The following is a 72089-nucleotide window of genomic DNA, read 5'->3' on the forward strand; positions in this document are numbered from 1 at the left end:
ATTCGGATATGTCCTAGTTTGTAACTGCCGCCATTCGACAGACTGTCTTTTTGTTAATTTTGGGTGAGGTGGCGGGAATATGCCCCTCTGTAATCTATAATGCTTTGTAATTTCATTGTATCTGGTCATTCTGTCTTCCCACTCCCACTCGTCTGCCACGCCGTAATCACCGGAGGAGGTTGGGGCGGCACTTGAGAGGGCAGCTCGGTCGGTGAGCTCTCGAGCTGCGTCATGTACAGCCCCATTGTTGCTGTCCCCCGCGATGGCATGAGCAGGTGTCCATATAATATATGTATTTCTGGGGCTTGTTCGACACCCTCCTTTGATAATACGTAGTGCCTCCGGGGAGATGCGGCCGTTGGCAAAGTTTCTCACTGCCGTTTGAGAGTCACTGACTATCACGGTTGCGTTTGTCTGAGCTACAGCGAGCGCTATGGCTACCTCTTCCGCTGTCTCGGTACTTGTGGTGCGTATCGTCGCGCATGTCATACAGCGTTTGTTGCTATCGATTACGGCTGCGGTAAACCCCCGTTTGCGCTTGTATCGAGCAGCGTCTACGAAAACTGCGTCCTTGTCATTACCGAACTTTTTTTTGTATTTGTTTTGCTCTTGTCTCTCGTCTAGCTTTATTGTGTTCGGGGTGCATGTTTTTTGGCAAGGGTGGTATCATCATTGTTTCCCTGGTCTCTTTTGGAATGTCCACCTTAACGCCGTGTTGCGTGTTATACGTTATACCTAGTCGCTCTAGGATATGTCTTCCTGCTCGTGTCTTAGAGAGACGTTCATATTGCGCCGTACGCTGCGCCTCAATAAGCTCATCTATTGTATTGTGCAGGCCTAGCTGTAGCAGTTTGTCGGTGCTTGTGCTAATCGGTAGCCCTATAGCTAGTTTGAATATTTTTCGAATGAGGCAGTCTAGCTTGATCTTTTCCGCGACTTGCCATTTTAAGTATGGCGCTACGTATACTATTCTGCTAATCACGAATGCCTGTATCAACCTTATCGTGTTTTCCTCCCGCATGCCACTGTGCTTAGTTGCTATCCTTTTTATGAGTCTCATTATTTGGGCTACAGTTGCATCCAGTCGCCTGAGGATTTCTCCATTGTTGCCCTTGGCTTCGATGAGCAGACCCAGTACTCTGATCCTGTCGACTATGGGTATGGTTTTTCCATCGGCTGTTCTTAACTGTATTTCTTCTCTATGAGCAAGACCTTGCAGGCAGTTGCCTGGTTTGCGACCTCTACGAGTAGGTCTGTACAGCAACAGCTCTGATTTTTCCGCAGAGCAGGCTAGCCCAGTACCTTCCAGATACCGCTCGACCGTTTCGACTGCTGTTTGAAGCGTTTCCTCTATTTCGCCATCACTACCACTTCTCACCCATAGGGTGATGTCATCTGCATATATAGTATGATTCAGTCCTTCGATTGCTTGGAGTTTGGTTGGCAGTCCAATTAGAGCCAGATTGAATAACATAGGTGATAATACCGAGCCTTGCGGCGTACCTGCACTGCCCATCTCAATTTCCTCTGAAACTAGGTCCCCTATCATGATCTTTGCCTTCCTTCCCGTCAGGAAATTACGCACGTAATTGTACGTCCGTTGTCCCAGATCTAGATCGTTTACCCTTTTTAGCACCGTTGCATGGGTTACATTATCAAAGGCCTTCTTGAGGTCTAACCCTAGAATGGCCTTTGTCGCTGTTCCCGGATTATCTATAATCTGATGTTTTAACTGTAGCATTGCGTCTTGCGTTGAGAGGTTCCTCCTGAACCCTATCATTGTGGGTGGAAGCGCATCCCGGTCCTCTAGATAGGTAGTTATCCTCTCCAGAATCACGTGCTCCATGAGTTTCCCCACGCAAGATGTGAGAGATATGGGTCTCAAGTCCGCAATCTGCACTCGCTTGCCTGGCTTGGGTATTAACACGATTTTTGCCGTCTTCCATTGTTGCGGAATCTGTCCTGCCTTCCATGATTTGTTTATGAATTCAGTTAACTTAGTTATGGACTCGTCATCCAAATTGCGTAGCGTTTTGTTAGTTATGCCATCTGGTCCAGGTGCTGATCTAGTATTGAGTTTTTGCAAGACGGCCCTCACTTCTGCCTCCCCGATCTCGTTGTCTAAATCATCATTTGCTAGCCCTGTGTAATCAGGGTGTGTAACGGGAAGCGCTTGAGAGATGTATGTTTTCTTGATTTCATTCAGGAAATCCTGCTCTGTACCTTGATATCTTTGTATTAACCGATTAATATTGTGCCTTTCTGCCAACTTGTTTCCGTCCGGGTTTAACAAATGTCTAAGGATGGTCCACGTTTTCGCCATTCCTATCTGGTTGTCCATGTCATTGCACTTTTCCTCCCACTGTTGTCTGCACAGCTGCTGGGCGTATTGCTCTATATCTCTGTTCAATTTAGCTATCTTTCTACGAAGTGTCCGGTTGTGCCTTTGGTTTTTCCACCTCCGTTGTAAACCTTCCTTAGCTTCCCACATGTGGAGAAGCTTATTGTCTACATACTCTAGCTGCGCCTCCGGTGGCACCGTTTGCGTAGCGGCCTCCACGTCTCGTTTTAACTTTTTGGTCCATTCCTCAATACTCCGTATCATTTCGTCGGGCTCCTCTCTGATGTTTCGGAACTTGTCCCAATCGACAAGTTTAAGTTGTCTGCCTTTTGCCTTCCGCGGCCCTGCCATCACCGTTATTTCAAGTATAAAATGATCGCTTCCCAAGTCATGTTGCGTATTGGTCCATTGCGTGTCCAGTATATTTTTGGTGAACGTCAAATCTGGCGTGGTATCCGCGCAAACGCTAGTACCTGTTCTTGTAGGAATGGATGGATCGGTCACGAGCGTCAGGCCCTCCTCCTGTGCGTCCAACCACAAGTTCCTGCCTTTCTGGGTTTCGATCCTGTATCCCCATGCACCGTGTGGGGCGTTGAAATCTCCTCCAATCACTAGCGCCCGGTTGCCCGTTATAGCGAGGGTTTTTCGAAACAGCGTGCGGAATTTGTGCTTTCTGCATTTAGGACTGCTGTAAATATTCAATACGAAAAGACTGTCCTCTGTTTTTCGCGTGGGTATGAGTTCGAGGAGAATGTGATTTATTGCCTTGATTTCCGTGTCATGTTGCACCACCGCGTGATTTCGCTTAACCAACGTTGCTAATACCTTTGTCTCCCCATCAGCACTGCCGAATGACTTATATCCCGACAGTTTGACCAGCCCGTGCGTTTCTTGCACCATTATAACATCCGGGGTGCTGGTGTCTTTAAGATGTTGTTGCAAAATGTATCGTTTTCGAGTATATCCTCGACAATTCCATTGCCAAATCGTGTAGCTATTTTGTCTGTCCATGGCGGCGTTACAGGCTCTCTAATTCCTCGGTGGGCACCGAGGTCCTAGCGTACGGTTTAAAAGACGTCTTAACTGGGCCCCCACCACTTGACTGCGATCCCCATATTGCTAGCTTGGCGTCGAAATCAGCCACCATTTGCTGCACTTTCTGCAATATCGTCTTGCCTAGCTCCTCAATTTTGGCCTCTATGTTTGCCTCAAATCTAACTTCTTGTTGTTCGAGCTTATTTTGCAATTTTTTTTCAATTTGTTCCATTTTGGCTTCCATGGTGTTTGCGAATTCCTCGTGTCTTTCTTGTGGCGTCGCCACTGCTTTCGGTTTCTTTACCACGCTTTTAATCGGAGCGTTCTCTGGTTTACGTTTAACAGGGGTGAGGGCTGCTACCTCTTCCTCCATTGCTGCGCCTTTTTCCTTCATTATAACTTGTGAGGTTTCCTCGTTGCGTGTAACCCCTCCGTTTTTCAGAAAATCATTTTCTTCCCTGAGTTTTCTAATCTCATTCATAAATGCAACATTGTTCTGCCTGATCTGCGCCAATTCGTTCTCTAGCGCCTTAATTTTACATTGAAAAGCAGCCTCTGCCTCCGCGCGCGCCCCGGAGGCCACATCAGCCCAGCTCACCTGGAAGGGTCCCGCGGTGCCACGGACGCCGCTCGGTCCTTTTGAGCTTTGGGATCCTCCTCCCTCCTTTGATCGGGGAGACCCGGTGTTGCCGGTCTTGGGTCTAGACCTCGATCTGGACCTCGATCTGGACCTCGATCTGGACCTCGATCTGGATCTCGACATAGATGTGGTGGTAGTAAACGTAGAGCGGTTTTTCTTTTGTGCTTGAAGCTTGGTGAAGGCTTCTGGTCCGGATGCGTCCCGCGTCCGATGTTCCGATCTTTGACCTGAGTCACCCCATCTTTGCCTGTGAAGTGCTTTCGCTTCCGTCTCGTAGTAAAGTGCTTCTTCTTCCTCCCGTCGGGCTCGTTCCCAGCGGCGTCGTTTCACCAGATACGGTACCTTAAATCTGGCCTTGCAATGGCGATCTGCCGTCGGGTGGTCTTTGCCACACAGCTGGCACTTCACTTCGCACTCGTGCTCCTGCGGTGGATTCTTAGTGCCACACCCTCTGCATATTCTGTTATTCGGGCTCGGGCAGACGTCAGCTCTGTGACCAAGGCGTCCACACTGGTAGCACACGTCTATTTTCTTGCAGTATAGTGAGCACTTGACCAGTGCTCTTCCGTAGCTCACATAACTTGGAACGCGATGCCCATCGAAGAGGACGATGACGTTTGTGGTGTTTCCCATCCTCTTGGCCATGAGGACTGTCGGATTTCTCGGGGTTACCAGCATTTCCACGATCTCTCTTGGAGACACGTCCTGCGTTACACCTCGGATCACCCCTTTAGATGTATCTTCCGGAGCTGACTCGTACGCATTGGCTTCGAATTCTTTGTCCCCAATCTTCAGTTTAGCGATGGTTCTGTATTTTTCGGCGCGCTCCTCTGATGGTGTGCTGACCACTAGAATGTTCTGTTTATAGTTGGCACATACCGTGTCTTCTTCCGATTCATTCCTGGGTATTTTAGCGGCGTTGGCGATGCAGCATTCTAGACTATTGATCCCGTAGTCAGTGACCTTGAAGCCGTCACGTGGGCGCACAATTATCTTGTAATCTTCCTTCGGCAGACGGGGCATCCTGCTCGCAGCCGCAATTTGTCTTGCTCTCTGTCCCTTCCTCCATCTATTACTGACCACGTTCTCGCTTGAGAAGTGCGTTTCTTGGTCCTTGGCTTCATGCGTTGTGGTTTCTTTGTTGGCTCGTCCTTTTCTGTTCACAAGGCGCCAACCTGCGTCGTTCTCATACTCTTGTTGCGTGATATCTTCGCCATCCACGCTCATCGTAGCCATCCTGTGGCATTCAAACTGTGTTAGAGAAACAAGATTTTAAGGAATTCAACCAGTCCTTAGCTGTGAAAACCAACGGATAGAGAAGCTGTAAGAATGAAAGTGTATGAAGGTGGACTAAGACAGTGTGGTCCTATCTAGATAATTATCATCATCATCATCATCATCATCATCATCATCATCATCATCATCATCATCATCATCATCATCATCATCATCACTTTATTCAATTCTTTATTCACTCCCCGCTTTATTCACCTGACCTGCATGACGCCTACTACTACTACTACTACTACTACTACTACTACTACTACTACTACTACTACTACTACTACTACTACTACTACTACGGCGATGACGACGACGACGAGAACGACGACGATTGCATAATGTATAGCTAACATTACTTAACTGTAAGAAAATGCTGCGCATTCTAAAAAATATGACATTTATTAGTTAGTTTCGGATCAAGACCGCATCTATGTTTATTTAAATTTACAGTCGCTGTTATCTCTGTAGCAGTCATGCCACTTCTTTTTCTTGTAGAACGGTTTGAGGCTGAATGTTCGCACTCTTTCCCAGCCGTATGCGGCTGCAGTTGCTCAGGAATCTCATCACCATAGGCGTGCTATGGCCACGGAGATCGTGGCGCTAACATTCCTCGTCAACCTGGGGCGTAGCCAGGGCCTGGCACTCTGGACACGTCCCAAAATTTATTTGTCGCCGGGACATAGAGAGCGAGAAACGACCATTTCGAGGGGTGCTCCCCTCAAAATCCGGACAGTGCCCCCACCCTCTCCCCCGAAAAAGATATCTGGTTATGCTCCTGTCGTCAACGACCTTCCTGTAGCAACGAAGCTCGAGCGCGTGGCCTTGAGATCAAAACGCTGTAAGCGTCTCGTATCTGTTAAAATAAACCGTGACGTCTAGCTCCTTCGGCGGATTTGGAGCTGGCGGTGCGGCTGCCTGAAAAAAGATTTTCTCTTCTCCGAATCCAAACACGACGTCGTCGAGTATTTTTAGGCACAACGACATAAACTGTCCACTGTTCGAATTACGTTAACATAAAAAATAAGTAAGCCGAGAAGCTAAAAAGTATGAAAACGTGTATATATAGAAGTAGTTTATTTAGTGCTTTTAATGGGTGCGTTCTTGTTCGGCATGGGTTGAGATGCGGTGTCATTTGGTATGTGGTGTTGCTGCGTGAGGTATTCGGCCTTTTCAGCTCACTTCTCCCCGACCAGCAATGGGCCGTCCAGCAGGCTCACGGAGTGGCTGCCGGGTATTCCTAGTCGGTCTCTACGTGGTAAACGTCCGTTACGCGCATGCTGCAGGAAAAAAAAATGAAGTTCTTACATTCCATTGTTATTTGATGCGTTGGTCCTACTGAATCAAGTCAACGCGACCCTATTGGATTGGGATCGAACGCACACCCTCCAAGAATTACTTGTATAATAAGAGAGTGTAGCAAATAAGGAAAGTCAACCAGATGCACCTTCGGTTTGCTACTCTGCCCTAGCGAAAGGTACAAATGGGTGAGAAAGGAGGAAGAGAGGGGCGGTGAGAGAGATGCACTGAATCAGCTTGACAGGTGAATCTAGACGTTGTTTTCGTAGGCATTCGATTGTTTGTGTGAAAGCGTTTATCTATTTGCTATGGCGTCTAGAAGCACACTGTGATAAGACTGCTTAATGCAGTTGTACCAGAACGGCACCGCCTTTATCAGTCGCTAAGAGTTTCTTCTACAGAAACCAAAGCGCTTTCATTCTGTACAGCAAGCAAACAAAGAAAACAAGAGGCGCCACGACAAGAAGTGTGTTCAAGCAGCAATCAATAGAGACAATAAGCTCTTCGAGAGCTCTTAGTAATAGCTCGCAAAAACAAACAAGCTGCAGTGTTTGGTTAGATCGTTCCCGAAAAAAAGGGATCTTAACGCGACAATGAAAAACATCAAATGATATGAAGATGTAACGCGTGCCGAATCAAAGTGCAATCGAAAGAAGCAGGTTTGAGGCTCCTGTTTTACTATTAGCTGCTGAAGGCATACTGGCCAAAAGTAAACGTAACCACGCAGGAAGCACTGTCTTTTACAACAGCATGTAGGCGGAGGATTGAGATATTGTCGTGAGGCGGCATGTCAAGACTGCACGTTATTGTTTATTCATTTACTTTTTTGTTATTGCACTGTATATTTCATATGTAATTTGCGGGTGTTCGTTTGTAATTCCAGAGTGATCTACATTAAAGAGGAGTAAATTTACTCGAATTTTTTTTGTATCGAACATCGTTAAAAGAAAATTCCTAAATTACACTCATAATAATACACATGCATTACGAATGCACATCTCATACGAGTACCCACTGATTCGACGTCAATACTTCGACAAAAATTTGAGCCATGTGTGGAAGGTATCATACAATGGGTGTAAATAGGTATTCAGTTTAGGTCAGCATGAGGTACTATGAATGAGAAAACGACCCGCCTATACGAAACGCACACGCACACGCAAGCAAACCCATTCACAGCACGCGTGCAAAAAACACTTGCACAGATATATAGCTAGATGGAACGAGCATAAACTACACAAAAGAACATGCCACAAATCAGCACATGAGAGACGACATCGTTTTCCGAGCAAGTAAAGGCAGGGGAGCGCGCCGCCACTCGTGAAGAAATTGGGGAGAGGACGGGTGAGCTGAGCGAGGGAAAGTAGGAGGAGATGGGAGGTGCGATCGACGCGACGCGCGGTGTTTGAACGCCGCGTCAGCGCCCGGCGGCCGGTATGAGTTGAGTGCTCGCCGTCGGTTCTGGCGAGTCGCTCGTGAGACGGCGAAGCGGTAGAGTCGGTCTGCTCTTGGAAGAGCGTAACTGACAACCGATCGCGTTGCCTCCCCGAACGTCTTGAATAGAGAAGTCGCCCTTCCTTAGATTTCGAGATGGCTATCCTGCGGTCGTGTTGTTGCTTTTTCTCCGTGCGCAAAGGAAGCTTCGTGTGCGGAGTCTACACTTTGGTGAGTTGAAATAGAAAACTTTGTTCCACGCGCATGTGTGGCCCGTTAGCACTTCGGGCTGATTGTGGCTTAGATGACATGGAGAAATGTGCGTCAAAGCGGCAGGATACCTGTTAGTTTTTGGTTCTTACACGCAAATATTTTCGATAAAGACGAAAATAATTGAGCCCTCTGTACTTGAATTTTAGTGCACGTTAACAAAACCGAGCTGGTCGAAATTTCCGCAGCCCTCTTCTACGGAGTCCGTCAATATCGTGCTCGTTAAACACTAACAATTATTATCGCTCTTACGCTCCTTAAGTTCATGGGATCGAATCCCCGCCATAGCTGCCGCATTTTCGATGGAGGCGGAAATGCTATAGGTCGGTGTGTTTAGATTTATGGACATGGTAAATAAACTGAGGTGGTCAAAATACCAGGAGCCCTCCACTACGGCGTCTCTCGTAAACATATCGTGGTTTCGGGACGTAAAACCCTTTATATTATTATTATTATTATTATTATTATTATTATTATTATTATTATTATTATTATTATTATTATTATTATTATTATTGCACACCGCAGAAGTTCGAAACTAAAAGCGTTGCACTGCTGATATCATGTCGTCGATCATCTGATGTTGTATCTCCCTGCTTTTCCTCTCATATTTATTTCTCTCTCTCTCTCTCTCTCTCTCTCTCTACTGTTGTGTGCTGCATGTCTGAAATTTTGTGACAGCCAGCTCTATAGTTGCCAAACAATGGCTGTGCGGGTGGGACTCGATCGCTGAATTGAAGGTCGCGGGATAGAATACCGTCTCCGGTGGCCGAATTTCGACGGAGGCGGAAACGCTAGAACGCTGAGTATTGAGATTTGAGATGAACGTTAAAGAGCACCAAGAGGTCATACTGCTTGACTCCCTTCAATGCGGCGTCTCCGGTAATAATACCATGATTTTGGGACATTAAATACCAGAAATTACACTATTAATCCTACCTAAGACAAAATTAGAGGAGGGGGGATTTGCATGAGCGCTACAGAAAACACAACAGTTTTTGGTTATTACACTTTGTGATAATTCAATAGCTAGAGCGTTGCGCTACTGATATCGTGTTGCTATCATATATGCGCTGCTGCTTTTTGTATCTGTGATATCGGGGTTGTTAGCTCAAGTCATTGCCTAGCTCGCTCGTTTTTATTTTCACGAAAAAAAAAAAACAAGCTTGAACAACAAAGTGACCTCGCATATAAATTTCTTACCGAGATTGCCACCTTGGGAATAAACTAGAAAAAAAAAGCTCAAGCATAATAGATTTCTCGCACAGTAAAAAAAAAATTCAGACATTGCAAAATAATGTCACTGCGCTAAATGTGCCTGATGATAGAATGGTGGTCTTGGCGCGTAAAAACCTTGAGGTTAATTGTATTTACGTCACTTCTTCTTGCGCTGATTGTGTAAATTAGAACCGCCTACAAACTTTTCCGGCTTACCATTGGAAACGTGCAGACACCCTAAACATTATTGTTCTGATGAAGAAAACAGCAATGAAAGGGACTAGTAAGCATACTAAGAGAACTTGTTGTTGGGCTAGTTGGTAGATCATTTCAAAAAGTTAAGTGTTTGATGCATGGGTGTGTGCGTGTGTGAGTGAACGTGTCAAGTTTTCGCGCTCTAATTAACTTTTCGAAATAGTAAGCATACATTCATGCTTGCGTTGCGCTTAGGTGGCAGTTGTTAGTCAGCTCTCTCGACCATTTCTCCGTTGTCTTTGTCTTTTCTGTAGACTAATCGAATAGTAACACTTTTATTGCGATAGCAATTACATGTGCCGTCTTGATGGCTGTTTTGCCTTACTTTCATATCTCGTATAAAGTTCTCATTGATAAGATCACCCAGCGCATCGTACGTTCTACCCGCCAGTATTAGCGCACGATCGAGGGCGATGAACGTGGCTGAAGCAGATATGAAACCGACCGGGCCCATCTCCATTGCTCGAAGGTTGCAGGGGATAAGGTCCACCCGTCTGTTAGACCAGCTGCCAAATGCTCGAGCAGAGAGAAAATGCCGAGCGGCAACTTTGATTTTACGGGCGTGGTCGACATGCCTGGCGCTCACGCTATCTTGCTATTTCGGCAGCCATCTGCGGGTGGCTTTTATATCGTTCTACGTGCTAATCTCTCAATGCGATGAGACTGTGTGAAAAGCTTCCCTGGAGTGGCTGTATTCTCATACATAATCTTTTTGTGAAACTGCGGGAGATCGAATCATAAGAAGTACCTGCTGGCCTCACTTCTTATGTCATTGCAATTTGTTACTATCACATTATTTGGTTCACCGTTGTGGGAAAGCTGTTACTTCTTACTCTACAAACATGACAAGTATGTTTCGAGAAATAGATAGATAGACAGATAGACAGACAGACAGACAGACAGACAGACAGACAGACAGACAGACAGACAGACAGACAGACAGACAGACAGACAGACAGATAGATAGATAGATAGATAGATAGATAGATAGATAGATAGATAGATAGATAGATAGATAGATAGATAGATAGATAGATAGATAGATAGATAGATGTGTGCAGTGTAATATAGACCACATAAAAATATCCAGAAGAATTGCGCTGTCTTATCCGGCATGGTATCCTTTAATTTTTTAATTATTTTTCTGCGCCGAGCTCAGAGCAACGCAATCACAAATAAAACGCAGCTTGGAGCGCTCTGAAGCTGAGCTTGGGGACATACATAGCATAAATAAGTCATAAGTCGTCTTATAAATTAAAGCTAGTGAGGATGCTACGCGTACCGTTAGATTAAAATTCGCCGTGTGTGTGGGTTTATGCCAGGCTCCAGAAAATAGCCTTAACATTTATCGCTGCACTGCAGTGCTTTGTAGCGTATCTAGCAAATCACAGCTGTCGGTTATTTATTACAATATTTTTAATTGTAAAACAGGAAGTGTTCATACAATTTAAAATTTAACATACAATTCGGAGTGCGCGATGGCTTGAGAAAAAGGATATTTGGAACACGAGGTTTATGTAGGTGAATACGAGTGCTGACAGTAGGCCAAGGTATGTTTAATGCAAAATATCCGTCTTTTCATAAAGGCGTGGTGACTTGCACTCACAAGTGTTTTCAGCGGTGCTATATATATATATATATATATATATATATATATATATATATATATATATATATATATATAAGACGAGGAAAGCTGGAGATTGCATGATCGGGTAAATGAAATAATAAAACATGATGATCTTAAGCGTTTTTTGAGGGAGTTAACCAAACGTACTCTTGAAGCACGTGCATTTTTGCGTAAATACATGAGTTAACGTGAACACAAAATGAAGTTCTTTTTTTTTTCGCACTGATTTGCACAGTTGGGTGTGCAGTAATGCGTCACCACAAGTAAAGGTTATGTATGGCATCTGTCATAGCAGGTTTTCAATACGTCCAATTTTGGAATCAAAAGACACCCCGGCTGCGGCGGCTGCATTTCTGATGGAGGCGGAAATGTTGTAGGCCCGTGTGCTCAGATTTGGGTGCATGTTAAAGAACCCCCGGTGGTCGAAATTTCCGGAGCCCTCCACTACGGCGTCTCTCATAATCAAATGGTGGTTTTGGAATTTTCGCCTTTTTCGAAAATGCGGCCGCCGCTGCCGGGATTTATCCCGCGACCTGCGGGTCAGCAGCCGAGTACCTTAGCTACCAGACTACCGTGGCTGGAGCGTGTGTTGTGCGTGCGTGCGTGCGTGCGTGCGTGTGTGTGTGTGTGTGTGTGTGTGTGTGTGTGTGTGTTCGGTAATTACTGCTGGAAGTACTCCCAAAGCTTTGGTTTGAGGTAGTTGGTCACATTTACTCATGCAGACATTCACGCCGGAACACGACGAAGGCAAAAAAACACCGCAGACAGGGATATCATTCTATAGATAATGAAATTATGGCATGCCGTCGAAGTCTGCCATCGCTCAAGTATGATTGGTTCACAGCGCTGCTACGGCTTCTCTGATTAGCTTAAAATGCCGAAATTCAGGAATTGGTCAATATGGCGTCGTACTCCTTACAGTTTCTTTTGTTTATCTCGTCTTCGGACATATATGTCTGCATGAATGCTAGCGGCTACTGTATTCAAGGAAGCCACGTGAATAATTTGCTTAAGTTATTGGCAGCGGGAGCCAAACCAACACCCTTCTCGTCACTCGTACGTTATAAATTACCTTAGCCGCAGCATGCACTGGTTAGCAAGCCTTAGTAATTAACGCGAAAGCGTTTCTTGACCAGATTAGCGAAAGCGCACACCCAGCCTTCATCCACAAAAGTCACGTCCATAAAGCACGTGACTTCTCCCAACAGAAATGGCGTCGGTGCAAAGAACTGCTGCAGCAACCACCTGTGGATAGTGAGGGAATTTCCCGCCGTAGACTTGCAGCACCCGTCGGTAACAACAACCTAATAAAAAATATGCTTTCGTGTTTTCATCACATAAGAACATGCTTTGGTACACTCTGCAACTTCTTGTTCGTCTGTGCTTCTGAGCTAAACAATATTTTACCGAGGAAGACGCCCCCATCAATCGCTTCGACTGAGTAGCGTTGTGTAACACCCCCGGTCTAGAACACATGTGTTAGAGCAGGATGAAAGAAGGTTACAGAAAAGGCCGGAAGGTTGAATCCGGTTGCCTAACCTTGACTGGGGAAGGAGAAGTGTTTTAAAAAAGTAGAGAGAGACCACCGTTTCGGTGACCTACGTATGAAATATAGTTTTTTTTTGTTCGATGAGCAGGCGACCATCAGTCTGGTAGTCTTCAAGAATCACACTACGCTTTCATTGCCTTTTGTGGCTCTGATAAGAAAAAAACTGCGGTATCAAGATGTGGTGTGAAAACACAGTCATGTGTCATTTACTCATCGCTGTCGCGTTCACCATGCACGTTCGTTGATAATTACATTGGCTGCAATGCCGAGTGCAGCGAATGCTGTCCCGAGATGAATTCCAAGCACAATAGGACCTATTGATAGTTTTGAAAATAAAATAACTGGCATTCACACTGACGTTTACTGCCCTTACAAAAACTATTTTGCTGTGGCATACACATGAATGGCCAATGATATAAACGAGGCGAACGACGCACGTTTAATGCGAAAGGCGTGGGTTGGGTTGCAACCTCCAGCAAGTTACGTTGTGCATGTTCCTTTCTCTCTACTGTTTAATTTCTATTTAGTGAATAAAAATAAGTAAATTCACGAAGTATTTTGTTTTATTTGTTAACCATTAGGAATCCAGTAAATTGGTAACTTCGGGGTTTTATTACTCAACAAAGCAATTTAACGAAGCATAGCGTCAAAGAATATTTACTTAATGCAACTGGTTTGCAATGCACCCTCACACGCAAGCATGACTGCCATAACAATCCCGCAGCATCGTTTTACGCAAGTACTTGCATCTGTTAGATAACTGTCTCGAATTTATCATTTCAAATGAACTAGCAGGTAACAGCACATTTTTTTCGAGGTGATGTTCTTTTACGTAAGCACATAGGCCGCCACCACCGAGAAACAATCCCGCAATATTGTGATCACCAACAGAATGATATTTGTAGCCACTCATAGCTGCGTAATTTGCGCGTTGTATGTAGCATTTACGAACCGTATCACCAATGACTACAGATAAGGAAAAGCGAAGAGTGGTGAATTGTCAGTCCTGAAATTTTATGAGCACTCATTTTCACTGTGATTCAGACGTACAGCCTAAAACGTGAATTTTTGCATAAAAATCGCTGTCGGCACCAGGTTGGAGAAATAGGCGGCAACACAAATAAGATTAGCGACTGCGTTGCTATCAAACGTAAACAGTTCTCACTTTGTTCTTCCATTGCCTACAAATATAAGCATCGGCTCTCTAATACCCACCTAAATTAGCGTCATTCGGGACGCCTATTGCGTTACTTCGGGTAGCTGGCCCCAAGTTTTCCACTGACTATGAATGGAACGAAATCTCAGTGATGTTTCAGAATTCTCGCCTTGGCAAGATCAAGGTGCAGAATAATGGCTAGAATTGATTTCTTTTTTTTAAGTGTTTCTGGTTTACATATATAAAAAACATGGATGCTTTATCAGATTGTGCGCAAAGTTTAAATAGGACACAGAGAATTGTGTGACTTCGAAAGCGTGCCCCGCTTCACTGTGGAATCAATAAAAACCGTTTCTAGTTTGCCAGGCCCAAGTTTCTAACGACGCAGCTGTGTGTTTCGCGACACTATGGTCTGCGTCAGGGCGGGAGCCCTCAAAAACAGAAAAAGAATCAACGTCGTCGCTCGCATAAATTTGAATGTGTCATGATGGTGCATAGAATGCAAGCGTTCGAGCGTTTGTGTTGGAGGCATACAGGACATGCCTTGTAGTGTGTCCGCACCGACGTGAATAATAAAAGTTTCCCAGCAACCAAATGGTTTGGTTCGGACGCGAAAGGCACTGTTATGAATTGCCTAATAATGACTTTGTGGAGAAATGGACAAACAAACAAACAAACAAACAAACAAACGAACGAACGAACGAACGAACGCACGAACGAATGAACGACAAGCCAATCACTATTTAGCGGCATGGGCGGGGCAATGAACGCAATAGCGACAAATTGGAAAGGTACGTGAAGTATGGCTAGTAGCTGATCGTTCGGATCCAATCTCGCGTAACCAACAAAACGCTGGTTTAAGGGAATACTGCTTGTTACAGAGACAGAAGCAGCTTTTATGCTGTCAGCCCATTAAACGCGAAGCGCTGAGAATACGACGTGCTAACGTAATTATCTCACGATGTCTATACAGATATCGTGCGTTGCAGCGCCTGTGACCTCGCGCTTCTGGGCGACGTTCACAGTTGCTGCTCGTGCGATGCAGCCCCCTTGCCTTCTTGACGCTTCTTCTCCTGAGAGAAGGTGGCCGGATGACCGGGGCGTTACCTCTCTGCCTCAGGAGCCATGGACTGCAGACTTCATACGCTGGGTGATATTATGGCATGCACCCTTCGTGCGACGGAGATAGCCGGCTCGTTTCGTCTGAGCTATAGCCGCGCACATCCACAACGCGTAGGTGCTCGAGCGTTAATCATACGGTGTACGCGCCGACGTTATTCGTTTTGTTTTTATACGGAACACGACAGCGACGGCATTAGCAAAAAAAAAAAAACTACCGGGAGTGACCATATAATTGCTGTCGATATAAAACAAACAGGTACACAAACCATCAAAAGCAAACATTGAAGGGATAACCAGACAGACAGACAGACAGACAGACAGACAGACAGACAGACAGACAGACAGACAGACAGACAGACAGACAGACAGACAGACAGACAGACAGACAGATAGATAGATAGATAGATAGATAGATAGATAGATAGATAGATAGACATGAAAAAAAAGTGCCGCCATATGCACGAAGTGAATGATTATAAGTGGGCGAAGCTCCGGAAGTAAACCTGGTAAACCATGAATCCTCCGTACATTTTGCCCACTTGATTTTATTACAACGCTCCTCCTAGCGTATGTCGCCGCACTAAATCGAACGATTGCCTTCCACCCATGGCACGCGCCATATGTGATATCATTCCTATTTTATAACATCTCACATCTTTCATCGTCAACTACAAATACCGCCGTCTAGTTTATAACATCTTGCATCTTTTCATCATCAGCTACAAGTACCGCCGTCCAGTGAACACTGCTAGAACTAAACGAGAGGTGGCTACATACACGGGACGCACAGCCCACGCCTTAAGGAGCTTCGCCCCTAATAACTAATGGCGGTTGATATGCGAACATAGCGTTCACGCAATGATTTACGTCGTTGAGTGTAGCTTGGTTTGAATTCAACCACGTTTGTTTCTCTAACGTGACTAAAATGAAACACTGAGGCGCCCATGAATTCTACGTTCCTAAATGTGCAAAAGAATTCACAATGTCTTTTTTGTTTTTAAATATTTCATCCCATACATCTTATATTTGATCATGCTGGAAAGATTCCTTTCGTTCCTGCGCATCCCCGTGTGTGTGAAATGTTTCAGCGCATTCCGCCGGAGATTAGTTAGTCATTTTCGCCATGCTATTTCGTCACCTTTTTAAAGTGAAGTTTCTAGTTGCGTTGCCAAATCGTTCCAAAAGTCCAGCAAGACACACGTGCTGTTACACAGTGAACACCTAGGCACAAATAACTGACCCCCAAGGTGTAGAAGAACTGCACCTTGTCTGGCACATGTGATTCCTACAGCCTACTTTGGCACCTCCTCTCCTTCATATCTGCTCTTTTTTATATGAAAGCCGGCAAACTAATGAGCAGTAAAATTCTAGTCACCCCCCTCCCCTCTTTCTTGCTCTTTTTACCTGCTCCTCAACACTTTTTCGTTCTTTTCATCTGAGTGAGAATAACGACGAAAGATTGCGACGCTTGAGTCAGATTGCTCTCACGGCTACAATCCGAACTAGGCGCAGTAGTTGGATATCGGTCGTATTTTTTCCTTGTCTCAAAAACTTCAAGAATTATGCTCGTCATTGTGCGTGTATTTGGGGCCGTCTTCTAGACTAATTCTGCCTGAATTACGTTTTATTTTTATTTGGAGTATTATGTCTGCACAGATTTCATGCCTAACAGCCAGTTGCCTCTATTTTCCCCCCAATCGTACGTGCCCGCGTTGCATTCAGCCGAGAAATCGTTTTGCTGAAATCATTATCACGAATGCGTGAAGAAGTGGCGGGTGGCGGCAGTTTGCGTTATTTCACTAAACGTAACAGCGCAGCACTTCACAATGATAACGACGTGTGCTGCGTGGTGCAAATGGACGTCTGCCACACTTGGGTGCCTTGCAAATGTCATTAAATCACGCAAATGTACGTTTGACTGAATGCGATGCTATAGAGGTTGTCGTGGAGGATCGCCCAGTTTTGAAAGAATGAGCTAATCTGATAAGCATCAAAATCATTGAATATAAGCAAGAAAGAAAGGCGGGAACTTCACTTGCCGAATGATGTGCGCGAACGGTAAAGCTCTGCACCTTTTGCGCATGCGTACATACATAAGTAAGCGTCAGCGGAGGAGCTGCTACCCGCATGCGAACGAGAAAATCACGTGGCTTATTTCGGAAATGATTTCTTCCTTCCGCTCACGTGCGGGCACGATCGATGAACAAAAATAGGTTTTAGAAACGGAATAGTGGAATTGGTGATATAACATTTCGCCTATAGGAAGCTCATTCGTTCATTTATTTATTAGATGCGAAGCCTATGACGAACGACGTCGGCACTCGGACGGTGTCAGCCTGTAAAGCGTGCACTTTCGCAAATAGAGTTATGTTGTGGAGAAGCTTCATCAACCATCAAGATGATAAGAGTTTTAGATGTGAAGCATCTCTTGCTCGGGCCTATGTCACGCGGCGTCGATGGCATCCGCACTCACATCACGCATGTGCAACTCTCCTCCTTCTCTCTCTCCATCAGCTGCTGTTACTCTCTCCACTTCTCCCCTACCACCTGCGTGCGCTCACAACCTCCCTCCCATACTCTAGGCATCCTTCGCAGCGGCGTAAACATCCCCATTGCGCATGCGCGTTCCCTCTTCCCTCTCTTCGCTACTACGCTCCCCATCTCTCACATCGCAGCGCCGATGCAAGCAGCGTCTGCTAGCGAGTTTCTTGATTGGAAAAACCGACTTCTCACGCTGCACAACCATTCACTGGCCACCACCTATATATAGGCACTGGATCTGGACCTCCAAGGTAGTGCCGGTGGGAGATTTCTACTGTACGTAGTTGAAGAATAAAAATTCGCGGCGCGCACGTTAACTAATAGCGGACTGTGGGTCTTTGTGTGCAATCGGAGTCTTCTATCTCTCAATACTAACTAGCAGCGATTGGCATGTTCCAGTAGGAAACACCGCTCCATCACTGCGTGCCTTGTGCCTCCCCAGGTTTCTCTCCTGCGCAACGCCCCAATGAGCGCCAGCGTCAACGCCACCGCCAGCGTAAGCGTTAGCGCTCACTGCTTCGCATCTACTCGTGGTTTCCTTTAGTGGGAGATGGCTTCATTTATTTATTTATTTATTTATTTATATTTTGCGTGTGCGTCGCTTGGGAGCGTCTTTAGTGTGCGCGTAACTTTGTTTTGTTTTTATATGGCCTTACCCAGATTGTAGCGTTTGACCATATAAGACTACGAGAAATTGACTCCCTTAGGAAAGACATCTGAACAGGAGAAAGCTGAATGTGTAAGAAGAACGCGGCAGCATTCCTGGAGACAGTGCGTGACTGCAACAAAGGATAACTCAACCGGAAATGGTAAAAATAAAAATAAAAATGGCTTCACATAGTTAAGGCGGATGTCCTTATCAGTAGGTGCGAGTTCGTTCATCTCTTTGTGCCTTGATCATCCCTTACCACATCGCAGCGTAACACGTCGCACATACTTCTGGCTGCGCTTTCTCCTCTTTCTTGATTCTCATTCTCTTTTTCGAGGATACCACATCAATTTAATATGTAGGATCGTAGCACACATTTTTCTGCAAAAAAAAGTGACATTTAAGTACGATATGCCGAATCTACAGGCAGTATACCAATCTGCAATGCATAAAAAAGCAGCAAGAGGAAAGGTGTGCAATCGAAATTGGAAAGAACAACGTGTGCATTAAGCCTGGCCAGTATAGTACTTTTTTGTAAAGAACAACCCAGGAATTCGACGCTTTCTTTAAGTTATACGAACGAAATTACAGGCTGGAGGCAAAATTGCCTTTTTACATGAGAGAGAGAGAGAGAGACGATGAGGAAGGCTGGGAGTTAACCACATATTAGCATTGCCTTTGCTACCTGGCACTGTGTTGGGCAAATAATGGTTGAGAAGGGGGTATAGAAAGAGAGAAAGAGAAAACACACACACACAAAAACACACACGCGTGCACACAAGCAGGCAGGGCGTTCTTACAGTCGTCCAGAAAGGCCGGTCAATCGCAAGAAACGATGCAGCACTTGCAAGGCCTTCTTCTGGAACGTTGTACTATATCGACGTCATAGAATTCTCGTCTACGACAGCAGGCTGCTGTCAAACTTGATGAGCGCGTTGCAGAGGGATAGTCCTCACCATGCATTGTACTGTAGGCAGTCCCACAAAATATTTGCCATAGGTTCCTCGTTGCCGCAGTGGTCACACTTAGGATGCCACTCGCTGCCGTCTCGGCCAGCTCGATTCGGAACGCATAGGCGTTGGTAAGTGCAACGATCAACCATAACCAAACAGTAGCGTCTACCCGACGAAGCCTCGATTGGATTCAAAATCTTAAATTAGGTTCAAATGAGTGCAATCGGGTATGCCTAAAGAGCGGCTCATTCCAGTGTGACGTGATGTATCGGTGAGCAAGCAGGTGGAGCCTGCGTGCAGCGTCGGTCCTAGAAAGCAGTAGGGGTTCATTCGTGGTCTTCTGTATGGGCCAAACGAGCTCCTATATCAGCTCGTTCGTTTTTATTCACACCATGGTACGCTATCTATCCACCATAACCATAATGACAAGGCATAGCCACCGAAAACCTAAGATGTTCTTTTGTCAGTTAGGTTGTGTATTGCCTCTCCAGTCTCAATACCAACTGCTCGTGTGGCCCACGTCGTAAGACTGACAGTAGAGACTGCAGTAATAAGTCGTACAAGACAGTCCACGTGTGTGTGTGTGCGTGTGAAAGATAGAGAGAATAAAAATGAAAGAGAGGCAGGGAGGTTGACCATGGCTGGTCCTGGTAGGCTACCTTGCACTGAAGAGGGGGTGAGGGTAATAAAAGTGAGAGAGGAAGAAAGTCGACGCGTGGGTCAGTGAATCAGTTATGAACTGAAACACGCTACGAAGCGCTGCGAGTTCAAGTAAATATTGGGCAAGCTACCGAAGACACAAAATCCCTCCCAAGCGCACTGCGAATTAAAAGATTTCACCGTCGCCCCGCCGCGGTGGTCTCGTGGCTAAGGTACTCGGCTGCTGATCCGCAGGTCACGGGATCGAATCCCGGCTGTGGCGGCTGCATTTCCGATGGAGGCGGAAATGTTGTAGGCCCGTGTGCTCAGATTTGGGTGCACCTTAAAGAACCCCAGGTGGTCGAATCTTCCGGAGCCCTCCACTACGGCGTCTCTCATAATCATATGGTGGTTTTGGGATGTTAAACCCCCCATATCAATCAATAAATCAAGATTTTACCGTCACTTTAAAGAGCATTCTTCTGCTATTGCTTGGAACTTGCGTCAAATAAGTGGTAGTTACAGTGCGTGTCGAATCGTTATAACAAACAAGCACGAAAAGATATTGACCTAGTTTTACAATTAGGCTGCTTCTTATCTGAACTTGCAACGACGAGGAAGCCATGGCAAGGTATAAGTGAATTACAACGTCATTTATTAGAAGCTGGCAAGCATGTCTTCTAGGTTTGCTTCCTTTTTTTCTCTTTCCTTCCCTCCCCTATTATCTGTCTCTCTAGCAACCGCATTTCTTTGCGTGTTTTATTTCATTCCTTCGGTCCTACAAGTAGGTTGGCAGGAACTGGCACCTTATTGACTATTTCCAGCTACTTTCGGTCGATTTACAGAAACGTATTGAGCAATGCAGTTATTGTACTTTGGTGGTTCTATTTGACAACTCTGTGACATGTGGTTGCACTCTGACGATTTTCAAGAGCCCCGCCACTAGGGGCATCCACGTATAGAAGAAAATGAAGCGATTCAAGACGCACAAAACGATTTTGTTTGTTTTCCATCAGAGAAAACTGCAACAGGGAGGGAAAAGACGTTCTATCCCCCCCCCCCAAATAACAAAAAGCTGAAGCGGCGTTCAGAATGACGTGAAAGGCACCTCACGATAAAGACAGATGGATCCACTGCATTGGCTCCGACCAGATAACGACGCTTCTTTCAGTTTCCACGAGCTTTCGTGCAGCACAAAAGTGATTCCTTCCTTCCGAGATTTTTCGGCAATAAAAATAATGGCTTTTTTATATTTGGCAGAACCTGGGAAGGTAGGCTACATTAGAGCCAGCTATCCTATCATCATAACAGTAATGTACAATAGGAACACACAGAAAAGCAAAATTAAGAATAAAATAGGAAAAAAATAATGGCTGTATCATTCGCAGCCCATCCTTTGGCAGCTGTCGTAGTACGATTTTACATTTCACATTTCTCGCACACCGAGCAAGCTGGGTTCCTGATAACACTTGAAGCACAACAGAGCGCTACATATCATTTGCTACTACGGGGTTCGCCATCATACGGCTAATACTTAGCGCAGCTACAATATGACTTATATTTGACAGGGTTCACTAAGTCATCTGTTAAATATCTGTCTTTGCCAAATTGGCTTTAGAATATATTTTCACTGTGCTCTCTCACTAGCTAATGAGTTAGGCTGGGAAGGTTGCGTAATTAATTGGAAGCTTACAATACTCTGAACAAGTTCAACGAAGCGCTTAAAAATACACGGACCCAAGATTTCATACATTATCATCTCACAGTAACAGCTTATTTATTTTCAAAACGGGACCACTTATACACCACAATTTCCAAGCAGATGGTTCAATACGGGAAAGAACTGCTAAAGCACCACCTTACCTAAGCCAATTGTTGTTGAAGATAACAATCCTGCAAGTCACAGATTACGCAAAGGATTATATAGTATAAATGGAATCTCGTTTTAAACATAGACGCGTTGCTTGTGGCTCTTTGTGATGTACTTGCTTGCTTTATTTTGTGCGTTGGTAGTTTAGCCCTACATCAAAGCTGTTCAGATGATTCACTTACAAGACACCATTCCGCCTTCCAATCGGCATGGAAGACAGTGCTGCTTGCGGTCTATGCGGCAGCGATGAAACTATACAGCACGTTCTCTGTCACTGCCCTCGTTACAGCGTGCAAAAACGGCAACTAGCTGCTGCGTTAGCTCGCCTTGACGACAGACCTTTGTCTGAACAATCAGTGCTTCAAAGGCGACATGATTTGTGTGCTCACAGATAATCACTGAAGGCATTACTGAACTTTTTGCGTGGCAGTGGCCTATTGTATAGACTATAGCACCCCAGCCATTTCGTTTTCGCGCGTCTATGTCCCTCTTCGCTTTCTTTTCCATCTTTCTTCCTTATTCCCCCTTTCCTAGTGCAGGGTAGTAAACCTGATGCTCCATTTTCTTGTTAACCTCCCTGCCTTTCCCTCATTTTATTCTCTCTTATTCCAACCCTGAAGATACCGCCGAATGTTGTGATATTTACAGAAGCCACTCAACGTTTCATGTGCCTCTTTAGTTTTGACACCACCAAATGTAAGAATATAGAAAAGAAACATCATGTCTTGCCTATTTAAGATAGCTGTGTATCTTCAAGATAGTCCCATGTTTACGGTCACGATAACCATCGGAAAAATTCATAACTGTCGCGTGCTCCTTCTCGAAAGTCGCCTATGATCCGCAATGACGCTTGATCATAAAAGAAGTTTTACAACGAATGAGTTCTCAGCGTGTGCTTCACACTAACGACACTCTGATAGTTTTACCTGACAGCGCGCTTTCACGTACTTAATTATATAATCTTTCCTCTGCGTCTGACAGGGCGCAGGGCTTTGCATCACAGTGTTTATGTAACGAGTCTTTGCACAACGGCCAGTTGTTTTTAGTCACCGCACGAGCGTGCGTACAAGAACGTTAGTGCTGATTCTCGCGAAGGGGATAAGTCACAGGGGATTTCTCTCGGTCATTCTGCAAACGGATATCTCCGCATCCTACCTCTCGTTAGTAATTTGTGAGAGCTAAGCTTTCGTTTATGCAAATAAAATTATAGAGCCTAGAGCTTACGAAAGAGGACCAGCATCGGCGTACATATTTAGTTATGCCTGGGCGTTTCACGCACTGCTCGCATTATTATTTGAGTTTGTCCCTCCAAAGGTCAACGCCATAAACTTTATAAATCTGCTGTTTTCACATTCGTAGACAACCGAGTGTTCGTACCGTCGTGATCAAATTTAGTAGCTCCGACTATATCACCATTCAACTTGTCTCTAAAGCGGCACGTAGACCTTTCTTAAGCACGCACGTACTATCTGTAAAAAAAAAGGTAAATTGTTTGAAGCTATATAGCAGCAAATAAAGCAGTAAAAATGTCAATGAAAAAGCTAAGGCAAATTTTATATTCGCACAAAAAACAAAGAAAAATTTCACAAAATACGTTTGAACTGATTTAGCACGCTTTGGATGACCACTCGCTGATGCATCACTTGTCAGGAATTAAGCAATGCTTATTTCCTAATCAGGGTGAGTGCGAGAACAGATAGATAGATAGATAGATAGATAGATAGATAGATAGATAGATAGATAGATAGATAGATAGATAGATAGATAGATAGATAGATAGATGCTGAAAGTACCTGCAGTTTCCAAAGAAATGCGTCGGAATAAAAAAAAAAAAAACCCTCTCCTTCAACTGATTTGTGCAAGTTGGCACCTGCCAAGTACGTACTGGCTATGCGTGAAGCACGCTTTACAGGCCTTGTTTAGGATAAATAATGCCGGAACAAAATCCTGCAAAACATAAGATTTATTTTAAAATGTAAACAGAAGATATCAGAATCACTTTGAATATTTATTTACTACATTATAAACTAGACGTATATTTAGTGAGTTTGAACACGACAACGTTGAAGAGCTTGTTTCGTATAAATTCTGGGGGCGGCTTCACGATTGTTGGTTGTCAGCAAAACAACGAAATTGATAAAATTAAACAACTGACACGATTTTACACTTGCACGTGTTAACTCGATTCTTGTATCAGAAAGGTAAAACACATATTTACTTAATTATCTTCATTTATTTCATAGTTTTGCTGACAACCGTCGATTGTGATGCCGACACCAGAATACCGGCGAAACAAAATCTTTAACGCTATCGCATTAAAATTCTCTAAATATCCGTCTACTTGCTAATGTAAATGCCGAAATATTCAAAATGATCCTGTTCATATTTAAAACAAAAATTTCACCTCCTCTTTAGAGGGTGCACCTTTTTATAATACTGTTATTGCAAAAAAGCTGAGCTTATTGTTGAGAGGGGCAGGTAGAAACGATCAAATAAGCATCGTTCTCTGCCCTGTAATGCTTCTTGAGCTCTAAATGCGGGTGACAGCACTGTCACGCCGAACATTTGGACCCACGGGCCGCCATTTCACCTGCTTTTCTAGTATGCCACACGCGCATAAAGCGTTTATATTCTAACGCCCAACCAGTAAGTGATAACAAGTAGCAGCAGCAATGCGTTGGATAAAGGGTCGACGCTGCAATGTGTGACAGTCTTTTGAATACTAGTAACGTTTCCACGCATCACGGTAGACTCATACTTCAAACAGACAGAGGTAGCAGTTTCTGACTGGGAGCTCCAAATACCACGAGGTGGGGCTGCGTTAACGCTTATCACTCCTGCGCCCCTCCTACAGCACACGTCACTCCTATGGGGCCTTCGGGATCAAGGGCACTGTTCACGATGTTCTATCAATATGACCACGGATCGATTGATATGCGGGGTTTAACGTCCCAAAACCACCATATGATTATGAGAGACGCCGTAGTGGAGGGCTCCGGAAATTTCGACCACCTGGGGTTCTTTAACGTGCACCCAAATCTGAGCACACGGGCCTACAACATTTCCGCCTCTATCGGAAATGCAGCCGCCGCAGCCGGGAATCGAACCCGCGACCTGCGGGTCAGCAGCCGAGTACCTTAGCCACTAGACCACCGCGGCGGGGCATGACCACGGATCGGCCGCTGAGTTAGGACAAAGGCGGAAGCAATCTAAATGCCACGAGGAGATCTGTGCAACCTTGCGTTATGGAAGGCGATACGTGTAAGCTGAATGCAGATAGCACGCGTACAAGAACAAATAAAAGTACAGCGCGATGAAACGAAGACCACTGAAAGGGGAAGTAGACAACGGGCAGGTAATGTTCTTTGTCTGCGTATAGCTTTCGCGTGTTCGTCACTTTTGATACTTTACTCTTTAGGGTTTGTAACTCGTCAACTAGTCTAACATTCTATTCCAAAAACAAGGCCCTTTGCATGCTAGGATATGTTTTACTTGGAGCGATAATAACAGACCATTGCTATGTTTACACACTGTTGAGGAGTGGCGTTGCGAACGTAACCAATGCAACAGCAAGATGACCTATGTCGGGTAGCTTTCACTGCACTGCATGTATTTAGGCAGGCGGAGCTGAGGCGAAGTTTAGCGGTGTGACGAGAAAGCAACCGGAGTTGCTTTCGCATCAACGAGGGCGCGTGCCACGAGGTTGTTTGTGTGGCCCGTCCCAAATATCCCTAAAAGAAACAAACAAACGAAAAACAAGCCACACTTTCGGTTGCGATCGGACGCTGGTGGCCTCGCGCGTTGCTGTGGCAATGGGATCCACCAAGCTGGCTGGGAACAACCAGTTACGTACAGAAATGCCTCACACCGATGAGCACAGCAGCAATAGATAACGCCTCCCGGATTTCCTTCTGCTGCCCTTGGGAGTGTGTCATCGGAGCAAGCCGCCGCGCTTCGCGACAAATACTAATGCGATTTGCTAACGACCGCTTGCCGGCAAGCGGCGGCTTATGTGTTGTAGTACGGCACCGAGATGACAGAGCCAACAAGCGTCGGATGGGGTTGTTGACGTGGCGTCGTTTATCGAGAGAGTTCAGAGTGTGCGAAAGAAAAGGCCATGACAGACGTGTTTGCTTCCGTTTTACGGTGTGATACGAGTACGTTCGTTCTTCGACAGTGGAGGGGGCGGGGTGCAGAAGTTGGTGGTAGCTTGAATATTATTGCTGAATCGTTCCTTCCCCGTGTTCGAGGTCATGATTTTCCTCGTCATTTCAGAACACTCTTATATAAATATATAAGCTTAGAGTTCCCCATGTGTTAGTCTGCCATCGCTTATGTCACGTGCTTGCTCAAGAAAAACGAAGGCAGTTGTGCACGTACCATGAAGGACTATGAAATGAACGAAAAAAAAGGACTCGCTTGCTCGTTCTATTAAAAAGGCCGACCTGCTTCTGGTTTCTCAATCTCTGCGGCAAGATCTCTGTTTTGACGTCGTGACACGGGTAGAGGTGTTAGGTATCGATCCCAGTACCTCTCGCACTTACACCTTCAAGAACGTGTCGACGTTCCATTGTGCACCTGTTGTGGCTCCGGAGAAACACTGTAGCGTCTTATATTAGCGTTCCCCATTCGTTACATATCAGGCATTGTGGTATAAATGAAATATAGACTCCACGGATTCAAGTGCGCGACCATTGACGATTGCCTCTTTCTGAGACGGTGTGCCTCTCGACGTGACCAGGCCCATCGAGCTTCGCTGACCTTCGTGGAAAGAACTAATTTGGCCAACCGGGAATGATCGTTAATTTTATCTTTATTGTTTTTCTTTAGTTTAGTCGAAGTGTTCGTCACTTTTTACTTACCATTTTTTTCTTTTTTTCTCGTCTCTTATTTTCTTTTTCTCTATTTATTCCTCCGTTACGAAAGAGTAGGCAAGCGCAAGCGTGTGCCCCATAAATGTGGCAAGTGCCAGCCTGGTCTCTACATTTTTCCTCTGTGCATGCTTATGAAATAATAATAATAATAATAATAATAATAATAATAATAATAATAATAATAATAATAATAATAATAATAATAATAATAATAATAATAATAATAATAATAATAATAATAATAATAATAATAATAATAATATTAATAATAATAATAATAATAATAATAATAATAATAATAATAATAATAATAATAATAATAATAATAATAATAATAATAATTTCAGTGTATAGTACAACTGCTTTACATTTCCTGAAAGGAGACCGTGTTACGTATGTATTACATATATTAGAACAGTATAAAATCACGTATAAACTTTTAAGCACTATTATAACAAATGCCTTAACAATTAACCCCCGTAGCGGAGAGATTCGTCAACAGATCTGTCGCTGCTGCTAAACATCGGCTGAAAAAAGTAATTCTATTGTGCTTAGTGTTCAGTGACTTTGGATCCCATAATAGGTAATGAACTTGCTTTTAGTACAAAAAAAATTTCATCTTCTAGGAAACTAGGAAATTTTTAAAGCACCAACACGTTGTAAGAGGTTGAAACGCTACGTTACAGCATGTTTTAAGGACTACAAGACGACTATATTATACAATAGTCTTTTGAATAACGCTTGATTTCACGCACCAGGAGAACATAATAGCTCATCATTAAACAAACTATTGCTGAGAAATATGCAAAGCGTACTTAATTTTGCTGGATTGTTTGTGAACTCTGTCAAATGCACTCCAATTTGAGACCATTCACTGCATGTTCCGAAGTCAACGACTTCTGAAGTGAACAATACGGTCCTTATCTTGTTCTTTTCGTATATAAGCCATTCAGCTTCTCGTATGACTCGTTAAGCTTTCTTTTTTCTTCTAAGTGATTGAAGACTTGCGTCGATACGATGTAATATTTTTAGTACCACCTTACTTTTCGGTTCTTTTTTTCAGTGTTGGGTCGGTTCTCATGATTCATGTTTAACGAAGAAATTTGACGACGTTCTCGTCTTATCTTTGCACACCTCCTCGAATTTCCTAATTTAGCTGTGCTTTGTGCAATCAGTCAACGAGAAAGCAAATATCGTGATCAGTTATAAAGATGAGATATGGGGAAGAAAAGATAGTGGTGTGTGTGAAATAACCATCACTTATTTTCACCATGCCTTGTTCTAATAAGGAGCTGCAACTAAAGTCTTAGACGTTCTTCATTTAAAGTTTAGAACTAGGTTGGATCTATTTGGTTGGTAATTTAGGAGAGACATTCAAGATGTCCTGATTGGCAGGCATCGCAGCTGTGTGTTTGCAGAAGCTAATTAACGAAAAAGATGTTGCGAAACGCACCAGGAGTCAAGGCGACAGGGTTCGTCGGCTCTAATTTCGGCGCTAGAAGCGAATGTTCTGGGCGTGGCATGAGAGAAGACTCAATTTCTTGTTGTTTCAAAGTATGCGTTGACAATGACCTTTCTTGGGAAGCGAAGCGACAAACAGAATCTGAGACTTAATGATGTAGGATGGCTTGAGGGCAGCGTTCTCTACTCCAATAACGCGGTGTTGTGACAATTAAATCTAATCTTGGAAACACGCTGTACGACATCAAACAGAGATTCAGAGGTTGCCTTAATGAAAAAAAAATCGAGTGTTCCTAACGTGTTTTCACATTATTTGTGTTTTGTTATCGACCTCTGAATAAACCTTACGTCGCTTCTACGTAACTTTTCCATATAATAACTTTAATCAATTATACAAAACGTAACTTGGCGTCGTGTTCCGAGATAACTACCCTATACTATCTACTCGTTGCTAGTTAGCTGTTTTGTTTCTAGTGCTACGTAATTAGTATTTATGAATGCTGTACCAGTAACATTAGGTTATTGAATGGATTGTTTATATCTACGTTCCGTAGTTTGGCCACGCAAAGCATTAATCCACGTCGTCCAACTTACAGTTTTTTTATTATTCCATAGGTTTGAAGGTTTGCGTTCCTCTCTGAAAAGGTATTTCTTAATGATGCCAGTAGTTATTGGTTCGAGGAAAATATTATACATTCATTGGTGGTCCTCACTATGCCCTTGCTCAAAACAAATGAATTAATGCTCACAACAGCGCACGAAAACATATGCGCAGTGGTTCACAGATGCACTTTTTTTTAAAAACTCGGCTTGTTGAGCGTTCTGCAGTGAGGGCATTTGCTTTATATGAACACAAGAAGCTTGGCGATTTCGGTTATAATCGCTAGACGCGCAGTTTTTAATTTATGTAATTTTTTTCGACTGTTTAAGCAGCTGATTAGATATTGCAAAATATACTCGACAAAGAGTGCAATCTGCAAAATTGACAACGCAGGGACCAATATGCAAGCAATTAATTGCCAGGACAGACAGAACATCACATTGCTTTAAGCGTTTATTTTAATCTGTCTTTATTATTATTTTTGTTAGCAACTGGTGACTTACCTTTATTGTATAATGGTTACAAAGGTTAAGAATGCTTTTTATACTATTCATTTTAACCCTGTTTTAATGCAGTAGACATGACGGATGTGGTTAAGGCTGTTCGCAAGCTTTCATTAAAAAAAGGACTATTTTGCAGCTCGAACACACACATTTAGCGGGACATAACACCGGCACGAAGAAGCGCAAGGTTTCAGTGGATGCTTCCTTTACTGTCTTACAGATTTTCTACACGATGCTAGTGGTCACCGGAATTTTCCACGCAAACTCCGTGCTTCATACTCCTGGTAAGTCTCAACGTTGTTTGCCACTTTGTAGCATGCTGTCTTGCTTGCTTGTAACTGGGCGTGAGCTACGGAAATATTTTGTCTTTGCCCGAACATATATACATCTAGTTTTACGGCCAGGGGTTCATAGGCACGCACCTGGCACCGCTAGAGTGAGACCGCATTTTATTACGGTGTTCGCACACTTGTTATTCACTTATAAAAGAGCATGCACGGTCAAAGAATAAACCCTAAAGCCACCGAACGAGCCTCAAGCCCCCAAGGCAGTTCAATATTTGCATCGTAAACAGGATGAGGAGCGGGCGCGATGGGCTTCGAAAGTTTGTCGAATCAATATTTGTCAGAAAAGAGGAGCGTGTTTATGAAATATTCATGGGCACCAGGGAAACACTAGATACTTGTTCTACCAGGTTGCGATATATGTGCCTCGACTGTAAAAAACCTTCCTGCGCGCACACTCACGCTCGACTTACGTGCGTTCAATTTCTGAGTATATTCACGTTGTGGTTAGCAATGTGTCAAATGATGAGTAAGGGGAGAGAATACTCGACCCTGGTAATCTTCCTCCTACACAAGGGCGACTACCCGTTTCTGTTTGACTAAAGCATTTTCAACGAAATGTGTTATTTGGCGGATTGTTCTCATTGAAGCATACATACAAAGGACACAGAGAAAAAATAAAACAAGAACAACAAAGAGATCTATAAAAGAGGTAACAATGCAAGCACTCATTTACACTAAAAATAACATTATTTACCCCACAAAAATTTAAGAACGACAAAACCAGCACTGAGCTAGACTTTATGTATTTGCGTGTCCACGCATGTTTAAAATCTAGAACAGGCTGAGCTTGCAGCATTCTCTCTCTTATTAAAAAAATAAACCTATATAAGGAGAGATTGGTGCCAATTCATCGCCCCGGCTTTGCCTCTTTTGTCACACAATAGTATAGCTCTCACATTGTACAGAACACAAAAACAAAACTATTCAAAGGCGCACAGTAGCACACTCACGCGGTCAGTACCAGTTATTCAGTACAAAGAAGTGCCCACTCAACGCGAAAGTTTATAAAGCACAAATGTTCACGCTATTAAAATAATGTCCAGACACATCGTAAACGTTCTTGAAGATGTTGATAGAGTTAATCATCGTTTACGTTTCTTTAGTTGAGGTTATGCTTGTGCATATGTGCACTTCATGAGCTAACCATTTACTTCTCAAGATAAACATGTATTTGCCTCATTAATTGTCTCTCTTGCGTGAGTGCTGTTTTTCATTCACCTCATTTCACAAGTTGTCGTGTTCTTTTCAGTCAGCTTTACGTTGGTTCTGCTGCTCCTCATTTTTTCGGGCCTCTGCGTCATTTTCTCTGTAATTCTACTTTTGGGATTGTTTCTGGTAAGTCAATGTACTGTTTCGCTGGCTTCGTTTTTAGATGCGAAGCAGATCTTTGACTCACGTGTGGAACGCTGTACGTACGTGCGTTCGTATGAACGCGCCGTAACGCGTTCCCCTCGCCTCAGGTGTTGGAGTGGTGCCAAATAGATGACGCCACAACTGTGCGTTGACGTCACGTTACCTTCAAAGCGACCGCTGAGTTCACTCTCTCCCTCGCTTGCCACGCTTTCGCTGCACAGCCCACAGCTGCCGCCTCGTCCATTCGCCCACAACACCTGCCGCTACCACCGCTTGCTACACCGCAGACTGGTCAGTTCACGCGCAACGAACATGACGCTCGTCTATCGTTCCCGTTAAAAATTGCCTGTATACGTGTCACCTCTTTCTCTCTTCATCCTCTTCACCGCTCGCTGCATAGCATTCCATCACAGTTCCCTTTGAGAAGATGGTGTGAATTTTTTTTAATTCAGCCAATTTTTCAGCCTTTGTATGATGCTGCAAAACGTTTTTGTTTTTAGTTATTCTTTAGATTCTCTATTCTTATTATATTTAGCGTTTATTTTATCTATTATTTGCACCGTTCATTGCCCCCACCTATGTAATGCCGTCTGGACCTTTAGGGTATCTGAGTAATAATAATAAACACACCACTATTAACGTTACCTAACGAAGTTAAAGCGTGCCTGTCGACATACGGAGGGGAAACACTAACAGCCGAAAGCAGATGCTAGAGAGTGGTTTGTGCTACCTGTCATCCAGACGTATCCGTAGGCGTGCGCAGGATTCTACATTAGGGTGGGCTAACATTCAGCGCAGCGCCACCTTTTCGCCTTTTTCGCAATGGTCGGGTCCACGAAGAGGCTGAGTGCTTCATTACAAGTCGTCTCTGCTCGCACATATTTCGCAACGGCTGTATGTTACGTACAAGGTTATAAGAGCAGGCCGCTTGCACATTCAGCCGAGCAAATAGAGAGTGCAGTCGCCGCGGCCGGGGTAGTCGAAATAAATGATGCATGCTACCCCCTCAGCACCTCCTTTTTTTACAAGCACTTTGTGGAAGCATAAGTGTTCCTATAAAACGGGACTTGATGTGCCTATGCATCCTTCTATATAGAATTGTGTTGAGGCCGTGGGTTTTTTGTAACTCGTATTATCTACAATTAATTGTGAATGTTACTATTTCGAGTCAAAAGCACTCGTTATGTTGCCCTTTTTTAGCGAGAAAAGTATACGATGCCATGTAAAGGAAGAAAGCATGTCTTGCAGTTCATACGACAAATAAAATAGCGAATTTAAGTTACAGCTATCTTCCTTCTAGAAAACAGATTACGTGTTCCCACTTGATAGTATTAAACCACTACGAACACAGTACAAATAAAGTTTAGGGATTACTTCGCGTCAGTCAATATTTTTCGAGTTACGACATCACAACGTCCTGCTATGAGCAAAACTTGCGTACGATCTATGAAGTTCTTAAATAAGACTAAATATTCAATGGCTAAGATTACTGTTGCACATTGAATAATCGGATTAGGCTACACAAATTACCGGAAATACTCACTCGGCATGAATAAATTCAGTTTTTTTTTCTCATATGAGTCGAAAAGGTGCATACTTATTTGGTTGTTTGAGAACATGTCATGCAGTCAACTGTTCTTCGCGCCATTTCAGGACAACCGTCTTTTGCTGATTCCATGGCTTACCGTTGTCTCTATGACAACGCTTTTTGACGTAGCCCTGTCGCTGTACTTCGTCACTGACCTGGTAAGCATCCATTGTGATAGTTGTAGTAAACGGTTGTGTTTGTAAAGACCGCATCGCCTTAGGCTCACACTCCACCATCGCCGTCGAAGCTCCCTGACACATAGATGCGGCGCTGCCGCAAAATAAAAAAAGACATTGAAATGATCTATCAATGTCAAAGCCCTGCGCCGACGTTAGACTAGCGGGGCGAGCAAAACAACAGGTGTGCCCTTCCGGCCTGGAGCGCGCGCTTTTTCCCTTCGTCGGTGCCCCCTCCCGACTCCAACCGGCCGACGTGCGAAACCATCGCTTTGTCTTGTAGTTGGTCTGTTGGCTGAGCTGCCTCGCGCTGTGCTACGCGTTCCGCATAGTCACTCACTCTCTTTTTCCCGCTACCGAACGCAGCAAACGCTCTCCCCACCCACTCGCCATCCTCCTGCCTTCATGACGTCAGTTACGTCCCATTTCTATGAAGGTTCGCTACTTGGTTGTATTCGTACACGAAGCTGTTAGTGTTTAAGCATGAATGGCTGAAAAAACTGAGTGGGTACAGGGTCCCATTTCCCAGAATGAGATAGCGGGTTCAATTTTCGTCCATGGTAGCCGCATTTGAAGATAATCCGAAATGCGCATGCACTGAATTTTAAACTGAATAAAACCCTACTTTCGGGGTAAGTTGGTACAAATGGAACATAGAGAGCCTTAAATATTCCTTCAGAATGCTGCCTTGAAAAACGTGGCAAGCGCTTCAACAAACCCACGAGATCGCGTTGAGTTTATTAAAAGTTAGGCTTTGAGCTGGAATCGAACTCAGGTATTCCGTGGACAGTGAAGCACTCTACCGCAGAGCGACGCCAGTGTTTGAAATCGCTTCGGAAAAAGACCCATTGCAGTTCCCACCCCGTGCAAGTGTTCATGTTAACGGACGTAATAATACGCAGAAGAAGCGCGGAATCGCGGTAAGTGTCACACCTTGTGAATTGCATAACTAGTGGTTGGTTTAAAAGTGCCAGGCCTTTACGAAATGCCTAGCTATAAATCATCATTATCATCACATGAAATATCAATTAAGTGGGCAGCTACTTGAGCTCTCAAGCTTTCAAGAAGATGATTATAACTACACAACCATGATGGCTTTCGCCTTCTAATCGTTTGCGATTTTTACGCAGCAGAAATCAATCTGGCGTCTTACACTACTGTGTATATTGAGAATACTTGCTATAAAGACAAGGCATTGTCTATTTTCATAACCTTTTCTTTTCATGTCAACGTTTTTTTTCATTGTGTATTCTGATCTACATACAATTACCTAGTGGTTGTTAAGAGCAAGGACAGTACATTTAATGAACCTTTATCCAAATGTTTTCAGTTTTTAAATTTCTGAGCGTCGTCATAGCCCTAATTACAAAGAACGAGCTCATCTGATAACGAAAACTGATTAAAGTTTACCCTGACGCCTGCATAACGCCTCCGAGGTACACAGTTAAAGGGCTGGTGGCTTCGTTCAAGTTTTCGCTAATCACCCGTTTCTTATTTGTTTCAGCGTGTTAATCCGTTCGTGATTGCCATGTACGTCGTCGACTACACGCTGTGTTCCATCAATGTAAGGACTGATTTGTTTTTACTCTTTTAATCATGAGAAGGCCAGTGGGAAATTGCTTTCCGTATTGTGCGCAAAAAAAAAAAAAAGGTTTCTGAGCTCACAGATCAAACATATCATCCGAGCGCTAATGCAGCTCTTATAAAGACAAAAAAAAAGAAAGAAAGACGGAACAAAAGAATCAGATGTAAAGAAAAAAAGTGTTGGAATGCTGAGTAGCAAGGGGAAAGAAGTGTACGTGCAAGGGGAAAAGCTACTGAGACAGCGAGTGGGGCGCTGTGTCCAAAGCTTCACTCCCTGGCACCGGCCACCCTTAGGACATATTTCAGGGAAGAGTCCCGAACACCCATGTCGTGTTTCTTGTGTTCACACAGACTGCTCATACGTTATTTCTCCTGCCCCTGTCTTCTCCATTTAATATTGCCACTCTGCTTCTTTCCAAGTATAAGGTAGTCAACCTAGCACGTTCTTGGTTAACCTCCATCTATTTCTCTTTTGTTTATCTCTCTTTATCTCTCTCTCCTAGTTGTGTCCTCGCCATGTTGCACCTTGAAAAACGGTTGTGCCACCGTTTTTCAAGGTGGACGCCATGTTGCACCTTGATTTTCGTTGTGCCACGGCAAAAGACTCGACCACATTAGCCTGCTTCTCCTCCCCCCACTTCCTTTAATCGGTTCAAGGACGTCCCCTCTCCCATCTGCATTTGAAAGAAATTGCTGCATCTGGCTATGCCAATATTTTCAAGCGCTATTTCTTTATTTATAAGTTACACGATATGCTGTAAAAAGCACAACGATTATCTCAAGTTGCCCGTAATGTATTTGAAAGAAAGTCAGATTTTTCTTGTGTGAAAACATACCTGATACAGCGGGTCCGTTGTATCAGAACACCACGCCGATAGTCCCCGGGGTAGTTTTTAGATTTGACTTATAGATCTTTATAGTGTCTTCGTAGTGTTTCTGTGAACTTTTTTTCTAACCTCTTTTCGAAGTCTTCTTCGAAAAGAGGTTAGAAAACCAGATTTCGCCAATAACAAAAAGTTCCGGCGTCGGAATCTTTTATGGTCTATTTCTTCCACTTGTTGTGTTTTCACTTACTTAGTTTACAAGTTTGTTTATGATCTTGAGTCCGGAGGAAAAAACGGTAAGCGACGACGTTAGGAGTGGAAAAATGATATGAAAGCCCAGCGCTCTATAAGTGATATTCTTACGATGTTCTATACAGGATCCTTTCTTTTCATTCAATTATACCCCATAAAGCGTTCAGCATTTGATTTCTGAGGATAATGCAAATTTCATTCAAGAAATAAAAAAATAAAATAAAAAGGCTTTTGAATTCTTGAATGTAGCTCATAACTGTGTTTATCCGTATCCTTGATTGATTGATATGTGGGGTTTAACGTCCCAAACCACCATATGATTATGAGAGACGCCGTAGTGGAGGGCTCCGGAAATTTTGACCACCTGGGGTTCCTTAACGTGCACCTAAATCTGAGCAAACGGGCCTACAACATTTCCGCCTCCATCGGAAATGCAGCCACCGCAGCCAGGATTCGAACCCGCGACCTGCGGGTCAGCAGCCGAGTACCTTAGCCACTAGACCACCGCGGCGGGGCTATCCGTATCCTTAATTCACAAGTTTGGTACGGATACGCATGAATTGTCCACGCCATACTTCAAGTCCACGAGTTTTTGAAGAAATTCACCGTTTTCAGAAGTGAAACACGGGATAGCGTTATGGTGGGAATCAGCTGTTGTAATATGTCGAATATACGCTCTTTTTATTTATTCATGTTTGTTGGTTCATTTTCAACGCCGTGAAGCATAGCGAAATGAAAGTTGCGTTTTCATAAATGCATGGAAACGGGTTGAGTTCTATAACAACGTCGTCTTCGACAGAACTCTCTCATACGTCTTGTGCTGACTGGAAGGTTTTACATCTTCACTGTTGTCTTGTTCAAAATACGCCTAAATGTTCTATTACTTTTCTTCGTTTTTGTTCCAGGCACCGCCATCTTATTATCGATATATTTTCACACTGTTCGTTGTTTTAAAAGCATTTTTTTCTCCACTATCACCACTAGTACTCACATTTGCGTAAAATATAAATTTTTATTAAAAACGTGACTCATGAAAAGGTGGTTAGGGTGTGAATTTGTGTTTTCTATTTGAGCTTATGCCGAGATAGCCACTTATATTGCTGGCGTAGAACGTTTTCAGCGCAATAACGGCGACCAGCTAATTACTACAGCGACTAAGAGAAGTCAAATAAGAAAACCCTAAAACCTTTTGGCGATAATTTCCTGGCCATGAAACCAATTTAAAAATTGCGAAGCACGGGTGAAGTTGATGTACGTCTATTCAATATTGAGCCATGTAGGGATATCTCGATTGAGCGAAATTTACTGTGCCATCGCTGGGTATAATATTTCAGCAGCGAAACGGGTACGAGAGGCTGTAGTTAATTAAAATTTGGCCCAGGGACGTGACCCAATCTAATTATAGCTTAGCGCATCTGTATTCATAAAACAACATGCCTGATCGCCAAAGTTAATTATTTTCAGGCGCGGGATGAGAAATTAAATTGCCGATTTGAACGCCAAAGCTAACCTGACATTCATTATTTTGCCTACATAAAAAGTACGCCGATGATAACAGAGTTAAGCAAACAGAAAAATTAGAAAATAACTGCATAGGCTGTGCTTGATAATAGGCTGTCATCGCTATACAAACTCGGCACTTTGAAGATCGATGCAAGTCGATGAAGAAGATGATGCTGGGGGTCAGCAGATTTTCACTCCACCTTGATTTATGTCTAACGTATGAATATTTCTTTCGGTTTCATGTAGCTCTTGTGCAAAGTTTTTTCATAAGGCTTACTGTAGAATGAGAATATGATGCCGCGTCTGCTGTCTGTCCGACGTTTCTAAAGCTGGGTAGGCTTTGTATAGAATGCGCAATCCTCAGGGTTTGAATCTTTATAGAAGAGGAGGATAAATATGTTTATAACAAATATTTAGGAACAGCACCACACCACCACGGTAAGAGAAAAACGCGGAAACATGATAACAAACTTGCCAACTCAGTGAACTTGAACCAAAGTTTAGGGTTCGAGGCATCTCTGGGGACTCAATTTTAAAGACATTTCTGAAAACGACTTTTGAAGAAGAGACCAGTGCAAATTACTGGACGCGCATTACGCTGCAGTATTTCTAAAGAATGCTGAAAGTGAAACCACAATGTGCTGTCCACCATATTTTCTCAAGCTTTTTTTTTTCTTTACGCCAAATTTTCCGTAGGCCTATTATGGTGCAACAGGCGTGCTGTTCTGATTCAACTCTTAACTCCTAACAGGCTCATAATAGTCCTAAGGCCTGGATATGTCGTTGTTGCAATTGTCATGTCACGTCATATTCCTTCTTCATTATCGTAGTTATTGCACAAGTACACCCAACTCAATGTCAGAGTTTGTTCTATATTAGCTAATAAGCTAAGTAAAACATATTGAACAATCTTCTTAACGTTTCTTCACGTACAGGATGTGCCACACGCACAGGACGAAGGTCCCGTTCTGCGTTTACTTGTTGAAAAGCTAATATGAGCCGATAGGGGAACGCGTCACTTCTGTACAGTTTAATTTCAAAAAGCTTTGAATATAGCTTTGTCGTCGTGTCAAACACCTTCCTTTGGTGAATGCAAACCAGACGTATGAATGCAATACCAGCTAGGATTTCGAATTAGTGCTGCTTTCTTCACGTGTGCGAGTTGACTACCGAATATGAAATTGTTGCTGAATTATTCGACGATATGGTGCAGATTTGTTTTTGCCTTTTACAGATATACGCCATACTATGCGTGCTTTCCCAATACCAGGAATACGCCGTGGGGCGAAGGGCGATGGGACAAAAGAACCGCGCTGCTGTAAGTTTTACCGAATGCCTCGCGGTATTGTTCCCGCACTTGAAAAAAATGGCGCCATCTGCGGTGAACAGCATGCATTAAGACGCGCGTGGAAGGCGGCCGAAATATGTCTAGGTGTGCCTATTCACAACTCAGTCTGCTTTTGGTTTCGCGTTGTTTCTCGGAGAACACCGCAAATCGTACGCGGCGGCAGCTCAGCACTGCTCTAACCTTTTGAGATGCTGACACAGCGCACGGTGTATTATCATGTTCACTTCATTTCTAGAGAACTCTTCGTCAGTACATTTATGGTCACGTTTTCCAACACTAACGCTTTATCGTTGAACAAATCTTGCGCAGTACAATCGAGTTTTCTAATTGTACCGAGAGTGCTTCTACAAGTATTTTTAAAGACTGCTGATATTCTTAAACGGATTACAAGATCATAGAAACCTGGCTACATGCACGCGTTGCAGCGCGTCAGCGCGTTGCGTGTAGACTCGGGGCCGCACCCTTTCCTCATGAAGAGAGGGGATGGTCGGCTACACATTGTTGCGCGGCCCCTATCTCCAGAGGGAGTGCGAAAGACACCGAGTGTATTAGCAACGCGTTGTGGCGCGTACTATCAGCGTCAAATGAAACCCGAACAGCGGCAAGCCCTTGCGATAGTATAGTGCGCGCCGTCCACTTATCACTACGAACAGGCATGCATTTATGCGCAAAGCTGCTGAACAGGATGCGCGCGCCTGTCAATGGTGATAACTTGCTCGAGAAGTACTTTGGTTCGGGCTACTTGGTTCACAGTGCTCACATAGAAAGTGCAGCGCAAAACGCAGAAAAAAGAAGGACAGTAGAGACAGAGCGCTGACTAACAACTGAAATTTTATTGCCATCACCTGTGCATATATATGTGCCTAAACTGTGATTGAGAGGAGATTTAGAAGCAAGAAAAGAAGGCTGGCTTTATCCAGCGATAAAAACTGCAAATGATAAAATCTTTAAAGGAGCTCGCGCAAGCGTGACGAGTGAAATGCATCAGGTCAAGATAAAGCAAATGACACGGAAAATCAAAGAAAGACTCTAAGGTAACTAATTTCAGCGTCAGACAAGAATATGGAAGACCTGCTCACGCACTTGTCACCTGCTTCATGAATGAAGAAAGCCTCGACAATCTCGCGCTCTATCTTATCCCTCCCCATCTTAAAAAACCGAGTACTACGAAAGTCGGGAGAGCAGCCACAATGCCTGCAATGGTCAGCCAGAAAAATCACTGGTCGTATTGCGTACATTATAGTCATGCTCCTTCGCCCTTTCACTAAAACACCTGCCAGTTTGACAGCGCTCTGTCTCTACTGTCCTTTTTCTGAGTTTTCGCGCTGCCCTTTCTATGTGATAAATTGACGGCGCGCACTACACCATCGAAAAGGCTTGCCGCTGTTCAGGTTTCATTTGACGCTGATAGTACATATCATATGGTCATGCCTTAAGGCCTGAACACACGTTTGCGCTGCTGTGCGTCAGCTCTCTCAAAGTATATATATATATTTATATATATATATATATATATATATATATATATATATATATATATATATATATATATATATATATATATATATATATTGTCACGGGGTCGTGACGTGGCCGAAGACAGGAGACTTCGTGTTGGGATTTAACTGTTTATTTGGGCGAGCCTGTGCCCAGTAAACGGAAAGTCTAATTACAGCAGCAGTCTCGCACAGATAGAAGTCTCGGACTAATAGCGGCGAACGGAGTGTCGGCCTTCGATCGAAAACTGACAAGCGACGAAGCGCGTCAGCATTTATACTCTTGCCGTCGATTGTTCTAGCGTTATCACTGGCGGTGGCGTAGGTTCCAGAATAATCTGTACAGTTCGCAGAGTAGGCGTGATCTTATCAAAATAATCTACTACAGTTCGGGACCTTCTCGAAAACTGCTGACGCGGTTTGCGCTGAGAATCGTGTGGTGTTTTGGGACGATAACAAAAACTTGTGAAATGGAACGTGGCATTGCCCCCTCTGAAAAAAGGCATCGTCCCGATGCTTTAACTAAACATGAAGGTACAATAATAATGCAAGAAAGTACAATGAATAAATTACAATACAACAATAATACTCATTTAACGTTAACGTTAATACACATTTAACGTTAACGCGCATGAAACGGCTTGAGGAGCGCGACATGGACGACTTCAGGTCGCGATCGGCGTCGTTGAGAGTTCGTGATGCCGTCGGGGACAACCTCGTAATCAAGTGCGGCGAGACGTCGAACCACCCTGTACGGTCCGAAGTACCGTCGCAGAAGCTTTTCACTTAGTCCACGTCGGCGTATCGGCGTCCACACCCAAACACGTTCACCGGACTGGTATTCCACGAAGCGTCGTCGAAGGTTGTAACGGTGGCTGTCGGTCGTTTGTTGATTCTTGATACGGAGACGTGCAAGTTGTCGGGCTTCTTCGGCGCGTTGAAGGTACTCGCTCACATCGAGGTTTTCGTCGTCGGTGACGTTGGGTAACATGGCATCGAGCGTTGCCGGGCTCCTTCCGTAGAACAATTTCTATGGAGATATCTGCGTCGTCTCCTGCACCACCATGTTGTATGCGAAGGTCACATACCGAAGAACGGCGTCCAACGTCTTGTGTTCTACATCGACGTACATTGACAGCATGTCGGCGATCGTCTTGTTAAGCCACTCCGTGAGGCTGTTGGTCTGTGGGTGGTACGCTGTCGTCCGGCGGTGGTTTGTTTGGCTGTATGCCAAGATCGCTTGAGTTAAGTTGGCAGTGTATGCCGTTCCTCTGTTGGTGATAAGGACCTCCGGGGCGCCGTGACGTAGGACGATATTTTCGTCGAAGAACTTAGCTACCTCGGATGCACTGCCTTTTGGAAGGGCTTTTGTCTCGGCGTAGCGGGTGAGGTAGTCGGTAGCTACCACGATCCACTTGTTTCCGAAAGGCGACGTCGGGAACAGCCCCAGTAGGTCCACACCAATCTGCTGGAAAGGTCGGCAAGGTAGATCAATTGGCTGCAGAAGTTCCGCTGGCCTTGTCGGCGGTGTCTTGCGTCGCTGACAGTCCCGGCATGTCCTCACATAACGAGTGACGTCGGTGGTAAGACGTGGGCAGTAGTACCTTTCTTGTATCCTCGCGAGTGTGCGAGAAACACCAAGGTGCCCTGCTGTCGGATTGTCGTGCAGGGCCTGCAGGAGTTCTGGTCGCAGAGCTGAAGGCACCACAAGGAGGTACTTAGGTCGAAGCGGTGAAAAGTTTTTCTTTTGTAGAAGACCGTTTTGTAGAAAGAACGATGCAAGTGCGCGCTTGAATACCTTCGGGACTTCGGCAGTCCTGCCTTCGAGGATATTCTATTAAGGCCTTAAGTTCCGGGTCGGCCCGCTGTCGTTCAGCGAAGTCGTCTGTAGCTATCGTTCCCAAGAAGTAGTCGTCATCCGGATCGTCGGGTAGCGGTTGGTCGACAGGCGCACGAGAGAGACAGTCGGCGTCGGAGTGTTTTTTGCCGGGCTTGTAAATGACAGTAATGTAATATTCTTGAAGTCTCAGGCTCCATCGTGCGAGGCGACCTGAAGGGTCCTTCGAGGTGGCTAGCCAACACAAGGCGTTGTGGTCGGTCACAACTTTGAAGGGCCTGCCGTAGAGGTAGGGGCGAAATTTCGACGTAGCCCAGATGATGGCAAAGCACTCCTTTTCTGTTGTGGAATAATTTGCTTCTGCTTTGGATAGCGATCGGCCGGCGTAACTAATAACACTTTCAAGTCCGTCAGCCCTCTGCACAAGAACGGCGCCAAGACCTACGCTGCTTGCGTCAGTATGTATTTATGTCTCGGCGAATTCGTCGAAATGGGCAAGTAACCGAGGCGTCTGGAGGCGATGTTTAAGCTCCTGAAAAACGTGTTCCTGTGGCGTTTCCCACTTGAACTCCACGTCGGCCTTGGTAAGGTTAGTGAGAGGATCGGTGATGCGGGCGAAGTTTTTCACGAACCGCCTATAATAGGCGCACAGGCCCAGAAATCGGCATACGGCTTTCTTCTCAGTGGGCGAGGGGAAGTCAGCGATGACGGCTGTTTTCCGTGGATCGGGACAAACTCCAGACTTGCTGATAACGTGCCCCAGAAACAAGAGCTCCTCATACGCAAATCTGCACTTTTCTGGCTTCAGTGTGAGTCCGGACGTCTTGATGGCTTGAAGTACAGCTTCAAGGCGCCGAAGATGCTCGTCGAAACTCGAGGAAAACACGACGACGTCGTCCAAGTGAACAAGGAAAGTCTGCCACTTCAATCCTGCCATTACTGTATCCATAATGCGTTGAAAAGTTGCAGGCGCTGAGCGAAGGCCGAAGGGCATCACCTTAAACTCGAAGAGGCCGTCCGGTGTTATAAGCGCCGTCTTCTCTCGGTCTCTTTCGTCGACTTCGATTTGCCAATAGCCAGTCTTAAGGTCCATTGACGAAAAGTACTTGGCGTTATGGAGCCGATCAAGTGCGTCGTACATTCGTGGGAAAGGATACACGTCGTTTCTTGTGATTTTGTTCAGGCGGCGATAATCGACGCAGAAACGTAGGGCCCCATCCTTTTTCTTCACTAACACCAAGGGGGACGCCCATGGACTCTTGGACGGTTGGATAATGTCATCCCGCAGCATTTCATCAACTTGTCTCTTCATGGCCTCACGTTCTCGCGTCGAAACCCTGTACGGACTCTGACGGAGTGGTCTGGCATTTTCATCGGCTATGATGCGATGTTTCGTGATTGGGGTCTGCCGAATTTTCGATGACGACAAAAAGCAATCTTCGTATTGCAGGAGCCGGGCCTTGAGCTGTTCTTGCTTATCGTTCAGAAGTTTGGGATTGACGTCGAAAGCTATGGGAGGGGCTTGGTTCCTCTGAGCAGGTTCCGCAGAATCGGCGAGGGCGAAAGCACTGGTGGCTTCGACAATTTCTTCGATGTATGCGACCGTTGTTCCTTTGTTCACTTGTTTGTACTCATTGCTGAAATTCGTGAGCATAATCATTGCTTTGCCTCCCCACAGCTCTGTGATTCCTCTTGCGACGCAAATATTTCGGGTGACCAACAGATGGTGACTGCCTTCAACGACGCCTTCCAAGTCAGGTGATTTAGGAGCGCCTACTGAAATAATGACGCTTGAGCGAGGCGGAATGGTGACTTGTTCTTCCAGCACATTCAAGGCATGGTGTCCTGACGGCGTGCGCGGTGGTAGTGCTTCTTCTGTGGATAACGTTATCGACTTTGTTTTGAGGTTGATGACAGCACCATGGAGGCATAAGAAGTCCATGCCAAGGATGACATCTCTCGAGCAACGCTGTAGGACTACGAAGCCTGTAGGATAAATACAGCCGTTAATGGTGACTCTCGCTGTGCAGATTCCTGCAGGCGTTACGAGATGACCTCCGGCTGTGCGGATTTCAGGGCCTTTCCAAGCTGTCCTAACTTTCTTTAACTTCGCGGCGAACGACCCATTGATGACAGAATAGTCGGCTCCAGTATCGACGAGAGCGGTCACACTGTGGCCGTCGATAAGAACGTCGAGGTCGCTAGTTCGCCGTCTCACATTACAGTTAGGGCGTGGCGTCGGGTCACGGCTGCGTCGGCTTGTTCCGCTGCTTCCATGTTGCGTCGTCAGGCCACCTTCGGTAAGTGAGCTTTCGCCGTCAGGGCTTTGCCTGGTTGGCGTTGTGTTCGGAAAGCTCCGTCGCGGCGTCGTCGTCATCGGAGGATCTTCGGTAGTTCGTCGCACAGCAACCGCACCTCCACCGGTTGCTGCCCTTAGTTTCCCGGATACGGGCTAAGAGACCGGCCCCGCGTTGTGCCAGAGTACTGCCGGTGGTGCGGTGACGTGCGGCGGCTGGGCGACGGCGAACGCGAAGGGCTTCGTGGTGTCCACCGAGTTCCTGTCAGGTAGTCGGCGATGTCACGTGGTCGTTCTCCTGGCTGTGGACGCGGTGCATTGACGGCGAAGCCATGCAGTCCCATCTGTCAGTACTGGCAACGGCGGTATGTGTGTCCGGCCTCGCCGCAGTGGTAGCAGAGCGGGCGATGGTCAGGGGTGCGCCAGACGCCAGTCTTCCTCGGTGCACTGCGCTGGGCCGCTGGCGAACGGTATGACGTCGGTGGGGGTGGTGGCGGCGGTGACGTCTGTCGACGGAAGTGCGATGGGGCGGCGTTTTGGCGTGGACGGGGAGGAGCGCTGTGGTGCAGTGCAGCGGCGTAGCTCATAGCTTGTGGCTCGGGCAGCGGTGCGTGGAGAATTTGAAGCGATTGCTGAACTTCTTCTCGCACAATGTCGGCGATTGAATCCACTTGAGGCTGCGCCGAAGGCAACAGCTTGCGCAGCTCTTCCCGCACGATCGCTCGGATCGTTTCACGCAGGTCTCCGGAATTACTGGCTTGAGCAGCAGCGCAGTCTGCAGTCAGGCGACGATTATATTGTCTGGTGCGCATGTCCAGGGTCTTTTCGATAGTGGTCGCTTCGGCTACAAATTCTTGGACGATTTTCATTGGGTTTCTCATCAGTCCCGCGAAGAGCTCCTGTTTGACCTCTCGCATGAGGAAACAAACTTTTTTCTCCTCAGGCATGTCTGGGTCAGCGTGACGGAATAGTCAGGTACTGGGATCGGTACCCAGCACCTGCACCAGATGTCACAGGTTCATGACGTGGCCGAAGACAGGAGACTTCGTGTTGGGATTTAACTGTTTATTAGGGCGAACCTGTGCCCGGTAAACGGAAAGTCCAATTACAGCAGCAGTCTCGCACAGATAGCAGTCTCGGACTGATACAAAGAGAAGTTTATAGAGAACTTCATACTCAAAAGAACTTTTTACATCATTTTATACATACAGTTCTCGTTTAGACACCCCTCTTGTGCACGCGGCGAACGGAGCGTCGGCCTTCGATCAAAAGCTGACAAGCGGCGAAGCGTGTCGGCATTTATACTTTTGCCGTCGAATGTTCTAGCGTTATCGCTGGCGGCGCGGTTTGCGCTGAGAATCGTGTGGTGTTTTGGGGCGATAACAAAAACTTGGGAAATGGAATGTGGCATTATATTGTAGCGGAAGCTGCTAAGCACCACCGCATGCGGTGGTGCTTAGCAGCTTCCGCTACACTATATATATATATATATATATATATATATATATATATATATATATATATATATATATATATATATATATATATATATATATATATATATATATATATACACACACCAACTTGCGGGCACGTCATCGGAAAACTTGAGTCGTTTTCGCGTTTTGCCATGAATCAATGCAACGAGCCAATGTGAGTGCGTGACCCGCACTGCAGCGAATGAAAACCACTGTACGTTTATTCAAACTGTATTCATAAATGCCAGAAATGCATCGTCCTAGAGATAGATAGATAGATAGATAGATAGATAGATAGATAGATAGATAGATAGATAGATAGATAGATAGATAGATAGATAGATAGATAGATAGATAGCCTCCGCGCTGCTCCTTATCCGTATTTTTATTCATTATGTGTCTAATTCGTTCGTCTGTTGGCCATTGCACATCGATTCCCGCAGCTCCCGGTGCTCTCAGGTTACAGCAGTCGCGGGGAACGCTCGAAGATAAGCAGCGTGGCTACTTGGCCAGGTCGCATGCAACCCCAGTCGAAGCACGTAAGCCAGACTTCGACCAGCATGGTGACCCAATCAACCGTGCCCAATGGCGGTGAGTTTCCACATGTAAAAAGTGTTATTAAAACGAAATCAATTCTTAAAACTGAAAAAAAAATTATTAGAACACAGTGAGTTGCGGCACATTCATGTCTTCAAGTATATGCTTCAGTCTATAAGAAAGCTTCTCTAAACCTCCTCTGAAAATACAAAGGAGCGCGTTATTCTATCGTGTTATTGCATTTTTGGACGTACCTGAATGGCGAGAAAACAGTGACGCACGCACACGAGCGTTCGTTTGTTTTATGTGCGAGAGACTTTAGGGGTTCGTCTTTCCGGCATCTGTTGTCGTCACGGTGTGCCGTGTCGTCAGGGTCTACCATAAAAACGAGTCTGTGCCACGAAAATTGAATACACCCCACTACTCGCCACCGGTACAGTCAGAATGAAGAAGACAACAAATAGCCCTACGACGTTGGTGGAGCTTAAACACTTTCCCCTACAAGCCGTAGAGGCCTCAAACCAGGAATGTAGAGGTTAAGAAGATAAGGAAGCACCCCTTGTGGGAAGCTGCATTCCGCAGAGCTTCCTGACGACGTTAGTGGAACGGAAGCACCTTTTCCTATACGTGCCCCGTTTCAGGCTTGATTTGATTGATTGATATGTGGCGTTTAACGTCCCGAAACCACCATATGATTATGAGAGGAACCGTAGTGGAGGGCTCCGGAGATTTCGACCATCTGGGGTTCTTTAACATGTACCCAAATCTGAGTACGCGAGCCTACAACATTTCCACCTCCATCGGAAATGAAGCGACCGCAGCCAGGATTTGTTCCCGCGACCTGCGGGTCAGCAGCCGAGTACCTTAGCCGCTAGGGCACCGCGGCGGGGCCTGTTTCAGGCTTGGCACCAATACTGGCCCATAAAAGAAGTCTCTCACAAATCACCGTATGCTTCGCCTCTCGCGGGTTTCACGTCAGTGAGGCTGAGTGCTTTAATCGTCCCGCTTTCTCTGTGTGCCTTCCGGCATCCTTGTTTTTCGAGCGTGTCCAAAAAAAAAGGCAGATCCCACGTACAGTGTAAATTGATTATATGTGAAGCACGAATGAGAAATGTTGATATGTCACTTTAAAGTCAGCATAATGGTACGAGGTGGATGTATATGTTGCCGTACATGACTTCCGTGTCATGATTACCATGTTTATGTGTCGTTTACCTTCGTCATCTATTCACGTCACATGATACCAAATTTAGTATATGTGGAGCTAGCGAAACGGCCGCGAGCAAGCTATGAGCGTGGTATGTTGTCACGTTCTTACATGACACGCGTGTCAGGATTATCATGCTTGCACCAGTCATAGATTGAGTCATCCATTGACGCCACGTAACACAAAATTAGGTATATGTAGAGGTGGAAAAACGGCTGCGAGCGCATCACGAAGGGCGGAATATACTCCAACGTAGCGTTGACGCGCGAGCACTCTGGGCACAGCGACGCAACGTTAGAAAAACGTAATCACTCTATAGTCTGACGCCAGGTGCGACAAGCGTCCGTGCGCGCGGCCCGACAGCAACCGGCGCAAAACGCGACATGCTGCATTTCGCGCCGATGTGTTACCCAGACAACGCTGCGTCACCCTCTTTTCGTGACGGAGGGACACCGGACGCACTGAAACGCGCATGCGTCAAAGCAACGCAGCGTGACGCACGCCTGCGAATATATGGAAGGACCGGTGCCTCGCGTGTCAACACCGGCGTGACGCGATGAAATGAACGCCGGCAAGCACGCGCACCACGTCACGTCGAAATGTATTGGCTTTTTGACTGTGGCATGTAGTCATGTTCTCACTAGACACGGATCTCATGTTTATCATGTTTGCACCAGTCACATACCTTCGCCATCCATTCACGTACTGTAATACCGCTTGGTATATGTGACGCTAGCGTAACGGCCGTGAGCGCATCATGAGCGTGGCATGTAGTCATGTCGTTACATGACACGCATGTCGTGATTTTCATGTTAGGGTTTGTTGCTTTTGTTCGCCATGCAATAATGTCATACCATACTAGTTTTGTAACATGCCATGTGAACGAAGCCATCGCAAGAGCTGCAGGACCATGAAATGTAAATCATAATATTCATGACATACATGTCATGATTTTCATGTAATGACTAGTCAAATATGTTCCTCATACAGTTATGTTATGCCATACCAAGTTTGGTCTCGATACCATATATAACGGCCAGGGGAGCTAAAATTCGTAGGCGGCTAGATAGATAGATACGCTCAAAGTTGCCGTAGTTCGCTAAGAAATGCTTCACATATAATGCAGCATGCTTCTCCAACTAGCCCAAGAAACAGCCCTCCTCTGCACATATTCTCCTTCGTTTTGGCCCGATTCGTAACGTCAGCAGTCCGTTCAGATGACGTCACGAATAAGTGAGTTCTTGATTGGTCCATACACTAGGAAGATTAGTTGCGAATTGTCACCTACCCTGCTTTGCCATGCAGCCACACGCCTTGTCTCGCATGATCATCGTGGGCGATGAACAAATTTCACTTCGTTTTGTGTTTTTCCAATGACGAAAACCGACATAACAGTGTGAATGGCATCTTGCGCAAGAAAAAAAATGAACGAAAAGGAAGAGAGCACACAGAGGCCCAGTCTGTGCTCTTACTTCTTGGCTGTTTTTTTTTTGTGTGTGTGCAAAATGTCATCCAAATTGATATACCAACTCACGCAACGCTTGCTTCTTCTAAACGACATAACAGCGTTTAGCCGAAAAATGTGAAAATCCTGAGATGTTCCACGCTAGGCGTTCTACCATGGCGGACACTTGTCGGCCACAAGTGGCTACGGTGCTCGGCCGCTGCCCTTGCGGTGGTCGCGTTTCCATGGAGGCAAAATAGTAGGGCCCCGTGTAGTGTGTGATGTCAGCGCACGTTAAATAATAACAGATGGTCAGAACTTCCGGAGCCCTCCACTGTGGTGTACCTAGTGATAACATCATGGTTTTGGGACGTAAAACCTTAGCTAATACAGCGAAAGCTTCATATGGCTAGGAGAAACGTAAAACTGCTTTTCAGTGGTGTCTTGAGCGGCCTCCATTGGTTGCCTGATCAGTTACGTCATTCTCAGCGTACTACTTGACCATGCGCGCCATTGGTTACGCTGTGAGGGACGTCGTCCATCTCGTCACAGCCATGGCACCGATCTCGTCTGCACCGGTTTCTCCTGAAACCTTGCACATGGCTATGACACGGACAACTCTGGAAGACAGTGAAAACGTGAGAGAGCTTGCATTCACTGGGCCGACGGTGCAGCCCTGGCAAAAAAAAAAAAGACCCGGTGGGTCGAGTGCCGGCAGCCTTTCCAGCCGCGATAAATGGCGAACGGGAATGCAAGCGGCGGTGTCGGGCGCATCCTGGAAACCACGCCTCCGAGTTAGCTCGCGATGTCAAACGCTTGAAACAACGCCGCGCCGAGCAATGAATGCGGGGTTCTAGAAGAAGAGAAAAATGCACTAATTTATGTCTGCCTATAGCCGACAAGGCGCTCTGCCTGCGCCGAACAAGTGGCGTTGGAGTGCCAACGTTGGAGTGACAACACGTTTGATGTGGCAAACACCCGCTTTCAGCAGGGGTTTCTCCAGCGGCACTTTGGATTGATCTGTGGTGCTTGTGACCGTCAGTGGTTCGAGAACAACCACCGTGATTAACGCATTGCGAAACGCATTTAACTGTTCATTACGCTCCTTCATGACCACGAGGCGCGACGTGCCTCACGAGGCAAAGTGTGTGGCATGTGAAGTAAAGGCTGTGGTAAACCCAAGCCAAACGTGTGTCTATGGCCTCATTGAGAAGCACGAACATGTAACCAATAATTGTGAAAGGCTTCATTTCCACGTCGGCTTGAACCAACTGCTGAACACCGGGGCCCCATGTTTCATCTTTCACTGGTTAATCACTCGTACGGAGTGCTTGGTTGGCGGTGAATTTCTTTATTATTTATCACGTGTTATAAGAAATTTACGAAGAAGAGACAGTGCCAGTAAGAGCCTATAGTGAAGGTGACAAAGAAACCAGTATCTCGTCTTTTTACTCAAAGAGGTTTAGGGGCACTTTAAAGGTGGTGAAGAGAATTCAGAGGAGTACGCATAGGCACTCGGATTGATAAGTTTCTTGATCCTGTTGTCCCCTTGCTTAATAATTCGAATTGACATGATTTTAGCATATATGGTAAGGAAAATATACCGGATAAACTACATAATTTGCAGTAGAGTACTGAGTTGCGGTAACACGTTCTTCGAAGTTCGACATTAGCATTCTTGCTTTAGGTGCATCTTTTGTTATTTCTTGCACTTATCTTCTTTTTAAGAGTCACTGAAACGCTTATTTGCAGACTTGCATAAACGAAGAGCTGGGCGCTTGCCCTTTGTTTCACTAGTTTTATGTGTTTGCAAAACATTACAAGCTATTTTGATGTTGAAACAAAACACTCGCTTTGTGTTCCTTTCGATGTTTCACAACCACGCCCGAGCTTCTACTCTAAAGTACTTGCGCATCTAAAGACATTCGCGGCTACAGCCATGCAGCAACATAAAACTCCCCTAGACTCTGTTTCACCGTGTTCTTGGGTCTTGTTGTTCTTTTTTATAGCAAAAACACTATATATATATCTATATATATATATATATATATATATATATATATATATATATATATATATATATATATATATATATATATATATATATATATATAAATATATATATATATATATATATATATATATATATATATATATATATATATATATATATATATATATATATATATATATATATATATATATATATATATATATATATATAAAGAAGAGAAGGGCGAAGTGAACTCGGAGATGAACTTTCATTGTTAAAGGGGGGCCTTGGCAACCGTGAAACCACATGAAATTCTACAAGGCATATTCTCTACAGACGTCGTCTGAAAAACGAGCTCGAACTTTAAAAAGTGGCAATCTAGCTGGAGAGCTCAGGCCGCATGGTTATCGTTTGCTTGCTCCATCGACTATCTCTATGTACGACTAGCGTTAGCAACGGTTTTTGTTTTGTTTCGCAGGCGGCATGTTACGAAAGCTTGCATTTCACGTCTCAGCTACGGATCTGGTCTCCAAGCGGGTGGTATTACCGGCCATACGCAGGACCGTCCTTTCGTTTCGCCTTTTGTAGCATGTTCATGGCGACGATTGCGCCTTGTGACAATTCGTATGCGGGGAGCGTTCACTTAAACTGATCAATAGTTTCATTCAGGTCACCCATGCTTCGACGTTCGTGCTGTTTGCACTTTCGTCGCTACCTACTCGTGCGTTTCCACGTCTCGTGCTGCGTCAAATTGACGACGGCCTTTTTCAAGTTTTTTTTTGTGTGAAAGACCCTAAAAATACCTCTTGGTGCGGTACAGCCTCCAGAGATGGTGCCAGAATCTCGGTAATACGGGAACATCCCCGACAAGCAAGTTCTTTGGAAGCAAGGAGAGTCCAGGCAAAAACTTCGAGAGGCTGCCTCCTCCCGCTTAAATTCCCATGCACGTCGCAGACGTCACTCCTGACATTATAAAAAGTAGTACGTGATCTTATGCGGTGGTTATTTGTTGATTGAGGGAAAAATTATTAATATATAAATTTCGTAAGCAAGTGACGCTGTAAGAGAAGTCTAAACAAATAAAGTAAACACGCCTCCTTCTCCTATACTGCCTTTCTACGAGTATACACACAGAGTAACAACTTAACAGGCAATAAAAATACGTTTTGCAGGCGAATTGATGAAACCCTTTTACTAGGGCTAGCACAGTGTAAGCTTTGCAGTCAGAACTTCAACAAAAGTTTGAAGGAGGCAAATATCCCTGAGGTCTGCGGAATTAGATATAGGTGCATGTTAAGGAAACCCGGGAAACTCAGGTAGTTGAAATCACCGAAGCCATCTACTGTGGCGTCTCTCATAACCATATTGCGGTTTCGGCATGCTAAACTACAACAATTATTATTATGAAGTTAACGAAACAGCGACTGACGAGCACGCGGCTTGTTAGCTTCGGTCGCAGTGCACACTTCGTAATCATCGACTGGTGGGTGGTTTAAACTAGACGAGGTCAGAGGAAGAAAGTATCATCGCACTTAACCTGTGTTACCTGTGTGAGCTTGTGAGCAAGTAACCAATTTCGCAAACAGTCACATCTCTTGAGAGGGGAACGCTTCCTGGCGCAAGTCCCGTCAGTCGCAGTTCCAAGTCAAACATGTTCACTATACTATTAAGTAACCTTTCCGGCTTCTCTCTGAAAGAATAACAAAATACGGGTAAGGCGGTAACAAATAGCGCTAGACATAGGGTGGTACTAGATCGAATGACGGGCTGCTGGTAGTACGACAGACATCAGCGTCCTGTCCTTCTACCAGCGTTCCGTGTCTAGCAATCTTTGTTCTCGCCTTAATGACGTAACCAACCAACCAACCCAGTTAGCTGCAATCTGGCGGTCCATGATACGGGTAATAAATGAAATGTCCTCACGCGTTGGCCGTGCAACCTCCTGCTTACGCAGACACAGCGGCTGGCATGGGAAGCAAGCTGTCCCCGCATCGTGGCCTCCTGGAAGCTACGAGTGCATTCGCAGCTGGTCCCGAAGAGTTATCGAGCGGGCTTCACATCTCCACCGCTGAAACGTCACTGCAGCCGTCAGGCGACGACTCGGACGTTCAAGAGAACTCCTGCGTGTTGGTAAGAACCAATGTCCCGACTTAAAACTCTGCATGAGGAGGTACGGTACCTAGGGAATCTTTTGAGAAGCGCGCTATAATTAGGGTCGTCAATCGCTACCTTATACTATAGCAGAAGTAAGAATGATAATGCTACTACTACTACTACTACTACTACTACTACTACTACTACTACTACTACTATAGTATAATAGTGCTGTTGCTACTACTACTACTACTACTGCTGCTGCTACTACTATACTAGTGCTGTTGCTGCTACTACTACTACTACTACTACCACTACTACTTGTGGAGGCTCTAAATGATATTTCGTTGCATTCCATATTATGAAACCACAGCTGGTACTTTTTTAGTTGGGATAAGGGTAATCACACTCTTGAGTATATATTCATGCCCCGCCGCGATGGTCTAGTGGCTAAGGTGACCCGCAAGTCGCGGGATCGAATCCCGGCTGCGGCGGCTGCATTTCCGATGGAGGCGGAAATGTTGTAGGCCCGTGTGCTCAGATTTGGGCACACGTTTAAAACCCCAGGTGGTCGAAATTTCCGAAGTCCTCCACTACGGCGTCCCTCATAATCATATGGTGGTTTTGGGACGTTAAGCCCCACATATCATGAGTATATATTCATTTATAATGTGCGATACTTAACTTCGATAACGTAATAAACACCATTAGTACTGCTATAACATTTACGAGTATGAGAGCAAGCTCCGTTACCGGCAGCTATGCTACAAATACTGGCACTATGCGAAGACTGTAAGCTACATGTCAAGACTGCTTATAAGTACGGACCTGTGCTCATACACTTGACGACGCCCTTAGTAAGGGCCCTTGCCATTTCTTTTTTTTTTTACAGGACGTAAGCAAGTCAGAAGACGGGAACACGCAGAACAGGACGCTCGTTGCAGACGCAAGAAGTGCGCGAGGGACCATGGCCAACCACGAAGCGTACCGCGCATTGGTTGTCCCCGTGCCCGAAACGCGGCCTCTCCTGGAAGTCACCTGCGCCGCTTACACCGGAGGAAGGGAGGATGGTCAGGAGGAGTAAGCGATTCTGTTTGGCTTTAAGAAAATTCCTGCTGATATGCTGAGATGACTACTGAAGTCTCTAACCCTTTGAGCGCGGCAAATAATAATAGAATATCACAAATGTTTGATCAGAGTCGCATGTCGGTGGATACAAGATGCTAGAGATCCATGTGCTTAAATTTAGGTACACGATTTGGAGCTTCCCTTGGACGAAGTTTTCTGAGCCCTTAATTTCGGGGGTGCTTTTACAGTGCAATCACAGACTCACCACATAGAAAGAGTGTCTGTGTTTAGGCGCTGTAAAAGTACCTCTATATGATTATGAACCAACTAGGTCCGAAAGAAGTGTTACTGAAGTTCATTACGGAGTCTTTCTTAATCGTGTGGGCAGGTGGAAGAGTTGGCTGCAAACTGGCTGCTTTGCTCACCGTACCTTCGCGGTGCACTTATAGCATCTTATCTGTGTGTTTTTTTGCTTACCTTTGGTTTCCGGTAACATTTTTTTTCGCTGCAGAAGTTATGAAAATGATGTAGCCGAGGTAATGAAGATCTCAGCCTTTCCACAGCAAGAAAGTTAGAATAGAATAGAACAGATACGTGCCACATTATCGAAAGCATTCAGCGCACCAAAACCACAGCCGGGGACCTCTCCTAACAGCTTATTTGCTATCTCTGCAGAGATAGCAAATATTTCGGGGCCGTTGATACCGCCACTGAGAGCAATGAACACTTTGGCGAGATCATGCATCGTGTTGCTCGAGACAGACTAGAGACGTCGAGCATCGGGAAGAGAAATTTTCAGAGACTCACGTGTGCTATAGCTGCCGCGACGAGGCGATCGAATGGCTCAGCTCTTCGCACTGGCTTATGTTTGCAAAGACGCACAACACTGCCCATTGTATGCCTCGGCTGATGGGCACAATAGCTCACGTAGAAAAGTAAAGTAAAGCAGATACACACAGGGGGGACGACGGCCTCACTTTCCGATCCGAGGAAAAGCGCGGGCGGCGTATATTCGGTATCGCGGGTTTACGACACTGGGGTCTGTGTGACGTCAAGTGATCTCGAATCCGTTGTTCCTCCATTATCTTGCCTTGTTTGCCAGCTCCTCTGTGTAGCTAAAGCCCACTTTTACTCGTGCATACCCCTCTCCTGCCTATGTGTAAACACGATTACGAAATTGGTGGCTCGATCTTCTTCCAAGATCGTATTTCGAGCAAAGCATTAGAAGCTTATCGCACCTATCCTTTCCAGCTGTACACGCTTCAGATCTTCGCTTGTCTTGTGCGAGTTCAATAGAAAGGCACTCAAAAGACGTATAAATTGGCAAATTACATGTTTAGAAATCTGTAGAATGTTGCCCTTGCCATGCATGAACGCTTAGCGAGCAAGTGATGAAGCGAAATCGAAATATCAGTCACAGCACCCACTCTTCAGGGGCGAAGCTTCTTAGTGTGTGGGTCTGTCCTTTCTCCGTGGTTGTCGTACGTAGCCACCGGTGGCACATACTCGCTCTAGAGCGGGTATGTGCCACAGGGGATGCGAGTTTGGAGATGCCGGTACTTGGAGTGTTCACTAGATGGACACACGGAGGGACGGACAGACAGACTAGAAGATGTACGGACAGATGCATGGACGCGCGGACGTACGGACGGATGAATGCACGAACGGACTGACAGACGGATGAATGGACTCATGGACGGACACATGGACGAACGCATGGACGGACGCATGGACGGACGCGCGGATGCTCACGCGGACGGACGAAAGCAAGAACGAATGTATGGACGGAAAAGCGGACGGACTGACGGGCGCTCGCCCCACTCATCATAATTCACTCCGTGGATATTCTGTGATTTTTTTTGTTCCCCATACTACTCACCTCGTTCTTTTGTTGGGCTATACTAAAACATCAGGAGGAAACGAGAGGACTGAACACATATTGTTTTGTTCTGATGTTTCAGTGCAGCGCAGCGAAATGGTGGTGTCATGTCACCTAGTCTCAGTGAAATACTTATTGAATGGAATCCGCTAAACCTTTTCAAGGGAAAACAATCAAAGTAGTAGAATAGAATGTATGTGTGATAGACTGCTTCACCACTGAACATTTAGTTTAGTTTTTCACTGTACAGATTTTTAAACTATGAATGAATGAATGAATGAATGAATGAATGAATGAATGAATGAATGAATGAATGAATCATCTGTCTTCGCAAGTGGCTACCAACGTTCTAGTTTAGTTATTTTTGAAACTTTTTTTTGCTGTCACAGGGCCAACTAGTACAATAAAGATATTTTATACTAATAAATGAAGAATGAATGAATGAACGAATGATTGAACAAATGAATGAATGAATGAATGAATGAATGAAAGAGTGGAATGATTCTGTGGGCGGGAACGAAACCAGTGCAACGTCAATCTCCTCGCTTTGTGCTTGTTTGTGCAGTCACGTGCAGTCGAGGTGAACGACATCGCCGGGGCTCCAAGCAGCAGCTGAGATGGGCCGAGCCCAGCCATCTTTGCCCGTATAGAGACGTCCGTGCATTCTAGGAGTTTCATATCGTCGCACTGGTCGGCATCAAAACTCTGTATACCAATGCCACGCTGCACTGCGTTTACTACCGACAAAGCTGCGCCACGCCACAAGAACTTGGGACGCCGTACCTGGCCACCTTCATGGTACGTTAGTTTTTATCTCATTTTAGAGTTTCTGTTACCGTAGAAGTAAAACTTGATAAAAGCCGCGATCGATGATAAAAGTCGCGATCGTTCTACTTCAAATACTAATCTTCCATATGTTTGTCTCTACGTAAACAAGCATTTTATATTTCTGTCTTTCTTTTCCTTCCGTTTTTCTTTTCTCGGACAGGTATTTATCGTTCGGACGACGTGGGTCAAGGCTGGCCAAGTTCAACGTGGCTACCACCCGTGTGATTGCCTGAAAGACAATGATTAAATATGGTGTTTAGTTTTTGCTATTGAGGTCGGGTTCTTTCTCGTGCATGGCTGTTCGCCTCAGCGAAGACGAAAACATAGTGGTGGAGCATAAAGGCTTCTAGTTTTAGCGAGCTATATAGATTGAATCACTTCACGGTTAAATCAACTTTATTTTCAGTACCATATTCTCTCTATCACTTCCTTTTCACAGACACCATAATCAGATTTAACAGAAATAAGCGTGTTTTCGAAAATGAAGTCCCTTCTTGTGTAATATGTTTTTGCTGCTTTGTTATAATGATGTTGGCCTCACAGCCGATATTCCTGAAATTTTGTTGGGTAACCACGTTTTTATTGTGCTAGGATGCACTAGATACCCTACGGACACAGTCCGCAGTAGTACATTTTCTTCATTGCCCGCGAAGATGTGCAACCAACCAGCCCCTATTGCTGCTCTTACCGAAATTTCCAAGGGTTCAAGTCCAATGTGGCTTGTCGGTGTAGACTGACACATAACGGCAATTATTACGCGACAGCGCTTACGCGCAGTTCGTAGATTGTATTCAGGAAAAGCGATTGCATGCGGCGCGAGATTTCAAAGCGACGTGGGCATTGTTACGCATCTTGAAATCGACGGTCCCTGAGTGATCGATCGCAGGCGTAATGAACAGCCGCACGTGTTCACAATAATAGAACGCCCCTCATCCTTTCTCCTTCCACTCTTCCTTTTGGTTTCACAACACCCTCACTCCTGCATTTCGAATGGAGAACAACACGCACATCTGGCTTAAGTCCCGGGCGTTCCTTCGTCTTCTATCCTTGTTCATCCGAATCGACATGAAGCCTGTTTCCGGCAACCGGCATTGGGCAGGTGAGCAAAAGAAATCACAAGGCAGAGGCCGTTTTTTATTGCTACTGTATTACACGAACGCACACAACGTGGCCGACTGATCTGCGAAAGGTTGAGTTCACTCCTACGGGTTCGCACTTATGTCAATTCACCGTCCAAAAGTGCGTTAGTGGCGGTCCTATAGGATGCGATGCGCTAGAAAAACAAAGTAATGCGTCACAAAAAGTAAGCGCTAGTACTGTTTCGTCTTGTGTGTATTTTTTCTGTGTTTTCGCGCTATTTTTTCACCATAGTCTATTGTAACATTCATAAACGAACGCCCTTATATTGCGCACACGGAATGGAGACACCGATTTTCTCCGCGACTGTTGGAGCAGTGGTGGGTGGCCTCCCCTTTTCTAGTGGTCAGCAATATATATGCATAGCCATTTGTCCATTACAAGCACACATGCGTACAAACAACCTATAGCAACTGGACCATAAGCAGTGTTTGTATTCCCCTTCATGTTCTCCCCACCCCCCTCTTTTGTTTTCGAGAGAGGATTGGTATAATAAATGTTATTGCTAGTGAACACAAAGGTGGCTGTATCTCTCGTAGTCCTCAAGGAAGCAGGCATCAACCCAACCAAAAACGAAAAGAAAAGGCAGGAGCAGAAGAATAAAAAGATGAAAGCAGAAAGTGGAGCTAGGAGATTTAAACTTAAGCATTTTCCAAGCTCTATTCAGCAAGTTGCGAAGCCCTGAGCACCGCGCTTAGCGCTTATTCAATCAGCAAGCTGAAACACCACTCTTGTTCCACCGCTAATGCGAAAGAGCGCAGCAGTTATGGTGCCTCCACTTCGCTCCACCGTTTCTCAAACCAAACAGATTCAGCCTCTGTGGAGACGCTATAGCACTCAAGTGAGCGAGCTGCGCTTGCACTTATAGGATGCATGCGGCAGCACTATAATAGCGACAGCGAAGGCGGAATTAATGTGGCCCGAACCGCTCTATGATTGCCATTGAAATAAACATCTTCGTGCTGTTACTAGCTTTTAACATTGTGACCGAAAGGCAACAAGTACTTCCTCATATTGCTGCCGTAGACGTTAAGAAAAATATTTCCTTTCCTACTCGCTTAGATGGCCGCTCAAGGGAAGCCGGACAGCCACCCTTTTACAGGAAATAAAGAATTTTATGGCACGCGCTCACCAGGACTTCAACGTGGACCACTATGAGGTACGCACGTAGATGTGTTTTTTAAAAGCAAAGTGAACAAGTAAACTGGGTGACACATAGCGACTGCGTGTGTGTGCGTGTGTGTATGGGGGTGGGGGGGGGGGGGGCTGACAGGACACGACTGGACTCACGGCTATTATAAGCAGCCTTGAAGCGTAGAGCTGTGCCTCGACGGCACACAACTCAACGGAAGTGGTTCTGGCGTGCTTAAATTCAACAGATCCGTGCGACTCCTGTAGAGTTGGATGAGCTCTCCCAAGTGCACGCGTGATCCTGCCAACCTCTTGCTTTCTCTTTGCATCTCTTCTCGGCCCTGTATCCTTCTCTTCCAGTGCATGGTAACAAACCTTATGGGCCTTTGGGTAATCCCCTTGCCTTTCTTTTTTCTCTCTCGCTATCAAGATGAAGTTCTAATTTGAAGAAGCAACCAATCTGTTGCAGCCGATTGCAGCAACCGATCTGTACGCGCAGCCGTACCCTTCATGATAAGAGAAAAACAGTAAAGATTTGCTTGGACGATGGCCATATTGGGCCTTAAGGGCAATAATACTGGGGCAACAGACGTGACTTTTATCCGTGCAAGAGTTCACCACTGCGCCGTTTTATAGTGCGTGAGAGGCGAAGGGGAGGGCTATTGTTGGGGAAATAAGAAAAGTGTTGTTCTTCTGCACCGCCAATAACGCGAAAATACGCGAAGGTACCTTCTGCGGAGCCAATAGTGTGAAGGTACCCTAATTTTTCCTTTTTTCTTTTTATCACATGCAGTACAGTAAAGGAGGAACAACACTGCTATTCTTCCCACTCTGGATTCGATCTTTCTCTCTCTTTATTTCATTAGTAACCTACATATTCATAGCTTCAACAGTACGACCACTGCTTCAAGGGGAGAGAGACTGAAAGGTGGACCTGGGTGGTGTGACGCCATCCTGCTAAACCAGGCTCTCCAAGTGGTTCACGAATGATGAAATATAGAGTACGAAGCGGAAAAGCCATGGCCAAAGAAGATGCGAGGGATATCATCCTTGCGCAATGCATGTGTGTGCTCTTAGCCGCACGCCCACTGCAGCGCAAATGGGTCGATGCTACTGAAACTGTGCCGCGCACGAGGCTATTCTTACACAACAAACACATTTTGAAGCGTCGTAGTCCCCTCGGGTGTATTCGAAGGAGACCGCATCTGCTGGTAGGAGTGAATTATTTGCCGTAGCATCGCTTTGACGACCGTACTTGATGAAAAAAGCCTGAAGAAATGTCTTTGTTCTGCTTATATGTGAAGCCTACATCTCGTGTTGGCGTAAGATTGACCGTGTATTAGCATTGGAACTTACGCTCTTGGTATACATCGATTCTACAGAAGCTGCCCCAATGTCTTTTTGGCCATCACTTGCTGAAGTAGCACAACTGTATAGCCAGGAGGAGGAGGGGGACGAGGAAGGTTCATCGGCTGCTTTATCACGTTTGCATAGGTGCCACGACCACTTCTTAGAAATGGTGCACCGGTAAACGCAAAAGTAGCTTCAGCCATATTCTGTGCTGCAATGACCAGCGTAGTAACTGCCATTGTATATTTTTATGGAAATCTGCAATATTTAGAAAGTGAGACGTCAACTTCGAGACATTATTTTATTTAGAAGAGCGCTTTGCTGCTCACTAGCGACCTTGATTGGACGGCATCTATTCTTATAATCAATCACGACGTATACAAGACATATAGCAAGCGAAGCTTCTATTGACTGACCTATGTAACTGGTGGTGTTCCAAAAAATCCTGCTCTCCACAAAAAAAAAAAAAAAAAAGAATAGAACACTCGTCACCCACAACTGGAGCCCACGAATGAGCAATTGAAACAAAAAAATGCATCATCTCTGACTAAATGGAACCATGAGTAGCATGCGAAGCAGTGCATGGGTTGACTTAAAGTTGCGTTCATCACGGGCACCTTGTCCGATGTTAAAGCGTCCTTGCATGTGGATCACTCGAGAATTCATAGTAGTTTTTGTTGCTGTTTCTCGCCCCGAACTCTAGTGCACTGGAGTTCGGAACACGCCACGCGGGTTCATCGCCACACCACGTGGAATCACGCGGGTTCATGGCGCGTACGCAGAATCTCGTTACCCGACGCCATCACGTGATTGCTGAGCAAGTGTCAAGGGGAGAAGCCACAGCTTGTTTTACAGCCACTTACAGAGGCCCACAAGCGCTGGGGTAGGAATGGAGACAGAGCGAGAGGGACGTACCATGCTCTGTAGGGCTGTAAACGCTATAGAGGCGGAGAGAGGGGGGAGCGTAGGAGAGGGGAGATGGGTAGGGGCGCACAGGCGCAGTATAGGTGGTCATGCCACACACCGGATTGAACTGCGCCGTTAGCTGCTTCGCATCTAATAAACTTGGTTTCCAGGAAAGGGATTGAACCGTTTTCCCCGCCGAGGCAAATGCGAGTGCCTTGAACACTAGGCCACGTACCGACATTTGCCAAATGTGCAATGAGCTGAAGCATACGTATGCATTTTACTGATGATGCGAAAAAAACAACAATATTAGGGAAACAGCACACTTAATGTGGGTGATCTATTGAAATATCTCGTGTTGACGGACAAAAAGCGATCTGCTGGACAACAAATACCATCGATATGAGAAATGATACTTTTCAGAAAATATACACTTTCAAGAAAATTGGATTCTTAACCTGCGTTTCCAAGACCACATAGCAGCGAGCATACACACCCGCCACGCTGCTTTCGACACGGCTGAGGGCTCCAGCGCGGAAGACGTAGGACATGAAGATACTTCAACCACACAACAAAATTACAAAGTACATAGCGAGGCGGGCTTTCGCGATCCCAGATTCATATAGCTCAATGGAACACAAGCAGTCTCGTTGCGCTTACTTCAAACCCATCTATATGCTTCGTTGACATACTTAAATTGATCCCCATAATTTTCACGACGCCACCTGCACCATTAATGGGCCGGCCACTGCATTGCATACATGCTTTCGAAGTGCGGGTTGGTCGGCCCGACTTAGAACAAGGCCACGTGGAGGCGCTTCTGCGCAGCCCAAACCTTTAAAAAAAAATTCTGACCATTCAGTCCATCCGCGACAGGGCGGTTAGGCTAGACTGGCAAGTTACCCCGCGGGAGTATCCAGGTGGCGTGGTGTATAATCGTACTTTCATTGGGGTGTTCTGTAGGCAGACCTGAGCTGGAAGCACTATGAAAGACGCTATAAAGATTCGATACAAAAAAAGAAGAGAAGAAAACAAACAAACAAATAAACAAATAAATAAAAGCAGTAGTCCAGGCATGCACACTACAAGCTTGACATGCTCATCAGTCACAACGTACCGACAAAGTTCCCTAAACTTTATATCCGTGGCCCTTATTTCGGGTTCTCAAATTTAGATATATTCTAAGGCGCTTATGAAACATTCTTGTAACAGGCTCTAGGTTGATTCAATCAGAAAAGAACACAACTACAACACGCACATTATGCTTTGGCTACAACTCACAGCAAACCTGTCCGCTATTTACAACAAATGCAAGCAGCGTTCTTCATTTATTTCGCCTAGAAAGCAACGGAAACCTACCAAGTGAACCTAATATAACGCGCAGATACTTTGAGGCAGTGAATACTTTACAATTCCTAACAAAACACGATTGAGGCCCGGCATGATCCACGTCTCCAGCTAATAAAATGTAGGTGCCCGCATGCAACTTGATTTTCCGAAATGTTTGAGTTGGCGGTCTTATGATGCTCTCATGGATTCAATGAAGCGATCTATCGCACAGCCCGTATTTGTCCGGCAATTCGAAAGCATCACCCACACACTGCATACAAGATGCCCGCCAATTTCCTCAAACGTGAAATACGACTCCTTTTCTATTCAAGTGGAAGGCAGCACCCCCCCCCCCCCCCCTTGTCGTTCATGAAGTACACTACTGGTTATCTGCCACTAATGCATTAACGGTACATTATGTGAATTAAGCACGCAGGTTACGCAACCTTTGTTCTGTACCTTCCGAAACATGACCGTCCCATATTACCTCTAATTGAGCCTTCTCAAAGAGGTCCCGTAGAATAAAAAAAACAGCCATATATTACACTTTAGAAAACTCCTTGCGCAGGTCACGGGATCGAATCCCGGCTACGGCGGCTTCATTTCAGATGGAGGTGGAAATGTTGAAGGCTCATGTGCTCAGATTTGGGTGCACGTTAAAGAACGCCAGGTGGTCGAAATTTCTGGAGACCTCCACTACAGCGCCTGTCATAATCATATGGTGGTTTTGGGACGTTAAACCACACATATCAATCAATCAAAACTGCTTGCAATACGCAAGGAGTGCTCTTGTAAAGCAACCGAAAACGTCACTCAACAAATGTAATAGAATTCGTAGAAAGAACCGAAATTGTCACGTGGTCGTAACGGGGACGAAGGAAGCAGTCGGCGCCTTCATGACGAAGCTCTTCGTTTGGTCGAACTTTTGGCTCGGAAACAGAAACTCAAATAACAACAGGAAATGCATGCTGGGCACTCATATTGGCGCATGGAGCGTCGGTCATAGAAAAAACTGATCGTCGCTGGGAAGCGCTGTCTTTTTTTTTTTTTTACATCACGCGTCATGCATTACATCCTTATCACTGCAGTCTTAGCTCAAGGTCTGGAATAAGTTTTGGGTGTGTGTTCGCGTTTTGCGTGCCGCCTTAACAAAATCATCCACTACAATCGTTAATGTAGATTTATATGTTTGTGTATAAGTTGATGTATATGTTTTAGTATAAATTTAAATCTTTGTATTAATTCAAAGCAATTTTTATTAAGATTTGTACGCTTGAAATCACTGGTGTACAGAGACAGAAGAGAGAACTAAAAAGATAGGGGCATATAAGTAATAACTGAGCCAACCAGAAGTCCTTCACCCCCTGGTTTTTCACTCTGAAAGTCGAAAAGGTAAACCTATGAAAATAGATACTTCCTTTGTTAATGATTGAGTGAATAGGGAGGTGATGAACGAGATAGCAAAGCTTAGCGTCGCACTTGTGCCCTTATGTTATGCTTGAAGAGTATGCCGGTAGAACATGTAGGCCCGACGCGGCACTATCACTATCAGGTACAGCGTCCCGAATGTTAAGAGGTCTCAAAATGTTGACGGGATGAACGGTGCTGCCGATACCGTTGCCAGTTCTGCGCTGATGAAGCGTAATAGTTTCATGTTGAGGTATAGTCATTGAGCTTTGAGTGAACTTGGAGGGGCAGTAGTGCGGGTATTTGTTCGAGACTGAGAATGATATGCCAATGACCTCAAGTCGCAAAGTTATCTTAATTCTTGATGCTCTGTTTGCTGGATATGATAGTATTCTTGCACGCAATAAATACACGTCACAAAAGAAGCTCATGGATGGCACAAACGCTTGTGTTTTGGGTCACCTTGTTTTGTGAAATTGCAGGTGGAGTAGGAGATGCTTCTACGCAGCCCCGATAATACTGATCTGCTTACGGCTGTCCAGCGGGCGCGCAAGGTGGCCGGCAGGCTCGACTGGCCGGTCCCTACATGGGTCTGAGCCAAGTGCGTGACTCAGTCGCATTCCGCAGGACCAAAATAAAGTTGTTTTCCTTCCTTCTTTGGACGCAAAAATTGTAGAGGCCCGTGTACTGTGCGATGACAGCGCACGTTAAAGAGCACCAGACAGTCGAAATTTCCGGTGCCCTCCACTAAGGCGTCTGTCATAATATTGTTACGCACAAGGAAGACCAGGACGTATACGGCTGAAGGGGGCCGTTTATTTTGGTCGCGAAGAGAAGCGCCGGAGCGGCCAACAGGTTGATGATCGCAGTCTTGTCGTCTTCTTTCTTCCTCCAGCTTGGGGCAGCCAGCATGTTCATCCATCTTCCCAAGATCAGCCATGTAATGCTTCAAGGCATGCGTTACAATATTAACATGTTTTGGGACGCAAAACCAGTAAGACCCCAGATATTCCTTCGGTCATGTTTTGTGACGCATCTTGTCCGGAGCTCAATAGTGTTTCCTTATCTCTTTCGCACCAAGTGTGGTATCGACACGAGGAGTTTGCAGGCAAGCTCATTGTCGAGCCGCAAAACGACGTTTATCGCTGAGGCAAATATGGTCTCATACATAGCAGACGTGACGTAATCGTCACGTGAACATCATGCTTGATGCAAGACCTGGCGACTCAATGCTGGCGCATTTCCGCAACAGCAGTTTTAACGTAGTGCGCAGAGTGTATACACTGCTTTTCGTGTTGCGGACTGATATGAAATGAAATTCTGGGTAGACTTCGTACAACGGCAGCTTCTCCCACTATGGTGAGTGTAATTACCTTTGCTAATTACGTATGTATATCTTCGTAAAACTTACACTCAGTAAGAAATGGTAAGGTACCCTGCTTTCTCGAATCAACGTAAGCGGCCTCTTTCCTGTCTGAGTACCACAATTATTAAGGGCAGTATACCGGAACATGCAACATCTCCCAGATATAGCACTTACACCGATATGGCATCATCAAATACAAGGCAGGGATTATATATACCCTTGCCTTGACTAAACACCTCCCCTCACTCCAAGCGGAGTAAATACGCGTAGAAACATTTTTCTGAGTGTCACGTCAACTGTTTGCAACCTCCTCCGCATTCACCTGTGCGATCTCTGTCGCCACGGATACGTTAGTTTGTTGATATTTTTATCTTGATAATAACAACAACGTGTTATTTCTACATTGCGGTAATTTTTTCTTGTACTGCATCTACGAATTTCTCTTCAACAGCAGCCTGAAATCTGCGCTCCCACCACGTATGTTTGCGTTGATAATTGGTTGTTTTGGTTTTTTTTAGAATTCACATCGGCTTATGTTTGAGTAAACACGTCAACGTCGCATCGATTCTCGATAGGCCTTGTAGCTTGAGCTTCAGGAGAGAATCGCAAATAAGTTTTCGCAATGCGGCATACATACAGAAGCCGTGAGACATCGTGAGTGAGACAGATTGTGAGCGGTATATAGGTGTGTCAGATAAAATGAAAAATGCCAGGCGCTCACCGAAAGAGGTGCTTATTTTTCACTCACCAATGATATCGATTCACCGGCATCTGGAGTTTTCACATACGGATGCTGTTGTTCCATGAATTCAAATATATTTTTGAGGGTCTAATCAGAATTTGCCTTTCTCTCTGCCGTAGACAACCCTGTGGTGCGTCAAGGAATCCCTCTCCCTCAAGACACACACACACACACACACACACACACACACACACACACACACACACACACACACACACACACACACACACACACACACACACACACACACACACACACACACACGCACACACACGCATGCACGCACACGCACGCACACACACACACACACACACACACACGCGCGCGCGCGCGCGCACACGAGCTTGCACAAAATAAATTGAAAAATTTAGTTCATGATAGCAGCCTAGTTATAAAAATATGCTAGAAAAATGCGTCATGTGGCCATAAGATTTTGATTGTAGAATGACAAATATGTTGCAGAAATAGGCCCTCCGAATAGATACTTTTCTTCGGACATCGTGCGGAAACATTGCAATGACGTCGTACAAGGAAAGCTCACACGTGATCTGAAGTTTCATGATATCAGACAAATGTGAAGCACTCTTGACGTAAAACTTTGCAAAATTGCGCAAATGTGACACAGGCATGATCCGCCACCGTGCATACGCTTCCCGAAACAGACCTGCTGTATTAGTGAATGATGTTTGGATTGCTCCTATTTATGACTGTTCAGTACGTCCTTCGGCTTGTGCAACGAAACTCATGAATACAGCAGTTGAACTGTTCCTGGGAGTTTTGCAACGGCTTTTTGCGCTGCGAAAGCTGTAATTGAATAGCGTTTGGGTTATTGGTGTAATTCAAAGTGGGATCGCTTGCAAGGTATCACTTAATGCTTGTTGCAGCTCTTGGAGTGGAAGAGAAAGATATCTCGACTGTCATAAGTGTGTTTCTTTAATACAGACATCAGGAATCGGGGTTGTCTTAAGAGGAACGGAGGATGGAAAAAATATAGACAGTTTGATTGGGCTGGTTTGCAATGATTCAGCATTGTAGGTAGCGCAAAACTTTGCCCAGGAGGCAGGACACATACGAATCTCTTGCGGCTTGTTGTCCTGGCCAAGTGTACTTGCGCAACCTACAATGGTAATGGAAGAAGGAAGAGATTTGTTGTGTTTTACGAGTTACCTTTACACATTGTCGACAAACCTTACTCAGCGGAGCACCACGCCGCATAAATCTCTACTCAGCGCCAAAATCAATTGGTTCCTGGTGGCACGTGTACCTATCCCATGCGAAACAGATGTTCTACCTCTAAGTGACTGCTGTGATGGATAACGATAGTGGTTAGAGAAACGGAAAGAGTGCGTGGTTGCTGCCACCCACCTAGCTAGAGCAAGCTCTTGCCTGTACGAGCACTCATTGCCCCCCTCCTCACTATCTTCCCTCAGTGCCCATCCCTCACACCGTTCCACCAGTTCATCAATGCTGTTCTTTCTCTGGATGTTGCAAAGCTAAGCCCGCTCTTTTGAAATCAGAATATTCTTGGCTAAGTGGCAGAGGCATGAAAATAAAGATAAACAACAATAAGAAATTCGACTGAAAGGATAATATGCGGGTGCAGATTTCGAGTTTTTGTTTCGGAATACAACCCCTTTCTTTCTTCATAACAAATACTTCATGTCATTCTGGTAATTTGAACTACGGCCACTGGTGACGATTGTAAAAGAAGATAGAGGAATTAACGAAGGCTGTGATGTTTCAGTGAATACATTCATTGTTGCGCCTATAAATCACAGCGGACCAGACTTCTCGACTCAGATCAACACTGTATACACGTCAAAAAACGCTGCCAAAGTGAGATATCTCGTTTTCTTCATCCGGTACAAAATAAGTTTCGCTTCTGTGTGCTTCTCTTGATTTTGTTCTCCGGATTTTCTCCATCACAAATCTTCAGAACTAAGATGTCTAAAATCTTGAGCTTCGAATGATAACGACAACACCGGCTTCACAGAAACATCTTTGGGCGTCCCTGTGGCTCCATTTTGAACACCGTGACTTCCGTTCACCGGTGGTGGGAGCTCTCCCGTGAAATTTATAGGACGGTGGAATGGTAATCTACAAAGCGTAATTTATAGGTACGGGAAATAGAAGAGCGCACAGCACAGATGTTGTGACGAACAGAGTGCTTTCACACACTGGCTGCACAAGTAATATATGTAAGAAAGCTTTGAACAACAACAAAATTTGCGAGTTAGCACTTTTTCTCTGCTGTGTGCGTTCTTACATATATCGCACCTGCTTTGCGCTCTGCGTTTTACCATTATGGACAATATTTCCCCTTAATCAATTCTCTTATGCCAACGGAAGCAGCACTTTGTGGTGTTTATACTCTCTCGGTCCGTGTCTGGAACATTTGGACTCTGTAATAATACAGACATGTATAACCAACTAATCGTACAGATCTTCCATAGCAGGTTCACTTTGATGCCGATTATTTGCGTTTATAGTCCGCTTCTTCGATTGCGATTGGCTAACGTGACAACCGAAGAGGGAAAAGGAAAACTCCACTGGGTGGTGTGACGGCAACACAGTAATAAACTCGACAATAAAAATCGATAGGAAAATCTGGGTGCCGTTTAAGGACTGTGATAGCGGAGGCGCAGATGCTTTGTCTGGCAGTCGCAACGGGAGATATTGTTGGGAGATACTGCGATCTAGGAGGAGACGGTGCAGGGTATTACGAGAAGTGCTCCGATCTCCATACGGCTCGTAAAACGAATCCCCAATTCAAGGAGGCAGCAGAGCATCTCTGTCTGAGTTTAAGGACGAGCCATAAATTTTGTGGCCGGACACAATGCCACGCAATTGCCCGAGTGCTCCACGACGGAGTCTGTCTGAAGAAAGCGGACACCGAAGGCGCCGTAATTGTGCGTCGACAATTTGCACTATAAAGAGTTCAGGTCGCACCGCGACACCAACCCTGGACAGCACCGGATTTAATTAAAAGAGGCCCATCACTCGTTTCAAGCTCACGTATTTGATCTGGAAAGACAAATTACTCTTGTTCGCTGAAAACAGATGGCGCAAATACAAAGCAGTGACAACAATGATTAAAGAGACACAATGAGCTAAGCTTATCTAACCCTATAGGTCACACTTTTGCTGCACAAGAAGATAAGTTATCTGCGTAACAAAAGAGCAGCTTATACTTCCTTTTGTCTTCTTGGAACAGTGAACGCAATAAAGTTTTAGTTTAACCTTGGAAATCACGCTTCTTTGTACCACTCATTTCATCCCTCAACAAACGTGTAGGCGTACACTAAAGATAGGACAGAAATTTTCACACGGGCATTATTACACGCTTAAACGTTAACCTAAAGGTGAAGCAGGTAGCTTTGTATACAATATAGTTTTAAGTGCCGCCAGCCAGCAAATAACTCATGAACTTTCTTATGGTATCTGGTACTGAAGGACCGGAAGCTTAACATAGATAGTTGTAGTTACATATGCCAATTTTACTTGATTTTATGGCTCAATCACTTTGAAATCCACACTAAGCTTTATATCACGACTTCGAATAAATTTACGTTGCCTTGTATTTTGAGGCTAACCTTTTGGTCGGTAAGCTCGAATATTCTTGTCCAAGCACGACCGAAACGAAAGAGAAATGTCACTGCCAGGACGGTGCTAAACCGATTACAATGAAACTATTGAGACATAAATGAAAGCGCGTGTTTCGTTGGCTACAAGAGGTTAAATTTTTTTATCAATGAAAATAGTTGCTGAATGCTGACATTTTAATAAAGAATGCGAGAGTTCCGAAGTATTGGTGAACATGTAACGCCTAAACACAACACAGATAAACGGTGTTAACACGTGTTGCTTCGTGATATTCAGCTCTTGTTAAGCGTACGCATTGTTGCATACACAAGGTCACAACAACATTACCATAATGAACGGTGACGGAACTTTACGAGCACATTGCTGAAATTTATATCAACAGATAAGCATCTGTATATCTATATAGATCCTTTAGAGATTTTCATAAGAGGGGAGAAGTCGTGGGAACGTCTAGATTGAATTATAGTAGGATCCTGGTGGAACCATAGCAGTGGGATATACCTTCTTTAATAGTTAGTTTTTTTTTTACTTTAAAAGTAATCATTCAGAGAGAGAGATAAATAAATAAATAGAAGAGATAGAGAGGTTAACCTAGACGAACTGGTTTGCTACCCTGTACGGGGTGGGGAAGTGGGTCCGAAAGAGGATAGAAATAGAGAGATAAAAAATAAATTAGAACTAATATATCTACACGAGGTATAGGTGTTAATTTAGCGTTTTCGTCGGTGTATGTACAATGACCTCGGAAGAGAACCGCGCTGCGAGATAGGTAGCAGTGCACTTGAAGTTGTAAAAGAGTAAGTCTACTTAGGACAGGTAGTAACCACAGAGCCGAACCACGAGATTGAAGTCGTTAGAAACGTAAGGATGGGATGGAGCACATTCGGCAAGCATTCTCAAACTATGACTGGCAGATTGCCACTTTTCCTCAAGAGGAAGGTATATAACATTTGAATACTGGCGGTCCTTATCTGAGCAGAAACCTGGAGATCTACAAAGAGGGTTCTGCCTAAATTGAGGACGACGCGGAGAGCGATGAAAGGAATACGAAACATTAAGAGACAAAAATAGCACAGAGTGGGTCAGAGAACAAATGGGGGTTAAGGATTTAATATTGTTTAAATCAAGCAGAAGAAATGGACATGGGCCGGGCACGTCGTGTTTAGGCAGGATAAAAGCTGGTCATCAAGAATAACTGAATGGATTCTCAGAGAAGGCAAGTAATTGAGGTGGAGACAGAAAGTTAGGTGGGCAGATGAGATTAGGTAGTTTGCTTGTATAAAGTGGCATCAGCAAGGACAGGACCGAGTAGACTAGGGGAACATGGAAGAGGCTTTGTCCAGCAGTGGACGTAGTCAGGCGGATAGAAATGATGATTTATAAAATATTTGTTATATGTTTTCATTAAATTCTATCGTGGTGCAAAGCTTAGCAAGCCGAATGCATGTTAAATTCAATAAATTTATCTCAACATCACAATGGATGTCCCTATAGTCACCGTACTGAATTTACGGGATGAACTAAAAAGTCATAAATGCTTTACAAAGACTTTAGCTGCATTTAGGCTTCACTACGCGAATTGCAATTGCCATATGATCTTGAACGTCACGCCTGTATTAGCGTAGATGAGTTTTTTTTATGTGCCGCAATCAGTTATGTCAATCAGTTATGCATCAGATGTTTATTAGCCACAAACACTAACATATATGAATGAAGTATTCGAAACTGTCAACACTAAATAAACTCCGGAGAAGAGAGACAAGCCAAAAGTTATTTCATTCTTCACTTCGTATCTCATCGTAATAAGGCATACGCTGCTCCCCGTTTGAGCTCTGATATTAACGATTTCCCACCCGAGATGCCTCCAAAGATCCCTAATGAAAAGGGTACCCCTGCATGTCACTCTGAGCCGATGAGATGGGAAAGCTGTGTTCAATGAACGCTTCTCTTTCAGCCCGGTTTTTTAAGCTGCCCCCGTGCCCGCTGCTGCATAAGGATCATTTTCTGACCCTTTACAGAGAACCTAGCTACGCGCTTTGACGTCAAAACGAACTCGAGATCAGTGAGCGGATGTTGAGTAAGTCATTTTTTTTTCGGTTATCTTCAGCCCTTCGCCTGAAGTCGATTTCACAACTGGAGTCTTTCGAATATGAAGGTGATCGTCACACACGTAAAATTGCTGTTCACGTGTGTCAAGCCATGCCATTTACGCATTCAGCTATTTCAACTGAAGCACATAGAGTCTCGTTCATTATTCGCTAAGCATGACGAGCTTAAAAACGTAAAAGAGAATGCTCACATACATTCATCGAAGTCGTATAATAGTTGTCCCGCGATGTCGCAGACATAGCTTCCCATACTGCTAGTACCTAGAAATGGGGGTGCCGATTTTCGCTACTACTACTACTTTTGATCCCTATATAGAGCATCAGTGAAAGAGCAGATGTCTTTCTTTTTTGCAGAGATCGTAACTTGTACGAGCATACTGAGTTCAAGTGTAGGTGTTGCCGAAAATCTGCCGGTTTTTGTAATTCATGGTAACGTTACCCTGACGTGGGGCTCGGCTGCTTGTGGGCGTTCTTAGTAAGTCTGGATACCCGTTCTCCAAAACACACGTTCTTTTGAGGGTGTTCCAACATTGAAGAGACAAAATTGGTAGAATGAC

General features: G+C 45.0%; 1 protein-coding gene across 1 annotated transcript; it reads left to right on the forward strand.

Moving 5' to 3' along the window:
• The first annotated feature begins 8091 nt into the window (after positions 1-8091).
• Positions 8092-56722, forward strand: LOC119169330 (uncharacterized). The gene is made up of 11 exons (XM_075884783.1): positions 8092-8261; positions 29542-29605; positions 30918-31003; positions 32675-32767; positions 34290-34349; positions 38183-38266; positions 45847-45994; positions 52539-52714; positions 53571-53758; positions 56191-56423; positions 56614-56722. Exons 1-10 carry the CDS (start codon positions 8187-8189, stop codon positions 56207-56209), a joined length of 993 nt encoding a protein of 330 aa, XP_075740898.1. The 5' UTR covers positions 8092-8186; the 3' UTR covers positions 56210-56423; positions 56614-56722.
• Positions 56723-72089: the final 15367 nt, after the last annotated feature.

The sequence above is a fragment of the Rhipicephalus microplus genome, chromosome 2, assembly GCF_043290135.1.
Source record: "Rhipicephalus microplus isolate Deutch F79 chromosome 2, USDA_Rmic, whole genome shotgun sequence".
NCBI lineage: Eukaryota > Metazoa > Arthropoda > Arachnida > Ixodida > Ixodidae > Rhipicephalus > Rhipicephalus microplus.

Excerpts from the sequence above, each read along its gene's own strand:
- LOC119169330 (XM_075884783.1), top strand. The coding sequence starts at position 8,187 with ATGGCTATCCTGCGGTCGTGTTGTTGCTTTTTCTCCGTGCGCAAAGGA. Across the intron at positions 32,768-34,289 it reads TGTACTTCGTCACTGACCTG|CGTGTTAATCCGTTCGTGAT; the intron begins GTAAGCATCCAT and ends TATTTGTTTCAG. Across the intron at positions 38,267-45,846 it reads GACAAAAGAACCGCGCTGCT|CTCCCGGTGCTCTCAGGTTA; the intron begins GTAAGTTTTACC and ends CGATTCCCGCAG.